General features: G+C 43.6%; 1 protein-coding gene across 1 annotated transcript; it reads left to right on the forward strand.

Moving 5' to 3' along the window:
• The first annotated feature begins 10,326 nt into the window (after positions 1-10,326).
• sft2d2a (SFT2 domain containing 2a) lies at positions 10,327-54,515 on the forward strand. Its single transcript, XM_086007016.1, has 8 exons — positions 10,327-10,563; positions 34,242-34,328; positions 37,804-37,889; positions 39,804-39,885; positions 47,701-47,736; positions 47,828-47,886; positions 49,366-49,395; positions 50,964-54,515. Exons 1-8 carry the CDS (start codon positions 10,498-10,500, stop codon positions 51,001-51,003), a joined length of 486 nt encoding a protein of 161 aa, XP_085863142.1. The 5' UTR covers positions 10,327-10,497; the 3' UTR covers positions 51,004-54,515.
• Positions 54,516-54,892: the final 377 nt, after the last annotated feature.

Raw genomic sequence — 54,892 nt, forward strand, 5'->3', positions numbered from 1 at the left:
TGCAGTGCCAAACCCAACAAGTCCAATTGAAGAGCCACTGCAATGATACGAGGAATGAATGTTTATAGTTATAAAAAATGCCTGAAAATTGGGCTGTTTTAATGGAGCAGAGAAGGTTAAAGTCCAGTAGAGGTTTTCAAGATTATGAAAGGTTTGGAAAAGGTGAATAATGAAAGATTGTTTCCACAAATTGGTGAATGAGTGACAAAGGGTCATTTATTTATGATTATCATTAGAAGAATGTGGGAAGTTACTGAAATATTTAGTTTCACACCGTGGGTTATTAAAATCGGGAATGTTTTAACACAAGTAGCTATTGAGGCAGAGACTAAAACACAATTTAATGGGAACTGGAGAAGTATTTGAAGTAGAAAACTCTAAGAGCATATGGGAAAGGACAGGGAAATGGGATTACTGCAGATAGCTTCAGCTGAAGAGCAAGCATTGGCACAGGCCTGATGAGCTAAATGGAAGCCTTATGTGCTGTAATTTCTGTGATAACGTATCTCCCCAAGTCTGACAATACACCACTCACAAGTACTCTGTTTTCTATTTTCAATCAACTTCTTATTCAATCTCATGCTCTACCTTGGATTTCCATTACCTTTAATTAGATGTTTTCTCATGTGGAACATTGTATATAGATCTCTGAATGTCCAAATAAATATAGGCCTAGAAATTCACTTTGGGCCCGCCAGCTGGCGTGCGCCCAAAAGTTAGCGCTGAGCGCGGAGCCAGTTGCGCCCGTCAGATATTCAGTTTTTGCGCCCCAAGTCGGAACCGGGCGCTATTCCAGGGTGTGCCCGCCCCTGCTTGGGGCGCTGAAACTGAATTTCAGCGCTCTAGGCGCCGCTGCGCCACCCGCTGCGGAGCGGCAGGCTGCGGTACTGCAGGCCTCCTCCTTCTCATAAGGGGGAGGTGCCTGCAACGGGGAGTTCGCCGCTGGATAGTGCCGGCAAATGAGCCCGGCACCACGGAGAAGTGCCGGGTTCGCGGAAAGCAGCCGGCAATGCCGCGGGGGGGGAGGGGGTGGAGGAGGCCGGGGAAGGAGGTGCGGGCAGGCGGCCGCCGAAAAAGCGGCCGGCCGCACCTCCACCTTAAAGCGCCCCACTAAGGCTACAGTACGGCCCCGTTTTCTGATCGCTGTTTGCGGCCGCTGCGGAAGAGGCGGCCGCAACTAAATATGGGGGTCGGGCCGGTATCGGGGCGGAACCGGGGCACTGCGCACACCGATGACGTCATCGGTGCCGGCGCAGCGCTAACGGCTACCGCCGCCATTACCGCTGCGCTGAATATCAGCGCAAACTCCTCTATTGGCGCAGAAGCCCTCTTTGGGCGGTAACTGGCCACAAAGCTGGCGGCGCCTTACTGAATTTCTAGGCCATAGTCTATTAATTACTATTTGCAATATTGCTGGACAAACATATGACATTCCTCTGTCCACTATTTTAAGGCAAATATTAACACATATTTTAAATGTGTTAATATCTCCATTAAAATAACTGATGAACAAATGTCATGCGAACTGTTAAGCATTCATCCACTAATATTGCCACCAGCAACTTTTGAGCTTATGTCATAGGAGTGCCTCTATATATTTGTAACATCCTTAAAGAAGCTGAGGTTTGTCAGGCAGGATCTTCCCCTTCTAAATGCTCACGGTTCTTATCAAATGATTGCTACACAGGTACTCCTTAGATTGGTTTCTGTTATTTTCCCTGTTATTGATGTTAGGATAATGGGCTTGGTTCACACTTATGCCCCTCTTTAAATATAAGTACTTCTTACGCTTCGGTGAAGGTGTTGACGATGGTTTGGAGTTCAGCCTCAGAGTGCGCGCAGACACAAGCGTCGTCTGCATACTGTAATTCGATGACGGATGGAACAACCTTAGATCTGGACTGGAGGCGACAGAGGTTGAACAGTTTCCCGTTTGTTCTGTAAATTAGCTCCACTCCAGCAGAGAGCTTACTGAGGGTGAGATAGAGCATTGCAGCCAGGAAGATCGAGAAGAGCATTGGTGCAATGACACAGCCTTGCTTGACCCCGGTACGTACGTGAATTGGGTCTGTAGTGGATCAGTTGGTCAGAATCACAGCTTGCATGTCATCGTGAAGCAGGCGGAGGATGGTGACAAACTTTTGAGGGCAGCCGAATTTGAGGAGTACACTCCATAATCCCTCTCGGTTGACGGTGTCGAAGGCCTTTGTGAGGTCAAAGAAGGCCATGTACAGCAGTTGGTGCTGTTCCCTGCATTTCTCTTGTAGTTGACGCACGGTGAAGATCATGTCCATTGTGCCCCTTAGTGGGCAGAATCTGCATTGCGACTCTGGGAGGAGCTCTTCAGCCACTGGGAGAAGGCGATTGAGGAGGATTCTTGTGATGACTCGAATTACAGTATGCAGATGAAGCTTGCGTCTACGCACACTCTGAGGCCGAACTCCAAACCATAGTCAACACCTTCACCAAAGCATACGAGAGCATAGGCCTTACACTAAACATCCGTAAGACAAAGGTCCTCTACCAACCTGCCCCCGCCACACAGTACTGCTCCCCGATTATCAAAATCCATGACGAGGCCTTGGACAACGTGAACCACTTTCCATACCTCGGGAGCCTACTGTCAGCAAGGGCAGACGTCGATGACGAAGTCCAACACTGCCTTCAGTGTGCCAGTGCAGCTTTCGGAAGAGAGTGTTTGAAGACCAGGACCTCAAACCCAGCACCAAGATCATGGTCTACAGAGCAGTAGTGATACCTGCCCTCCTGTATGCTTCAGACACATGGACCATGTTCAGCAGGCACCTCAAAGCACTGGAGAGGTACCACCAACACTGCCTCCGCAAGATCCTGCAAATTCATTGGCAGGATAGGTGCACCAACGTCAGTGTTCTCGCTCAGGCCAACATCCCCAGCATCGAAACTTTGACCACGCTTAATCAGCTCCGATGGACGGGCCACGTCGTCCGCATGCCCGATACGAGACTCCCAAAACAAGCGCTCTACTCGGAGCTCCGACACGGCAAGAGAGCCCCAGGTGGGCAGAGGAACTGCTTCAAGGACACCCTCAAAGCCTCCTTGAAAAAGTGCAACATCCCCACCGAGTGGCAGGCAGTGACTAGTGGGGTACCGCAGGGATCGGTCCTTGGACCCCAGCTATTCACAATATATATTAATGATCTAGACAAGGGAACTAGATGTAATATCTCCAAATTTGCAGACGACACAAAGCTGGGTGGGCATGTGTGCTGTGAGGAGGATGCCGAGAAACTACAGGATGATTTGGACAGGTTGGGTGGTTGGGCAGAAGCATGGCAGATGCAATATAACGTGGATAAATGTGAGGTTATCCACTTTGGTGGCAAAAACAGGAAGGCAGATTATTATCTGAATAGCAATAGATTGGGAGAAGGGGAAGTGCAACGAGACCTGGGTGTCCTTGTGCACCAGTCGCTGAAGGTAAGCATGCAGGTGCAGCAGGTGGATAAGAAGGCAAATGGTATGTTGGCCTTCGTAGCGAGAGGGTTTGAGTACAGGAACAAGGATGTCTTGCTGCAGTTGTACAGGGCCTTGGTGAGACCACATCTTCAATATTGTGTGCAGTTTTGGTCGCCTTACCGGAGGAAGGATGTTCTTGCCATGGAAGGAGTTCAGCGAAGATTCACCAGGCTGATACCTGGGATGGCAGGAATGACGTATGAAGAGAGATTGGGTCGATTGGGCTTGTACTCACTGGAGTTTAGAAGAATGAGAGGGGATCTCATTAAAACTTATAACATTCTGACAGGACTGGACAGACTAGATGCAGGAAGGTTGTTCCCGATGGTCGGGGAATCCAGAACCAGGGGTCACAGTCTAAGGATAAGGGGTAGGCCATTTAGGACAGAAATGAGGAGGAATTTCTTCACCCAGAGAGTGGAGAACCTGTGGAATTCTCTACCACAGAAGGCAGTAGAGGCCAATACATTAAATATATTCAAGAAGGAGTTGGATATATTTCTTAAGGCTAAAGGGATCAAGGGGTATGGGGAGAAAGCAGGGACCGGGTACTGATTTTGGATGATCAGCCATGATCGCATTGAATGGCGGAGCAGGCGCGAGGGGCTGAATGGCCTTCTCCTGCTCCTATTTTCTATGTTTCTATGACACCTGGGAATCCCTGGCCCAAGACCACACAAAGTGGAGGAGAAGCATCCGGGAAGGCACCGAACACCTCGAGTCTCTTCGCCGGGGGCAAGTGGAAGCCAAGCGCAAACAGCGGAAGGAGCGCACGTCAACCCAAGCACCCCACCCACCCGCCCCTTCAACCACCGTCTGCCCCACCTGTGACAGAGATTGTAGGTCTCGCATTGGACTCATCAGTCACCTGAGAACTCATTTTTAGTGTGGAAGCAAGTCATCCTCGGTTCTGAGGGACTGCCTAAGAAGAAGAAGAAGAAGTACTGTATATTTCTTTGCTTCCAGCCCTGCGGAAACTGACCAGTACCCAGTGATTCCTGAAATGGGGCTTGGGTCTCGCCCCCACTGCACTGCAGAAGAATAAAACATGACGGGCAGCCAGCAGCCCTTGATTGGCTACTTGAGCCCAACAATCCAGTCCTCTGGTGCTCCTCGCATGTCATGCACTACATGCGTGGAGTGCCACATTGTACAGTCTGACCTTGTTACCACACACTGCAGCGGTCCGGTGCTTTTGTGCAAGGAGCGTGTTGTCAGCTTCTACTCTCAATTTGGACGACATTTCCTAATTTTGATTATATTTCCACACTTCCATAGGGATTCCCACTTCATTGTAGGTTAACTGAAGTCCTTAATTATTATTACATTATTGTTTATTTGTAGTCTTATCTCAAGATATAAAATGCTGTCATCTTCCTTTACATGCCTAGGGGTCTATAGCAGATTCCCATTGTAAGCCCTGTCTTCTGTACCTGAAGACCAGTGCACTATAGAGAAGACAGAAATTTTTCCAATATATTAGTCATTTGATGAAAGAAGTTGTATGCCTTTATAACAACATCATCCAAGCTACAGACCTAAACAAGATGCGGACAGATTATGAATATTATTCATTCCTGAGGCCCATCATCCCTCCCAGGTGGACGTAAAAAACTCCAATGGCACTATTCAAAGTTCTCCCTGATGTCCTCAGTAATATTTATCTTTCAATCAACATTATTAAAACAGATTATCTGGTCATTATCTCATTGCTGTTTTTGGGACCTTGCTGAGCAAAAATTAGCTGCTGCGTTTCCCTGTATTACAACAGTGACTACACTTCAAAAGTACTTCATTGGCTGTAAAGCGCTTTGGGCATCCTGTTTTGCTCTGTTATCTGCTTAAGGTGTTTTTTATCTACATAACAGTTACTGCATTTCAAAAGTAATTCATTTTGCGTAATAGTTGGAAATGTTTTGATGGGGAAAAGTGCTACAATACTGTAAGAATTATTGACTCGTACCTTTATTGAAAGATATTGTATAGTTGCTTAATACGTGTAATAAATGTTATATTGCACATACAGAAGATGATGGGGGTGAAATTCGACTCGGGTGTGGTTGCAAAACGAGCGGTATTGCATCTGGTGCCCGTTATACGTCCCGTCCAATCTTCAGTTCCATTGACTTCACTTCCACTGAATATCGGGCAGGGCATATAACGGGCGACAGAGGTGATTGGCTCACTTTGTGTCCCCGCCCAAGTCGAATATTTCTAGTGTGAAATTTGTATTTAAATAGTTTATTATTGCTGTATGTAGATGAAATAAATTATTGTAGGAAAAATGCACTGGGACTTAGGTTCATGTCTGAAGTCATGATGTCTAACTTGGCTCTCAATTCATCCTACATGAATTGATTCAGTTAAAAAGTTCCAGCCATTGCAACGGGCCTTACACGTTTCTGGGGTGCAGAACGGGCAGCATGAAGTCAAATTCAGGAGCGCACCAGAAGTGCATGCAATGCCTGCAACAAACTCAGGCATCATTTAAATATTATAATCAGGGCCTTTTCCTGCAAGTGGTGTCTGTGTGCATTTGAAAAATCATTTCCTTAACCCGCCCAGCACATCATGGTGGGAACCGTTGGTAGGCAGCTTTCAGAAGTGTTATTTAAAGGGATCCTCACCTCCATTAAGGCATGTCTCTGGTTATTCATTTTAGGTTGCTAGGGTGCTTTTGGGTCAAGTTTTTGCCTGTTTTGGCTACTGTTTGGCTGTTAGCTTTGCAGAATCTATTTGTGATGGGCAACAACTGTTTCCCTGAATATTCCTATTCAGAATTGCTGAACATGCTGCTGGACTTACCCTTGATGCTCCCAAATGAGGAGGAGGAGGAGCAGCAGCAAGGAAGATGGCAAAGACCTGCACAGGCTGCAAGTAGAGTGTAAGGTGGCTGTGTTTCAACAGGGAGACAGTCACATAACTATTTTTAAAAATGTATTCATTCATGGGATGTGGGCATCTCAGGCAAGACCCGCATTTACTGCCCAGCCCTAGTTGTCCTTGAGTAGGTGGTGGTGAGCAGTCTTCTTGAACTGCTGTAGCCCGTGTGGTGAAGGGACGTCCACAGTGCTGTTAGGCAGTGAGTTCTAGGATTTTGACCCAGTGACGATGAAGGAACAGTGATATATGTCCAAGTCAGGATAGTGTGTGACTTGGAGAGGAACGTGGAGTTGGTGGTGCTTCCATGCACCTGCTGCCCTTGTCCTTCTAGCTTGTAGAGGTTGCAACTTTTGGAGGTGCTGCCGAAGAAGCTTTGGTGAGTTGCTGCAGTGCATCTTGTAGATGGTACACTCTGCAGCCACGGTGTGCCGGAGGTGGACAGAGTGAATGTTTAAGGTGGTGGATGGGGTACTGATCAAGCAGACTGTTTTGTCCTGGATGGTGTCTTGTTGGAGCTGCACTGATCCAGGCAAGTGAAGAGCATTCCATCGCACTCCTGACTTATGCCTTGTCAACTTTGAGGAGTCAGGAGGTGAGTTACTCGCTGCAGAATACCCAGCCTCTGACATGCTCTTGTAGCCACAGTATTTATGTGGCTGGTCCAGTTAAGTTTCTGGTCAATGGTGACCCCACAGAGTGTTGATGATGGGGGATTCAATGAAGGTGATGCCATTGAATGACAAGGTTGGTGGTTAGACTTTCTCTTGGTGGAGATGGTCATTGCCTGGCACTTGTGTGGCGCGAATGTTACTTGCCGCTTCTCAGACCAAACCTGAATGTTGTCCAGGTCTTGCTGCATGCGGGCATGGACTGCTTCATTACCTGAGGAATTGCAAATGGAACTGAACAATGTGCAATCATCAGCGAACATCCCCATTTCTGACCTTACGATGGAAGGAAGGCCTTTGATGAACTATCTGAAGATGGTTGTGCCCAGGAACTCCTGCAGCAATGTCCTGGAGCTGAGATGATTGGCTTCCAACAACCACAACCATTTTCCTTTGTGCTCGGTATGACTCCAGCCAGTGGAGAGTTTTCCCCCTGATACCCATTGACTTCAATTTTACATCAGGGCTCCTTGGTGCCACACTCAGTCAAATGCTGCCGTGATGTCAAGGGCAGTCACCCCCACCTCACCGCACCTCTGGAATTCAGCTCTTTTGTTTGGACCAAGGCTGTAATGAGGTCTGGAGCTGAGTGGTCCTGGTGGAATGCAAACTGAGCATTGGTGAGCAGCTTATTAGTGAGTAAGTACCACTTGATAGCACTGTCAATGACATCTTCTATCACTTTGCTGATGATAGATAGTAGACTGATGGGGCGGTAATTGGCCAGATTAGATTTGCCCTGCATTCTGTGGACAGGACATACCTGGACAATTTTCCACTTTGTCGGGTAGATGCCAGTGTTGTAACAGCTTGGCTAGAGGCATGGTTAGTTCTAGAGCACAGGTCTTCAGCTCTACAAATGAGATGTTGTTGGGGCAGTTAGCCTTTGCTGTATCCAGTGCGCTCACATGAAGTGAATCGAATTGGTTGAAGTCTGGCATCTCTGATGGTAGGGACCTCAGGAGGTGGCCGAGAAGTGCTGAGTGCAATATCCACTCGGCACTTCTGGCACTTCTGTCTGAAGATGGTTGCAAATGCTTCAGCCTTGTCCTTTGCACTCACATGCTGGGCTCTGCCACCGTTGAGGACAGGGATGTTCATGGAGCCTCCTCTTCCCATTAGTTATTTAATTGTCCACCACCATTCACAACTGGATGTGGCAGGACTGTAGAGCTTTGATCTGATGCGTTGGTTGCGGGATCACTTAGCTCTGTCTATAGCATGCTGCTTCTGCTGTTTAGCATGCATGTAGTCCTGTGTTATAGCTTCACCAAGTTGACACCTCATTTTCAGGTACACCTGGTGCTGGTCCTGGCATGCTCTTCTACACTCCTCATTGAATCAGGGTTGGTCGTCTGACTTGATGGTAATGGTAGAGTGGGGAATATGCCAGGCCATGAGGATACAGATTGTGGTGGAATATAATTCTGCTGCTGCTGATGGCCCGCAGCACCTCATGAATGTCCAGTTTTGAGCTGCTAGATCTGTTCTTAACCTATCCCATGTTTGGACCAAGGCTGTAATGAGGGCTGGAGCCGAGTGGTCCTGGCGGAAATCGGTGAGCAGGTTATTGGTAAGTAAGTGTCGCTTGATAGCACTGTCATTGACATCTTCCATCACTTTGCTGATGATTGAGAGTAAATTGATGCCATGAGACTTCATGCGCTTCGGAATAAATGTTGAGGACTCCCAGGGCCACTCCCTCCTGTCTGTATACATCCGGTGGGTCTGTCCTGTTGGTGGGACAGGACATACCCAGGGATGGTGATGGAGGAGTCTGAGACATTGGCTAATAGGTATGATTCTGTGAGTATGACTATGTCAAGCTGTTGCTTGATTAGTCTGTGGGACAGTTCTCATAACTTTGGCACCAGTCCCCAGATGTTAGTGAGGAGGACTTTGCAGGATTGAGTTTGCCTTTGTCGTATCCAAATCTGATGCCTAGTTCGAAACCGAGTGGTCTGTCCAGTTTTATTCTTATTAATACCTGTGCCACCTGTTGGAACCCAACACCAGGGCAAGCACTGCACTGCCTATAGTAGTAAAGGTCACTCTGGCTCTAAACATTTCTGCCTCTGGCTCCTTCCAAAGCACTTCTAGGGACATCAGCAACATCAGGCAGTTTGTTGTGCACAGATGCACTGTTTGTGAGGCATCAGCAGTTCATTACCTTCCCCATGGAGGCTGACAAGCAGGAAGAAAGTGGACTTGGATTTACCCACATTGCTGGACTGTCACTGGGGCAGGCCATCATAGATTTGAACACAAGGATGAACATTTTAAATTTGAGGCACAGTTGGACCGGGAGCCAATGTAGGTCAGCAAGCATAGGGATGATGGGTGAACGGGGCTTGGTGAGAGTTAGGTTACAGGGTGGAATCAAAGTCCCTCCCCACTCTGGTTTCCCCTCTGCCAATCAGTTCCCAACCTTCAGTTACACTTCTTCGCCTGCTCATGGGTGGCCTCCCAGTTCTTGGAACTTCTCGTACACCAGCTGCAGGTGCAAAACCATGAACAAAGATACTACAGGTGGCAGAACTGTTATAAGGTAAATACAATACCATTTGTAGATATCACATGATCAGACGTGTAGTCAGAATGGCACGTGATCAAACCTGCAGGAATACCGCCAGCCAGAATTAGCAACAATGTAACCATTAGCAGCATATTGAAACTTACAGCACAGAAGGAGGCCATTCGGCCCATCGCATCAGTGCTGCCTCTTTGAAAGAGCAGTTGTGCTTAGTCCCACTTCCTCGCTTTTTGTCCGTAACCCTGTAAGTTCCTCATCCTTAAATATCTCTCCAACTCCTTTTTAAAAATTATTTATGGAATCTACTTCCACCACCTTTTCAGGCAGAGGATTCCAGAGCCTGACAATTCTTTGAGTGAAAAACATTCTCCTCATCTCCCCTCCAGATCTTTTTACAATGATTTTGAATAACATCGACCCGCTCGCCATGCTTTACATTATACGAAAAATAATATTGGGGCAGAACTTGCGGTTGGTATGGCGGCGTACTCTCAGAATTTACGATCCCGAACTTGCCACCTGTCAAGTTCCGACTCGGCAGATCATCCGCTGCGACTGTCAAAACTTCATTGCTGGCGAGAGGTTGGGCGAATGGCCCCGCCAACAGCGCAGCAATTACGCTGGAAAATTTAACAGCTGGTGCAAATGGGCGCAAGAGCCTGTTTGCACAGCGTAAGGGGAGGAGCGGGCTTGGGGTGGAAATGAGAAAAATGTAATTAAAAACCAACAGAAGCAGAGGATGGATGATGAAGTGTCAGAGTGGGCCAGTGGGTCCCGGATGAGGGAGAGGCAGAGTTAATACGGGACCTGGTCGACAGGGGGCGCTGTCTGCAAGATTCACCGCAGTACGCATGCGCTGGGCTAGTTAGCGCCTGCGCAGTCGGTGAGGGGCGAGTGTTGGTGCCGAGGGTGAAGATGGACAAACTGAAGAAAGTGCTGAGCGGGAGCGACTCGGCGGAGGATAGCGGCACCCTAAGCGAGGTGAGTCCGGGGATACACTCCCCCGAGTGAGGCTAGGCCCGGGATACACTCCCCCTGAGTGAGGCCAGGCCGGGGATACATTCCCCCTGAGTGAGGCCAGGCCGGGGATACACTCCCCCTGAGTGAGGCCAGGCCGGGGATACACTCCCCCTGAGTGAGGCCAGGCGAGGATACACTCCCCCTGAGTGAGGCCAGGCGAGGATACACTCCCCCTGAGTGAGGCTAGGCCGGGGATACACTTCCCACCCCCCGAGTGAGGCCAGGCCGGGGATACATTCCCCCTGAGTAAGGCCAGGCCGGGGATACACTCCCCCTGAGTGAGGCCAGGCCGGGGATACACTCCCCCTGAGTGAGGCCAGGCGAGGATACACTCCCCCTGAGTGAGGCCAGGCGAGGATACACTCCCCCTGAGTGAGGCCAGGCCGGGGATACACTTCCCCCTGAGTGAGGCCAGGCCGGGGATACACTTCCCCCTGAGTGAGGCCAGGCGAGGATACACTCCCCCTGAGTGAGGCTAGGCCGGGGATACACTTCCCACCCCCCGAGTGAGGCCAGGCCGGGGATACACTTTCCCCTGAGTGAGGCCAGGCCGGGGATACACTCCCCCTGAGTGAGGCCAGGCGAGGATACACTCCCCCTGAGTGAGGCCAGGCGAGGATACACTCCCCCTGAGTGAGGCCAGGCCGGGGATACACTTCCCCCTGAGTGAGGCCAGGCCGGGGATACACTTCCCCCTGAGTGAGGCCAGGCGAGGATACACTCCCCCTGAGTGAGGCTAGGCCGGGGATACACTTCCCACCCCCCGAGTGAGGCCAGGCCGGGGATACACTTTCCCCCGAGTGAGGCCAGGCCGGGGATACACTTCCCCCCCCCCCCCCCCCCGAGTGAGGCCAGGCCGGGGATACACTTCCCCCCCCCCCCCCCCCGAGTGAGGCCAGGCCGGGGATACACTTCCCCCCCCCCCCCCCCCCCCCCCGAGTGAGGCCAGGCCGGGGATACACTTCCCCCCGAGTGAGGCCAGGCCGGGGATACACTCACCGAGTGAGGTTAGGCTGGGATCCAGGTGCCCTGAGTGAGGTTTGGCTTGGGCATGGAGCCTGAGTGAGGATGGGCTGGGTACACGGTGAGGACATAGGAATGTTGTGACAATGTTGGTTAAAGCTCTGTGTAAAGACAGGTTGTGCAGAGCAGGGATCGGTGCTGGAGCTCAGGTGTGTTACACACACCGCCTCCCAACCATGTTGTTTATCTCTGATATTGGAGCTTCTGTGAGGAATCTCCCTTGGAGCCTTTCACTGTAATTGTGAAATATCCGGCTCAGTGCTTATTAACCAACTGTAAAGGAACAGCCAAGGATAATGAATAGATTGCAATAGAATAACAACTTTCATTAATATAGCGCCTTATTAACGTCCTGAAGTGCTTCACAGGATGGTTATCAGCCAAAATTTGACACCGAGCCACATTAAGTGATATTAGGACAAGTGACTTCAAGCTTGGTCAAAGAGTTAGGTTTTAAGGAGTGTCTTAAAGGAGGAAAGAGAGGCAGAGTGGTTTAGTGAGGGAAGTCCAGAGCTTAGGGCCTAGGCAATTGAAGGCATAGCTGGCAGTGATGGAGCAATGGAAATTGGGGGTACACAAGTGGTCAGAATTGGAGGATCACAGAGACCTTGGAGGGTTGTCGGCTGGATGAGGTTAGAGATAGGGTGGGGCAAGGCCATGGAGAGATTTGAATACAAGGATGAGAATTTTAAATTTGAGGCATTGCCGGATCGGGACCCAATGGAGGTCAGTGAGAACAGTGGCGATGGGTGAATGGGACGTGGTGCGAGTTAAGATACGAGCAGCAGGGTTTTGGATGAGCTTACGGAGGGTAGAAGCTGAGGGACTGGACAGGAAAGTATTGGAAGTCTGGAGGTAACAGAAGAATGGCTGAAGTTTCAGCATTAATATGTCTGGTACTTAATCATTTTTTGAACGTCAAATTTCCTAACCATATCAGTGATTCATTATACCCTGTCTCCATGATTTGATACCACTCTGATTGACATCACTGACAATGGGGAGAAGACTCTGTATTCTGGGGCAATTGCATTTATTCTTGTAGGAGCTTGGGCTTCATACCAGGCTGGGAGACTCCTGACCTTGGGACAACATCCTACTGGCTTGGTATATTATGTATATCAATTGAACAGGTGTACCATATACTGTTTATACCATGTAATGGAAGAAACAACAATGAACTGTAAATGTGAAATTATAATTGAGGAGCAATGACATAAATTGCTACTGGAAAGTAGAAGGTCGAGTGGCTATATGATTGCTGTTTTTAGGAATCTAAAGGGATTAAACGTAGACCATGACATGCTGTTTCACCTTGCTGAAGACTGGTGCTCCAGAACTAGCCGCGCCTCTAGCCAAGCTGTTTCAGTACAGCTACAACACTAGCATCTACCCGAGAATGTGGAAAACTGCCCAGGTATGTCCTGTCCACAAAAAGCAGGACAAAGCCAATCCGGCCAGTTACCGTCCCATCAGTCTACTCTCAATCATCAGTAAAGTGATGGAAGGTGTCATCGACAGTGCTATCAAGCGGCACTTAGTCGCCAATAACCTGCTCACCAATGCTCAGTTTGGGATCTGCCAGGAATACCCGACTCCAGACTTCATTACAGCCTTGGTCCAAACATGGACAAAAGAGCTGAATTTCAGAGGTGAGGTGCGAGTGACTGTCCTTGACATCAAGGCAGCATTTGACCGAGTGTGGCATCAAGGAGCTCTAGTAAAATTGAAATCAATGGGAATCGGGGGGGGGGGGGCGGGGAAACTCTTCACTGGCTGGAGTCATACCGAGCACGAAGGAAGATGGTTGTGGTGGTTGGAGGTCAATCATCTCAGCCCCAGGATATCATTGCAGGAGTTCCTCAGGGCAATGTCCTAGGCCCAACTATCTTCAGTTGCTTCATCAATGACCTTCCCTCCATCATAAGGTCAGAAGTGGGGAAGTTCGCTCATGATTGCACAGTGTTCAATTCCATTCGCAACTCCTCGGATAATGAAGCAGTCCATGCCTGAATGCAGCAAGACCTGGACAACATTCAGGTTTAGGCTGATAAGTAACATTCGCGCCACACAAGTGCCAGGCAATGACTATCTCCAACAAGTGAGAGTCTGATCACCGCCCCTTGACATTCAACGGCATTGCCATTGCCAAATCTCCAACCATCAACATCTTGGGGGTCACCATTGACCAGAAAATTAACTGGACCAGTCACACACATACTGTGGCTACAAGAGCAGGTCAGAGGCTCTGTATTCTGCGGTGAGTGTCTCACCTCCTGACTCCCCAATGTCTTTCCACCATCTACAAGGAACAAGTCAGGAGTGTGATGAAATATTCTTCACTTGCCTGGATGAGTGTAGCTCCAACAGCACTCAAGAAGCTCGACACCGGCCAGGACACAGCAACCTGCTTGATTGGCACCCCATCCACCACCTTAAACATTCACTCCCTGCCCCACCAGCGTACCATGGCTGCAGTGTGTAACATCTACAAAAGGCACTGCAGCAACTCGCCAAGGCTTCTTTGACAGCATCTCCCAAACCCGCCCGCAACCTCTACCACAAGGGCAGCAGGCGCATGGGAACACCATCACCTGCAAGATCCCCTCCCAGTCTCACACCATCCTGACTTGGAAATATATTGCCATTCCTTCATCATCACTGGGTCAAAATCCTGGTACTCGCCCCCTAACAGCACCGTGGGGTGTACCTTCACCCCATGGACTGCAGCAGTTCAAGGTGGCGGCTCATCACCACCTTCTCAAGGGTAATTAGGGATGGGCAATAAATGCTGATGTTGGCAGCGATGCCCACATACCAGGAACGAATTTTTTTTTAAAAAGTGGAAACTGAGGACAAGGCCTGTGGTTGGAGGGGGTGGGGGTAAATTCAAAATGAATCTGTGGAAACAGCAAGTGAGTGAGTGATAAATCTATGGAGCGGCTTCCTAGGGAGACAGCATTGATTCATTCAAATGCAAATGAAATTTATTTCAAAAATTTTACTTAGTCTAAAAACCCTTGTTGGACAAGTGCAGCAGAAATCTGTTCTAGAAAGGGTTACTTTTAAACTCCTATGGAGTAATTCTGTTTTTGTATTGTGCTTTGTTTCCTGTTGTCTTACCACTTGTGTATTGTCTTTCTTGTTTAGCCTCAACACGTTGGTCTGGCGTCTCGGTTTTTTCTACCTTTCAGAGAAGCTGAGTTTGGTGGGCATCCCATGTGATGTCTGGTGTACTGTACCTTACTTGGGGCTAATTTCGAGTTCCGTGCTGCATTAACCTGTACATGCCATACAGAAGGGCGCAGGTAGCGGTTCATAGACTCAATCTGCTTGTTGACGTTGCCTTTCTGCAGTGAGCACAAGTTTAAAAGTGGTGAGAGAAATCCTCGACGGTGTTGGGAAGGTCTTTGGCCAGGCAAGTAAAGTCACGGATAGAACTTTGCAGCAACTGCACACATGCAAATCCTGTCCATACACGGTTGTTCCGTATTACGTCTGGTCTCAAAACCACTTTACAGTGTAAATGAGGCGAATTTGAAAACCACGCACTGAATCATAGAACGGAACAGCTACCACTGGAATCTTTTGTTGTTCATCCTTTGAACTGTGTGACCTTCGCTACATATAATTTACGTACCATTCAATTTTCCTTTTAGCTCTTTAGGTTTTCAAAAGTTTTATACAAATATAGACAAGCTTATGATTCATACTAAATGTTAGATTTGTGGAATTTAATATACTGCACAGCAGTTAGAGATGGGTATGTAATTTCTGTACTTGTTTTTATTAAAATGTAAATATCAATTTTGGGGCTGATAAAATGTGTGAATAATTTACAGTAGTACATCAATAGGTCAGGGTTGTATTATAAATGTGTACATTGTTACTTCCTTGGTATTCAAAAAGGTCTAATTTTGTATTGATCAGTCTTTTTTTGTGGTTCACTCTGTCTGCCCTGGGTGATTTTTCTTTTGTATCTAGGCCTATGTTCCAGTCCTGCTCAGCTTCCTCTGGTATTTTTGTTTTGATTATTGTGTTCATGGATGTGAAAGTCTTAGAAAATAGGACTATGTGGCATTGTGGGTAAATGAAATGAAGTATTTAAACTTCTTGCAGACCCCAAGCTGGAGGCATCTGTTGAATACTGATTTTGTACGGGGTGGCCCTGTTTTTGTTCTGTTTCATCTGATTTCAGAACTGTGCAGTCAAATTCTGTTCCTATTTGATGCACAGCTTTCCTGAGTTGATGTTTGTGCTCGCCATAATCAGAACCCTGATCTAGTTCTAGCTTGTTCCTATTCTCTCTTTGCATTCCTGTTGTCGACTGCCACCTTCCCATAGGAGGTTTTATTTCTGTGAGGGGTTTTTGGTCTGTCATGTTCAAAAATGCTTCTAAGGAAATCTCATTATTTTTCTAAAGCTGCCCTCCCCACCTGCAGCAGGCGATCTATATCCACATGCTCCCTCAAATCCAGATTAGTTTAGTTCTTTCTCTATTTAAGCATTTGTGACTGCTCGGCCATATATGGTAAAAGCACCAACGCTGCCTCCGCAAGATCCTGCAAATCCATTGGCAGGATAGGCGCACCAACGTCAGTGTTCTTGCTCAGGCCAACATCCCCAGCATCGAAGCTTTGACCACGCTCGATCAGCTCCGATGGACAGGTCACATTGTCCGCATGCCTGATACGAGACTCCCAAAACAAGCGCTCTACTCAGAGCTCTGGCACGGCAAGAGAGCCCCAGGTGGGCAGAGGAAATGCTTCAAGGACACCCTCAAAGCCTCCTTGAAAAAGTGTAACATCCTCACCGACACCTGGGAATCCCTGGCCCAAGACCGCACAAAGTGGAGGAGAAGCATCCGGGAAGGCGCCGAACACCTCGAGCCTCTTTGCCGGGAGCAAGCGGAAGCCAAGCGCAAGGAGCGCATGTCAACCCAAACACCCCACCTACCCCCCCCCCCCCCCCCCCCCCTTCAACCACCGTCTGCCCCACCTGTGACAGCGACTGTAGGTCCCGCATTGGACTCATCAGTCACTTGCAAACTCATTTTTAATGTGGAAGCAAGTCATCCTCTGTTCCGAGGGACTGCCTAAGAAGATGGTAGAAGTAGTGCCAGAAGATCCTGAATGCCTTTGTCTAACCATAGCCTGCAACCTTGTTGGAACAAATGCTAGTACAACAGATTGGGATGTCCAATACTCTGCCCAAATGTCCTGCCATTTATGAAGGAATCACTTTGACACCAGTCTTTTAGAATTCTAGATGATGCACCTTATCAATCTCCCTTTTCAATAACATGTCCAAGATAGTCTATGTAATTAATAGTCTATGCAACTCCTATAACGGAGGATCTCTAACTGGCTTTGAGTTATCTCCATTAGTACTTTGACTGCTTGAGCCACAATTAATTTCAGGGGATCTACCACTTGGAGCTCTTTAGTTACATAATGTTTGTGCTGGAATGCCCAGGGGAATGCCAAGCTGCTGATGTTTTGAAGCCAACTGGATGCTGTTGCCAGATGAATATTAAGCTACCTCTGTATTCTTTTGACAGCGCTCTGAGTGTGTGCATAAAACTTGGTGTAACATAAGAAATAGGAGCAGGAGTAGGCCATTCGGCCCCTCGAGCCAGCTCCGCCATTCAATAAGATCATGGCTGATCTGATCTTGGCCTCAACTCCACTTCCCCATAACCCTTGACTCCCCTGTAGCTCAAATATCTGTCCATCTCCGCCTTGAATATTCAATGACTCTGCCTCCACAGCTCTCTGGGGTAGAGAATTCCAAAGATTCATGACCCTCTGAGAAGAAATTCCTCCATCTCCATTTTAAATGGGCAACCCCTTATTCTGAAACTATGCCCCCCAGTTCTAGATTCCCCCACGAGGAGAAACATCCTCCCTGCATCTACCCTGTCGAGCCCCCTCCGAATAAGATCCCCTCTCATTCTTCGAAACGCCAATGAGTATAGGCCCAACCTGCTCAACATTTCTTCATAAGACAACCCCTTCAACTCAGAAATCAACCTAGTGAATCTTCTCTGAACTGCCTCCAATGTAAGTATATCCCTCCTTAAATAAGGAGACCAAAACCGCACGCAGTATCCAGATCTGGTCTCGCCAGCACCCTGTACAGTTGTAGCAAGACTTCCCTACTTTTATACTCCATCCCCCTTACAATAAGGGCCAGCATTCTATTTGCCTTCCTAATTACTTGCTGTAGCTGCATGCTAACTTTTTGTGTTTCATGTACGAGGACCCCCCCAGATCCCTCTACTGCAGCAATTTGTAGTCTCTCCACTTAAATAATTTGCTTTTTTATTCTTCCTACCAAAGTGGATAACCTCACATTTTCCCACATTATACTCCATCTGCCAAATTTTTGCTCACTCACTTAACCTATCTATATCCTTTTGCAGACTTTTTGTATCCTCCTCACAACTTGCTTTCCCACCTATCTTTGTATCATCAGCAAATTTGGCTACAGTACACTCGGTCCCTTCATCCAAGTCATTAATATAGATTGTAAATAGTTGAGGCCCCAGCTGATCCCTGTGGCACCCCACTAGTTACAGCTTGCCAACCTGAAAATGACCCATTTATCCTGACTCTCTTCTGTTAGTTAGCCAATCCTCTATCCATGCTAATCTATTACCCCCAACCCCGTGAACTCTCATCTTGTGCAGTAACCTTTTATGCGGCACCTTATCAAATGCCTTCTGGAAATCCAAATACACTACATCTACTGGTTCCCCTTATCCACCCTGCTCGTTACATCCTCAAAGAACTCTAGTAAATTTGTCAAACACAATTTCCCTTTCATACAATCAAGCAGAGTCAACATGGTTTTATTAGGATTGGCAATTTGTTTTGTCCAACCTATATGAGACACTAGCTCTCTGACTCAACTACCCCTAAAGTGCCTGAATAAACTATGGCGACAAAGGTCAGCACATTCAAATTGTTATGAAAAAAAGGGCTTACTAGCATAGATCTGCACCTGAACAGTAGGTAGGTTCATGGGTGATAAATCATGAAATTTGTGTAAAGTAGTACAGGAAACTTTGGTTTATCCGGAGGTTAACTGTCCGGAATGCTCGAGCCACTGGCAAAAATCAGGAGCTGTTTCGTTAGGGTTTTTTTTCTTTTTGTTGCTTTTTTTTTCCACCAGTCAGGCTCTGCAAGGTCTCGCTGAAGCTGTTGCTAAGATACAGAGACGCTTGCAAGGTACGGCCGACTGTTTAGAAGCTGTGCAACAGGGTTTATTGCCAGATACGGAGCTCAAAATCTCCGTATGTTTCAACATTAGCGCTGGTTTGTCTGGCAGTTTTGATGGGACGGCAACAGCTCGGTCCCGTCGGTGCCGGATAGCACACAGTTTCCTGTAGAATGGAAATCTTATTTACCTTTCATATGTTACTGCAAGATAGATTTTCAGTCATTGACAACACTTTAGCAGGAAGTGTTTTTTACTGTCATGACTTTTAAAAAGAATATTTCTGTCCCTAAAATATTGCAGGACTATTAATGACTATGAATGTAAAGCAATTTGCTAATCCTGTATTTTTTTTTAAATATTGCTCTTCCCTAATCCTTAATAGTGCTCTTGTTTAGTTGTTATGCTAATTTATTTTCTGGCCAGTAAATTTATTCCTGTAGCGGAGGCTTTAACCAGTTTTTCTATCTGGGTATAATTGGAATGTCCCTTTGTCCATCAAGTAAAATTTTCTCTTAATTGTCTTGGGTTTTGCTGTTTATTTGTGTTCATGTTACAGAATTGGTGAGGGCCATCTTAAAAAGTTTCTAGTGCAAGTAATTGCAAGATTTAAGAGTTATTTCTGGAAATAATTGTATTGACAAAGGAAATACGGTGGATGTCGTGTATATGGATTTTCAAAAGGCGTTTGATAAGGTGCTGCATAATAGGCTTGTTAAAATTAAGGCACATGATGTCAAGGAGGAATGTGATGGCATGGCTATGAATTTGGCTAAAGAACAGAAAGCAAAAAGGTGGTTAATGGATGTTTTTAGATTGGGGGGATGCAAGCTGTGATATTCCCCAGGGGTCGGTTTTAGGAATATTGTGCGTTTGTTTCTTTCCTCTCCCTTTCATGCTATATATAAATTTGGGTATAGGGTGCACAATGTTAAAATTTACAGCCGTCAAAAATAAGGAATGTGGTTAACTGTGAAGAGGATTGTAAGTGGCTTTAGGAGGACATAGACCGGTTAGTAGATTGGGCAACTAGATGTTGGATGAAATTTAATGTAGAGAAACGGGAGATGATTTCTGGGCGGAAGAATAAGTAGAGGAAATATAGATCAAATGGCAAAACTTTGAAGGAGTAGAAGAGCAGAGACTTAAGGGTTCAGATACACAAAAAAGATGTTGATATAACACTTCTTGAGGTGGATAGGGGATTTACTCAAGATGGCTCCTGGGCTGGCAGCTCCTTACTGAGCTGCTCTTAGCAACTGTATCCTTGGTCATCCATTGCCATCCTTTGTCCTTTCTTCCCCCCAATCTCCTTTCTTCCATTGCTTAAGATACCCTGGCTCTAATAGTGTGATGTGCCTCAATAATTCCGAGACTCGAAGGTAGCAGAACAAAACAAGGCTTTTATTAACTTAGAACGAAACACGTAAGCGAGAGAGATGTCGTCCTTCTGGAGACTGGGGCTAGACTGAAGCTAGCTTACAAACAGGGCCAGGTATGGGCGGAGCCCTACACACAGCACATTCCAGCACATTCCAGTATACAATACAGCACATTCCAGTACACAATACAATGAGGTCTGGGGGAAGGGAAATGACACTGAAACCGATCTCAGTCACAGGCAGTGATGAATGGAAATATTTCATCACATAGTGGATGCATTTTAGCCCAAACTACAGGTTTAAAGCTACCTGTGCAGAGCCCACTGTCCATCCCCTGACCCTGCTTTATTTGTTTTCACACTTATCTCTTTTCAACTGCTGGAACTCTGCTGAAATTTGACTTCCCAGCCACCTGGATTCTTCTGCCGTCAGGACGGGACTACACTGTTTGACTCAGCTGCTGTGACTCTGCTCTGCCACTCCGTCGCTTCAAGTTTTAAGCTGCTGAATTCTTTGCTCAAATCGGTTTCCGAACTCCTAGACTTCTCTGGACGTCTAGACTACGCTTCTACTTTGGACTACACTGGATTACACTAAGACTCATCTGCTGTGTCTCATTCTGCTGCTAAAAGATTTTTAAAATAACTTTTAAACTGCTGAGCTGGTTTGACTGGTTTTCCAGCTTTGTTGGCTTCTGGCTAGCAGCTGTTATTTCACTGCTGGCTTGTGGTTTTACATTTTCTCCGCCACTTTTGATCTACGGTAACCTCCAACTCGCGTCAATTTCGCCATCATTTTCTGCACCGCAACCGATTCTCATTCCTATGGCAATAACCTCCATCCTCCAATTCTCTGCCCTTCAAATAACTTCTGGGCTTCACTCGCCTGCTACACCCGTCTCCAAACGTGGCCAACAGTTCGGCGATGCTCCATGCTGATTCCATCCTATGTAAACTTTATCCCTCCATGGGACTTCTGACTTTAACTCTGGTCTTCATCCTATTGTTTCCAACCTATTCCCTGCTACTACCAGGAAATATGTATCACATTAATTACTACATAACCAGGCTTAAGTAACCTGAGTTTTTCCATATCCATTCGCGTGTGTACTTTGGCTGCCGCTCCGGACCCGAGCTGTTCACTTTTATTTCCACTTTTTTCTCCCCCCTTTTTTCCTTTTCTCTCTCTCGCTCCCTGACCCCGCTCTTTTGTTGTCGTGTCTCCTTTCATCTCTCCTCTCTTGGATACTTTGCCCTCCCAAATCCCTACCCCAATCCTTCATTATTCTTGGACCTTCTTACTCTCCTGCCATTGTCCCAGGCTTGACTCCCTCTTAGATAAGCCCACAGCTTCCTTCGATGCCTGTCTTGGCATCCTCCGAAAGGCCCACTCTGGCACTCGCTGCTGCCTCCTCACGAGCAGCAACCCCAACTGTCCCATCCTCTCTCGCCGACCTTCCTGCCCAGCGTGCCCGATGGGGGCTAATCTTGCCAATCTCCTCCCTGTCCAACTCACCCCCTCCCAACGCTGACCCTGTGGACGCTGGTGGTTGGTCATCCATCGCCGACCCGCTCCCTCCAGAATGTCCGTTAACTTGCGAACAAGGCCCTTGCCATCCATACGCTTATCGTGGATGATTGCATTGACATCATGGCCCTGACGGAAACCTGGCTGAGGGGTGATGACACCTTGCCTTAAATGAAGCCTCCCCACCTGGCTATACCATGCACCATTTGCCTGCCTAGACCGCCGTAGGGGCAGTGTGGCTCTCCTCACCAAATCACACCTTGGTCTGTCCCCCTACTCCTCCGGCACTTTCTCCTCCTTTGAGCATCTTGCCTTATTCCACCCCCTTGCCTCTATTTTAAAATTCTCGTTCTCTACCGCCCACCCAAGTACCATAAAAGTGTTATTACCGAGATATCTTCACTGCTTTCCTCCCCCAGCCTCTGTACTGAGCGACTTCTCATCCTCGGTGATTTCAACCTCCATCTCAATTCAGCATGCTCTCTCTCCTCCGAGTTCACTAGCCTCCTTTCCTCCCTTAATCTCTCCCTCCATGTAAATGCCCCAACCCATATTCACAGCTGCCCCCCCCCACCCCCGACCTTGCCATTTCTCGTGGGCCTCGCTGCCCCCATCGTGTCAATTGCAGATAAGGCCATCTCTGACCACTTCCTCGTATTGCTCTACACCCACATCCCCCTGCCCTCTCTCCTCCCCGCCCCACCACACCCCCAACCCTACTTCCTTCTGTGTCTGCCCCGGGAAAAAATATTCCAACTCTCTCAACTGCATTTACAAAATCCCAACTGTCCAGCCTTTGGCCCTCTATTCACCACGACATTTCTGCAGCTACTGACCTGCTCGACCGCACCCTCACCACCACCTTTGATGCCCTAGTCCCTATTAAAACAATTACACGCTCTCACCCTGGCCGTTCCCCTGGTACGGCCCTCATCTTCGCTCCCTTAAGTCCAAGGGATGCAGACTTGAATGGATATAGCAGACAACTGGTTTAGCCATCCACCGCCAGATCTGGCTGGATCATAAAGCATTTTCGGGTCCTGCTCATTATTCCAGAATCATTCTGGAATGCAAAGATAAACCCTGACTTCTATTCTCTACTGCTAGCCATCTTCTTAAACCCCATTTCCCCTGTCTCCTCCATCCTCACCTCAGACAACAAGTGTGAAGAGCTCATGGACTTCTTTGTCTCTAAGATTGAGACCATCCGTTCAGCTGCCTCTGCCACTTGCCTTCCTTCCCCTAGCCCACCGGGCCGAACTTCCTCTAAGGCTTCCCCCTGCCCTAGCCCTGAACTCACATCTTTCTCCAGTTTCTCTCCGATCTCCCCGCATGACACCTCCACGCTCACCTTGTCCATGAGACCCACTTCCTGCTCCCTCATCCCTATTCCCGCCAAACTGCTAACCACCCAACTTCCTTTTCTGGCTCCCATGTTAGCTGGCACCGATAATGGATCTCTCTCTCGGGTAATGTCTCCCTCAAATCTGCAGTCATCACCCCTCTCAAAAAACCAACTCTTGACCCCTCCGTCCTTGCAAACTGCTGCCCCATCTCCAGCCTCCCTTTCCTCTCAAGTCCTTGAGCGTGTTGTCACCTCCCAAATCCATGCCCATCTTTCTCGCAATGCCATGTTAGAAACATAGAAACATAGAAGATAGGAGCAGGAGTAGGCCCCTCGAGCCTGCTCCGCCATTCAATGAGATCATGGCTGATCAGCCAAATTCAGTACCCTGTCCCTGCCTTCTCCCCATATCCCTTTGGCCTTAAGAAATATATCCAACTCTTTCTTGAATATACTTAATGAACTGGCCTCCACCGGCCTCTGTGGCAGAGAATTCCACAGGTTCACCACTCTCTGGGTGAAGAAATTCCTCCTCATTTCAGTCCTAAATGGCTTACCCCTTATCCTTAGACTATGACCCCTGGTTCTGGACTCCCCGGCCATCAGAAACATCCTTCCTGCATCTAGTCTGTCCAGGCCTGACAGAATTTTATAGGTTTCGATGAGATCCCCTCTCAATCTTCTAAACTCCAGTGAGTATAAGCCCAATTGACACAATCTCTCCTCGTACGTCATTCCTGCCATCCCAGGTATCAGCCTGGTGAATCTTCACTGCACTCCTTCCATGGCAAGAATGTCCTTCCTCAGGTAAGGTGACCAAAACTGCACACAATACTCAAGGTGTGGTCTCACCAAGGCCCTGTACAACTGCAGCAAGACATCCTTGTTCTTGTACTCGAACCCTCTTGCTACGAAGGCCAACATACCATTTGCCTTCTTAACCGCTTGCTGCACCTGCATGCTTACCTTCAGCGACTGGTGCACAAGAACACCCAGGTCTCTCTGCACTTCCCCTTCTCCCAATCTATTGCCATTCAAATAATCTGCCTTCCTGTTTTTGCCACCAAAGTGGATAACCTCACATTTATCCACATTATAGTGCATTTGCCATGTTTCTGCCCAATCACCCAACCTGTCCAAATCATACTGGAGTTTCACGACATCCTCCTCACAGCATACCCTCCCACCCAGCTTTGTGTCATCTGCAAATTTGGAGATATTACATCCAATTCCCTCGTCCAGATCATTAATATATATTGTGAACAGCTGGGGTCCTAGGACCGATCCTTGCGGTACCCCACTAGTCACTGCCTGCCACTCGGAAAACGACCCGTTTATTCCAACTCTTTGCTTTCTGTCCGCCAACCAGTTCTCTATCCAAGTCAATACCTTGCCCCAATCCCATGTGCCTTAATTTTGCACCCTAATCTCTTATGCGGGACCTTATCGAAAGCCTTCTGAAAGTCCAAATACACCACATCCACTGGTTCTCCCTTATCTATTTTACCAGTTACAGCCTCAAAAAAATTCCAGTAGATTAGTCAAGCACGATTTACCTTTTGTAAATCCATGTTGACTTTGTCCGATCCAGTCACTGCTTTCCAAGTGCTCTGCTATTACATCTTTTATAATGGACTCTAGCATTTTCCCCACTACCTATGTCAAGCTTACCGGTCTATAATTCCCCGCCTTTTCTCTACCACCTTTTTTGAATAGTGGGGTAACATTAGCTACCCGCCAATCCATGGGTACCGTTCCAGAGTCTATCGAGTTCTGGAAGATGACCAGCAATGCATCTACTATTTCTAGGACCACTTCCTTAAGTACCCTGGGATGTAGATTATCAGGCCCTGGGGATTTATCGGCCTTCAATCCCATCAATTTTCCTAACACCATTTCCCTACAAATACTGATTTCTTTCAGTTCCACCCTTTCATCAGACCCTATGTTCCCTGGCATCTCTGGGAGGTTATTTGTGTCCTCCTTTGTGAAGACAGAACCAAAATATGTATTTAGTTGGTCTGCCATTTCTTTGTTCCCCATTATAAATTCCCCCGATTCTGACTGCAAGGGACCTACGCTTGACTTCACCAATCTTTTTCTCTTCACATACCTATAAAAGCTTTTACAGTCAGTTTTTATGTTCCCTCCAATCAGCTTTCCGCCTCTGCCGCAGTACCGAAACGGCTCTCATCAAAGTCACCAAAGGGCATCCTTTGTGACTGTGACAAAGGTAAACTATCCCTCATACTTCTCGACCTGTCTGTAGCCTTTGACACGGTTGACCACACCATCCTCCTCCAACGCCTCTCCACCGTCGTCCAGCCAGGTGGGACTGCACTCGCCTGGTTCCATTCTTATCTAATCATAGCCAGAGAATCACCTGCAATGGCTTCTCTTCTTGCTCCCGCATTGTTATCTCTGGTGTCCCCCAAGGATCTATCCTTGGCCCCCTCCTATTTCTCATCTACATGGCTCCCCTTGGCGACAGCGTCAGTTTCCACATGTACACTGACGACACCCAGCTCTACCTCACCACCACTTCTCGACCCTGCCATGGTCTCTAAATTGTCAGACTGCTTCTCCGTCATCCAGTACTGGATGAACAGGAATTTTCTCCAATTAAATATTGGGAAGACTGAAACCATTGTTTTCAGTTCCTGCCACAAACTCCGTTCCCTAGCCACTGACTCCATCCCTCTCTCCAACATCTGTCTGAGGCTGAACCACACTGTTCGCAACCTTGGTGTCATATTTGACCCTGAAATGAGCTTCCGACCACATAGCCGCGGCATAACTAAGACCGCCTATTTCCACCTCTAACACTGCCCGTCTCCGCCCCGCCTCAGCTCATCCGCTTATCTGAAACCCTCATCCATGCCTTTGTTACCTCTAGACTTGACTATTCCAACGCACACCTGGCGGGCCTCCCACGTTCTACCCGTCATAAACTTGAGGTCATCCAAAACTCGGCTGCCCGTGTCCTAACTTGCACCAACGTACATTGGCTCCCGGTTAAGCAGCGCCTCGATTTTGAAATTCTCATCCTTGTTTTCAAATCCCTCCATGACCTCCCTCCCCACCCACCACCCCCCCCCCCCCCCAAAACCCCGAGATATCTGCGCTCCTCTAATTCTGCCCTCTTGAGCATCCCTGATTATAATCACTCGACCATTGGTGGCCGTGCCTTCTGCTGTCTAGGCCCTAAGCTCTGGAATCCCCTCCCTAAACCCCTCCGCCTCAACCTCTCTTTCCTCAACCTACCTCTTTGACCAAGTTTTTGGTCATCTGCCCTAATTTCTCCTCATGTGGCTTGTCTCAAATATTTGTCTTATGTGAAGTGCCTTGGGGTGTTTTACTACATTAAAGGTGCTATATAAATACAAGTTGTTGTTGGTAGGGGAGGCCTATGGGACCCTAGGCTTTACAGCTAGGAGCGTAAAGCAAATTGATAATCTATACGTATCATTGATTTAGGCTGCAATTAGAGTAATATGTCCAGTTTTGAACACCCTACTTTAGAAAGCATGTCAAGGCCATAGAGATGTTGCAGAAAAAATTCACTAAGATGATGGGGAGGAGAGGCTTTAATTATGAGGGGAGACCAGCAAAGCTGTTGCATTCTTCAGTAGAACAGAGAAGGTTAAAAAAAATCAGGAGTGCTCAAAAATATAATCGATTCTGATAAGGTAAATAGGGAAACGCCATTTCCACTGGTTGGCGAGTTTATCATTTGAGGGCATAAATTTAAGATAATTAGCAAAAGAGTGAAGGGAGTGGGTAGGAGAAATTGTTCATGAAGCAGGTTGTTGGGACGTGGAATGCCCTCCCAGAAACAGTGGTGCAAGCAGAATTCATAATCGCTTTTAAAAGGGAAAGTGGATAAATATTTGAGCAAAAAGGGCAGGGATATGGGACTAAATGAATAGCTCGTTGTGTGCTGGCACAGGTGCAATGGGCAAATGGCTTCTCTCTGCCTTAACATTCTATGGTTCTAGCTAAAGTTAGGCTGAACAAAATAATACAGAATTTGATCTGTTATGTAAAATGGGGAAAGAAAGATGAGGGCCCTGAGTGTGCGGTCGGAGGCTTCCCGCGGGGAAATGCCACCGATCCGCAAATAAAATGCCCCCATACCTGGTGGTCCGGGAGGTATGGAGACTCGCGGTCCTGGGCCTCTCCGGATACCCGCAGGCAGAGGCCCACGTACCCCAGGGGCGCAGGTGGATCACGAGCACCCCTGGGATCACGTGGGCCAGCCCAACAAATGACAGAAGGGAATCCCCATTCAAGTTTATGGGGATTCTGTATGTACGGAAACCCCATAAATATGAATGGGAATACCCCCAAAAATACCTCTACACTTCAAATAAATTTTAAAAATCACATTTAAAATGAATTAAAATGGCATTTAATTAAATATTTAAAACAATTAATTTTTTGAAAAATAAATTTACATGTTTTAAAGGGGCTAAAAATAAACTTACCTTATTTCACAGGTTTTTAAATGTATGAATTATTAACATTTTATTTTTCTGTTTTTAAAACTCGTACGCTGGTAAAAGCAGGCCTTCCACCTGCTTTTAGCAGGCGTAAGAATTTCACTGGGCAGAAGTTGGGCAAACAGCTGAACTCTCCACCCGCGGATGCCCTTTTCCCAGGGAGGTGGACGATCTGTCAAGAAAATTCTTGACAGATCGCAAGTTCCGTGTTTTAGCACAGGCATCGTGCATGCCTACACCTCGAACTTGGGCGGCCCTTACATGCGCACCTTGTACGCACCCACAGGGGCCGCAAATTACAGCCCAATATTGAAAATGGAAGTCTGTATTGGGCAGAATTTTTTTAAACCATGTATGAAAAGACAAATTGTAAACCGCCGCAGTGAAACATTTTGCATAGGGCAGTATCGTTTTATCAATTACTTTGCATTTTGATTGTGTCTGGGAGAATGCCTAACTTTGTGTGTAATACTACTAGCCACTTTTAGTATTTGTGTATTAACCATTTGAGGACTCATTTGTCTTTTCATACTGTAGAGCAGTGTTTGGAAAGTAAGCTGGTGTTTAGCAAGCAATATTTTTCAGTTCAATAAAATAGCCTTCCACTTGCCAAAATGTTTTAACTATAGGAGATGAACACTGACGATGACCTCAGCGGAAGCGGTTAATACTGTTTAGTTGAAGAGAGCTGAATAAATGTCTATTGGGAATGAGTTTGAAGGTCGTAGGGCTCCGTACAGGTAAATGATCAAATACACTGGAACATGTATGTTCCAGGATCTGTCAAACTGCAAGTTTAAATAATGGAAGTAAATGTAGATGATATTGTGGAGTACTGGTCAACTATTTTTGGCATTGAGAAATTTTGAAGAACTTTCAGCCACCAAATTTTGGAATCACCTACAAATGAGCAACCCCCAATGCTATCACTACGACGCCCTGAAATGCCAAGAGCTGACCATAAAGAAGAATACCCTCAGTCAACTAGTCCTGGGACTCAATAAAGTAACTAATAACAATACTAACAATAACCAGCCCCAGGACAGTGACAGGGTAACACAAAGAATTCGACCCGACACAATCGTCGCTAAGCAAAAGGAAAAATATCTGTCATATTGGGCAGAAACAACAAAAACCCAAAGCAAACTCAATTGCTACTTGGCCCTAAACAGACAATACAACATAGCTGATTACCTGACCATGGTAAAGGATAACAAACTGAGAAGAACCTTGACAAGGTACAGACTTAGCGAACATAGCCTAGCGATCGAAAAAGGCAGACACAGGCAGACCAGGCTGCCAAGAGAAGACAGGATATGCTCTCACTGCAGTCAGGGAGTAGTTGAGACAGAGATGCACTTCCTCACAGCCTGTGGAAAATATCAGGGCATCAGAGAGAATTTCTATCAAAAATTCTCACAAATATGCCCTGAATTCAGAAATCTGACTGACAACCAAAAACTCCCATTCCTACTGGGGGAGGAGAGAAGCTGTGTAACACTGGCGGCACACTATGTTACAGCTTGCCATGAACAGAGGGACAACCAGTAAACTAAGACAAGAGTATATATAAACAAGGCGAAAATATATTTATAAACTCAGGGATATACCTGTTTATACACTGTATGAATGGAACCGCGTTTATGTGTTCAACCATAAATGTATTTTGATGCTTTGGCAACATAAGATGTACCTTATCATGCCAATAAAGCGATTTGTATTGTATTGTATTGTAATTGAATATGTGGGTAGAGTCTGTAGTACTACATGTGGCTCGATGGGCCAAATGGAATTTTCGCAGTCAATGCTTTCTTGTATTCGAAGAATGGAATAAACTGTACCATTTGGTACTGGGTTGGAGCTGGTCAGTGAAGAGATGAGAGCTGTAATGGGCCACAAGTATCAAATGCTGCAAAGAAGAATTGCTGAAGAAATAAACGTTTATTGTTTTCAAGCTGGTGAATTGGCTTGGGTTTTTTGATCCCAGGCTGGAAAGTTAGCTTACCCCAAGTAAGTTTGTGAGTAGAATTTTTCAGTTTTCGCATCGATGAGAATGCTTTTGAAAACATTTAACTATGCTGAAAGAACAGTAATAGATGCTCATTTTCTGCTGGTCTTTCACAGTTAAGGAAACACTTACCAGTGACACTGTTATCAGTGATGTAGATTCTTTATTTCTTGGGATAATTGATTTAATGCATTTGACGTACATGTTGTGGAACAGGCAACAATGTAATTGAATATGGTGGTTAATCATTGATTCAGTCCAGTGAAATTAGTTCTCCTGAACAAGAAAACTAGCAATCAGTGCCTGTGAGGAAAAGACAATGGGCCGTATTTTGCGACCCTTATGGGTGCGTACGAGGTGCAAAGGGCATGCGCTAAAACCCAGCACTTGTGATCTGTCAAGAATCTTCTTGTCAGATCCTCCGCATCCCCGGGAGATGGGCCTCTGCGGGTGGAGAGTTGCGCTTTTTGCCCAACTCCCGCCCACTGAAAGGCCGTGAAGTTCTTGCACCTGGTAAAAGCAGGTGTAAGGACTGCTTTTACCAGTATGAGTTTTAAACAAAAATTTAAAAAAAATTATCACTCCCTTATACATTAAAAACCCTGTCCAATAAGGTAAGTTTATTTTTAGCCCCATTAAAACATAGTAAAAAAAAAATTCAAAATTTAATTTTTGTTTAAAATATTTAATGAAATGCCATTTTAATTAATTTTATATATGTCATTTAAAAAAAAATTATTTCATGTGTTTGTGTATTTTTTAAGTCTTCCCCATTCATACTTATCACAGTTCCGTACATACGGAACTGTTCAAAGTATGAATGGGGATTCCCTTCTTTTGTTGGTTGCACTGGCGTACGTGATCCATGGGGCGCTTGCGATCTGCATGGGCCTCTATGCATTTCTACCAGGAGAAGCCCAGGATCGCAAGCCTCCGTATCTCCCGGACCACCAGGTAAATGCGTAGAAAATTTGATGATCGGAGGTATCCGCCCGTGGGAAGCCTCCAATCGCAAATTCAGGCCCTATAACTATAAATGCTTGACTAATCTACTGGAATTTTTTGAGGATGTAACTGGTAAAATAGATAAGGGAGAACCAGTGGATGTGGTGTATTTGGACTTTCAGAAGGCTTTCGATAAGGTCCCGCATAAGAGATTAGCGTGCAAAATTAAGGCACATGGGATTGGGGGCAAGGTATTGACTTGGATAGAGAACTGGTTGGCGGACAGAAAGCAAAGAGTTGGAATAAACGGGTCATTTTCCGAGTGGCAGGCAGTGACTAGTGGGGTACCGCAAGGATCGGTCCTAGGACCCCAGCTGTTCGCAATATATATTAATGATCTGGACGAGGGAATTGGATGTAATATCTCCAAATTTGCAGATGACACAAAGCTGGGTGGGAGGGTAAGCTGTGAGGAGGATGTCGAGAAACTCCAGTACGATTTGGACAGATTGGGTGATTGGGCAGAAACATGGCAAATGCACTATAATGTGGATAAATGTTGTGAGGTTATCCACTTTGGTGGCAAAAACAGGAAGGCAGATTATTATTTGAATGGCAATAGATTGGGAGAAGGGGAAGTGCAGAGAGACCTGGGTGTTCTTGTGCACCAGTCGCTGAAGGTAAGCATGCAGGTGCAGCAGGCGGTTAAGAAGACAAATGGTATGTTGGCCTTCGTAGCAAGAGGGTTCGAGTACAGGAACAAGGATGTCTTGCTACAGTTGTACAGGGCCTTGGTGAGACCACACCTTGAGTATTGTGTGCAGTTTTGGTCGCCTTACCTGAGGAAGGACGTTCTTGCCATGGAAGGAGTGCAGCGAAGATTCACCAGGCTGATACCTGGAATGGCAAGAATACATAGATACATAGAAGATAGGAGTAGGCCATTCGGCCCTTCGAGCCTGCTCCGCCATTCAATGAGATCATGGCTGATCATCCAAATTCAGTACCCGGTCCCTGCCTTCTCCCCATATCCCTTGACCCCTTTAGCCTTAAGAAATATATCCAACTCTTTCTTGAATATACTTAATGAACTGGCCTCCACCGCCCTCTGTGGCAGAGAATTCCACAGGTTCACCACTCTCTGGGTGAAGAAATTCCTCCTCATTTCAGTCCTAAATGGCTTACCCCTTATCCTTAGACTATGACCCCTGGTTCTGGACTCCCGGCCATCAGAAACATCCTTCCTGCATCTAGTCTGTCCAGGCCTGGCAGAATTTTATAGGTTTCGATGAGATCCCCTCTCAATCTTCTAAACTCCAGTAAGTATAAGCCCAATCGCCCCAATCTTTCCTTATACATCATTCCTGCCATCCCAGGTATCAGCCTGGTGAATCTTCGCTGCACTCCTTCCATGGCAAGAACGTCCTTCCTCAGGTAAGGCGACCAAAACTGCACACAATACTCAAGGTGTGGTCTCACCAAGGCCCTGTACAACTGTAGCAAGACATCCTTGTTCTTGTACTCGGATTCGAACCCTCTTGCTACGAAGGCCAACATACCATTTGCCTTCTTAACCGCCTGCTGCACCTGCATGCTTACCTTCAGCGACTGGTGTACAAGAACACCCAGGTCTCTCTGCACTTCCCCTTCTCCCAATCTATTACCATTCAAATAATAATCTGCCTTCCTGTTTTTGCCACCAAAGTGGATAACCTCACATTTATCCACATTATAGTGCATTTGCCATGTTTCTGCCCAATCACCCAACCTGTCCAAATCGTGCTGGAGTTTCACGACATCCTCCTCACAGCATACCCTCCACCACCACCACCCCCCCCCCCCCCCCGGCTTTGTGTCGTCTGCAAATTTGGAGATATTACATCCAATTCCCTCGTCCAGATCATTAATATATATTGTGAACAGCTGGGGTCCTAGCACCAATCCTTGCGGTACCCCACTAGTCACTGCCTGCCACTCGGAAAACGACCCGTTTATTCCAACTCTTTGCTTTCTGTCCGCCAACCAGTTCTCTATCCAAGTCAATACCTTGCCCCCAATCCCATGTGCCTTAATTTTGCACGCTAATCTCTTATGCGGGACCTTATCGAAAGCCTTCTGAAAGTCCAAATACACCACATCCACTGGTTCTCCCTTATCTATTTTACCAGTTACATCCTCAAAAAATTCTAGTAGATTAGTCAAGCATGATTTACCTTTCGTAAATCCACGTTGACTTTGTCCGATCCAGTCACTGCTTTCCAATGACACCAAACTTTGGGTGGGGGGGTGATAGGTGGCAAATGATACCAATCAACTGCAACAGGACATAGAAAGGCGAGCAGAACGGGCAGACAAGTGGCAGATGGAATTTAATAGAGAAGTGTGAGGTGGTGCATTTTGCAGAAGTAACAGGAAGAGGCTATATATACATTCAATGGCACAGTTTTAAAGAGTGTGCAGGGACAGAGGGACCTGGGAGTTAATGTGCATAGGTCCCTGAAGGTGGCAGGACATATTGAGAGAGTGGTTAGCAAAACATATGGGATCTTGGGCTTCATAAATAGAGGTATTGAGTACAAAAGTAGAGAAGTTATGCTGAACCTTTATAAAGCGCTGGTTAGGCCACAACTGGAGTATTGTGTCCAGTTCTGGTCACCACACTTTAGGAAGGATGTGAAGGCCCTTGAGAGGGTGCAGAGGAGATTTACCAGAATGGTTCTGGGGATGGGGGATCTTAGCTACAAGGACAGGTTGGAGATGCTGGATTTGTTTTCATTAGAGCAAAGAAGGTTGCGGGGTGATTTGATAGAGGTGTACAAGATTATGATGGGTTTGGATAGGCTAGACGGGGAAAGGCTGTTCCCACTAGTTGATGGTACAAGGACTAGGGGACACAGATTTAAGGTTTTGGGCAAGAGATACAGGGGGATGTGAGGGAAAACTTTTTTACACAACGAGTGGTGAGGACCTGGAACTCGCTGCCGACGGAAGTGGTGGAAGCGAAGACACTCGATGTTTTCAAGGGGAGACTGAATACACACTTGAGGGAAATAAACTTGTAGGGCTACAGGGATAGAACGGGGGAATGGGACTGACTGGATTGCTCTACAGAGAGCCGGCACGGACTCGATGGGCCAAATGGCAGCCTCTTGTGCCGTTAAGACTCTGACATTTCCCCACCCTGTTCCCATATCTCAGCATTGCCTTTTCCTTCCTTCACCTGTCCAATTTCACCTTGAATGTTGACGCAGTTGCTGCCTCGACCACTGGAAGAATCGCACTCTGTGGTTGACTCTTAACTGCCCTCTGACATGGCCTAGCAAGCCATTCAGTTGTATCAAACCACTACCAGTGCTTCAAAAGGCCCACCACCACCTTCTCGGGGCAACTGGAGCTGGGCAGTAAATGCTAGCCTTGCCAGCAATGCCCACATCCCAAGTCTGAATATTTAAAAAAAATGTAACTGCTATTAGACAGAAGGATATTAGAAGTGTTTATGTTTGACATGTCATTAGATTAAAGCAATCTTGTAGGCCTTTTAATGTTGAGTTGTACTAATTATAACATAGCTTACTTTTTACCAAAATGTGTGTAATTTATAACTACAGTAATATCCTTAATGACCAGAAATCATTGTAAAATCTTCCTTAACCGATTTTCACAAGCTGTGTTTTTTCCCCCTGCAGGTAATTGAGCGAAGCTCCTTAGGATGGGGAACCAGAGTGAAGGGCTTTCTTGCCTGCTTTATAGCTGGAATTCTTTGCTCCCTATTGGTAAGCTGATTTGAATATACTGTGTACTTTAAAAAGAGTAAATAAAATACCACAATATAACTTCACTGACGCCACACATCCTAAAAGTGTTACCAGGCATACTAGGGGGTCACTACATTTGTTTTTCAAAAGGTTGGTTTAATTCTAGTTTCCATGCAATACTGATTATCCGTAACTGTATTTGCAGTGAATAGGAACAAATGTGTTGAAAGTGTTGCGTGTTCTTCCAAGGAATGAACCTTGTGATTTCTTCCTCGTGAGGGTGGGGGGCACTTTTAAAGCTGTAGTGCCCCTAATTGAGACCCTTTTGAGAGTGTGGGTCCATTACTAAAGAAACTTACCTGCCCAAAGTTTTTTTCCAAACCTAATCCTGGATGCTTTTTAATGGTAGAGATCAGAATTCAAGTAGGTGGCTTGTAACTGACCTGTTCACTGATCTCTACTTTTCACTCTGGTTTGTGGTCAATTCTGTACCGCTGTTGCTGAAAATGTTCACTCTGTCTCCATGCTAAACATTACACGTACAAAACTCGGTGCTCGCCAAGGAAGAATAACCAATAGGGATTTTAAAAATGCAATATTGGTTGAGTGTAATTCAAATTATTGGGTCGTACAGTGTCAACAGACAACTTGGATATGTCACTGAGCCTTTGAATCTATGTATATTGTCTTCTAGATAGATTGTACAGTGAGTTAAAGTTTACTTGAAGTTTACACCATCAAAAGCTCTGAATAACAGCGAGGCCATAGGCTGAGATGTTTTTATTCAGTGGGAGCTATGTATTTTCAGAGGTAATGTGTAATGATCTATCTACTATGTGACTTCATCTTTTTGAGGATGTGTAACTGTTCAGTTCTGGAGGGAGGGAATGAGTGGAGATGAGAAAAGAGGTTAAAGAGAGGAAGACTTGAGAGTCTGGTTTAATATGAGGTAACGGATAAGTAGAATGTGAGTAAAGATGGTGAAATAAATTGGAACCAGAAGCTGGGATCATTCTGACACAGCAGCAGAAGCATTGATTCTTGCAGACAGAGTAAGTGATACCCAAGAGTTATTTGGAAAATTGTAAATTCTGTGGAAAACTTGTGTTTCAGGCTAAATCAGTAACTAAGTCAAAATTAAGGATGGTCTCTGTCTGCCCTGCCAAGCATAGGATAATGTGAATAAAAAAATCAATGATTTGGAAGTGTGACAAAATAAATCCATCATGTATATAATCATGATGATTGGGTAGTCCTGAACTTTCATCAGATTGATCATTTACAATATCTCCATAGCAATTATTGAACAGTTCTCAAAGCCACATCTGATTACTTATTAACTCATGATTTTTGAATGCATTCTGCTTGTGAAAATATATTTTCTTTTTGCAAGGTTTAAGTCGGAAATGTGGAACCAAAAACACTTCACTGTAGTTTTCAGTTTCTTCAGAGGACACTACTAAATTAAATATGCTCTAGCACCAAATAAAATATTTTTTAAAAAAACCTTGAGGAAAGGCATTTTACATTCAGTTATCTTTAAGGATGACCCATTCCAGTTACAATTTTGGATGAGTTGCGATTCATAAAACCATGCAGTTCTTTTTGTGACTAAAGTAGTTATTGGAAACTGCAAATATTCAACTTTTTTGAGGAGGTGGGAATGCTACAAGTCACCGCTGAATACTGTATGCCTGCAATTGTGGCTTCCTGTCTGTCCTCTGCTGCCTTTGACGCTGACTGTTCCATTCTTCTCCACTGTCTTGCTTTTGTGGCATTGTATCTCGGTTCTATTCTTATCTGTCCCAACAGTCACTACATCTCCTCCAGTGGTTTTTCCTACAGTTAAATCTAGTATTTCCCAAGATTTCAGCCTCAATGTCATTCTTTTCATACAGATGCTGTTTCTGAAGGATGGTAAGTACTGGGTTTGCTTCCAACATATGCCAACAGCACTCAACTCTATCTGTCTGCCATTACCATTGACTACAGGTTGATGCTATACCCATCCACATAGCTGACAAAGTCCTGGATGAGCTAAAATTTCCTATAGCTCAAATTTAGCAAAATGGAAAATCATCTTTTGGCTCTTAGCAGCACCTAGATTCTTCCTCCATCTTCTGTTGAACACTTGAGCTGAGCTTTCAGTTTTTAGACCAGAGTTAGATATTTCTCTCATGCTCAGAATGAAAGATCACTCCAGTAAGCAAGCATTTTCTCCCTACAAATTGGACTATGACTTTATACCTACAATATCTAATCTGTGTTGCTCAGGGATTGACCAGAAATAATCGTCAAGTTAATAGTCATCTTGTGTTCTCTAGAGGGGAAAAACAAACACCATCAGATGGAAAGAATATAAAAGAAAGAGACTTGTATTTCTATAGCGCCTTTCACGACCGCAGGATGTCCCAAAGTGCTTTACAGCCAATGAAGTACTTTTGAAGTGTAGTCACTGTTGTAATGTAGAAAACGCAGCAGCCAATTTGCACACAGCAAGCCCCCACAAACAGCAATGTGATAATGACCAGATAATCTGTTTTAGTGATGTTGATTGAGGGATAAATATTGACCAGGGATAACTCCTTGCTCCTCTTAAAAATAGTGCCATGGGATCTTTTATGTCCACCTGAGAGGGCAGACGGAGCCTCATCTGAAAGACGGCACCTCCGACAGTGCTGCACCCTCTCAGTACAGGAAACTTTGTGCTATCCGGCACCGACGGGACCGAGCTGTTGCCGTTCCCTCAAAACTGCCAGACACACCAGCGTTGATGTTGAAGCATACGGAGCTTTTCATCTCCGTATCTGACAACAAACACTGTTGCTTAGCAACAGCTTCTAAACAGTCGGCCCGTACCTTGGAAGCGTCTCTCTGAAGCTGTTGCTAAGCTACAGAGACTTTGCAGAGCCTGACTGTTGGGGGGAAAAAAAAGCCACGAGAAGAAAAAAAAACCTAACAAAACAGCTCCTGATTTTTGCCGGTGGCTCGAGTTTGCCGGACATTTAGCCTCCAGATAACACAGTTTCCTGTACTGCACTGGAGTGTCAGCCTAGATTTTTGTGCCCAAGTGTGGAGCTGTGTGATTTAGGCTATAAACTGCAATTAAGTTTTTTACAATTCATTCTCTGGATGTAGGTGTTGCTGGCGAGGTCGGTATTTATTTATTAACCCTAATTGCACTGAAAAGGTGATGGTGGGCTGCCTCCTTGGACTGCTGCAGTCCATGTAGTGAAGATGATCCTGCAATGCTGTTGGATGAGGAGTGTAACTGACTATTTTTCAACGGTAGAATGATTTTTAAAACTTTTAAATGACTAGCTCAGCTGTCAACCCAATTGAGACTTGGACACTTTTTTCCCCCCACACCTCAAGTTTAGAAAAAATAGAATTAAAATTGTTTTGTATTATATTCTAAGTTTACATGTAAAATTGTGTACGTGCTTTGTGATAGTTAATGAATGTTTTGTTTACAAACACAATTCTTTCTCAGGGTGTCTGCCTTCTCTGGATTCCAAAAAAAGGGTTAATACTTTTCGCTATCTTTTATAGCATTGGGAACATATCATCCATTGGTAGGTAAGTAACTATTAAATTGTAAATAACGAGTCAGTATTCAACTGCAGAAAAATCTGAACAAACACTAGCTTTTGTCAGATTTGCAAAATGGCTGTTATAGACTTGTAGTTCCAAACAACCATTGCATGCAAAGATCATATTTTAAGATTAAATCTTAAACTTATTTTAATTATATTGGTTTCAACCATTTAAGCAATGTAAAGTAAATCCATTCTCAACCTTTTGATTTCTAGTGATATTTTATGTTGAATTATTTTCAAAATTGTTATGGCAATGAAGAATGGAGAAAACATCTGTTTGTTTTTACTTTTGAGAGGGTTTAACTTTTGAGAGGGTTTTTTTGCTGTGAATTGTGCACTTAAGTAAGAGATGTCAGTGCTTTATATACTTTTCACACTCTGACAGTACTGAGTACTCACATCGTACAGTGTAGTTTTTGCCAGGTGTAGAGTAAAGCGCCCTTTGCTCTGTCCCAACAATGTGCCTTAAACCTGGCTTCTTGAGAGCTATCCTGCTCCATCAGTGTGATTTATTTTGTCAATCCCCACATTGGCCATCCTATCTCACTTCTGAGTGAGAATACAGTAGGCAGTTGAAACTGAGGTGATATTATTCAAACTCACTTAACTTGGATCCATGCAGACTGTTTACATCCTATCACTCTGGGCTGTATTTAAAATGGGTCCATTGATATTTGAAGCAGATTCTACCAAGAAACCCTTGGACCTGATGATTATGGAATGATTGTTATTCCTTCATGTGCAAAAAAAAAAAAAAAGCACCAGCAGGAATTTAGAAGCTTACAACTTATGGGAGCGTTGAACAGCACAAGTCAACTGCAAAAGGGTTAGCTTAAGATCTCCCGCCAGCCTGCCCTCACCCGCCAGCCTGCTCTCACCGCAGAAATTCCAATGGGTACGTCTTCTGGTCTGGTTGTGCAGTTACCCAAAATGTGTGTTGGCAGGCTCTTCGATTGCAAGCGCATCACAGCTGAGCTCGATCTTGACCTCTTCAATCTTCACGTGCACTCATGGGATGTGGGCATCGCCGGCAAGACCAGCATTTATTGTCCATCCCTAATTGCCCTTGAGAAGGTGGTGGTGGTGAGCCGCCGCCTTGAACTGCTGCCGTCCGCGTGGTAATGGAGGTGGCTGGTTAGAGGGTAAGAGCAGGAACTCTAGCTGGTTACCCCTGCCTAACCCAGGGGTGTTGAAGCCAATTGTAAAATCTTTCTGTCCCACAATTCCCGAGATCAGCTAACTGCACACGAGGATTGTACCTGGGACCTTCCTGAATTGTATGGCTTAGCGACTCGCTACCTTATTAACCTGATCTATGGGGGTAGCCTCAAAAAGTAACACTTTTAATAAACAGTACATGAAGATGATTTGTGAGTGAGTACTTACCAGAGTAGTTTCCTGAACAGCAAAGTAAAGCCGCTTTTGCATTTGTAAGTGCTTCTGTATTGTGCGGTCAATTTAAAATGTTAAGGAGAATGTTCATTTCCCAGAAGCAAGCTTCACCCCAAACTAGTGATAACTATAATGCTTTCATAAGGCTTCATTTTGAATATATTGTATTTATTTTTGGTAACCCTCCCAGATAGACACACTAATGTTTTTGAAAAGGTAATGAGATGTTCAAACTGAAAACATCTAGGAACGATGAAATAGTCTTTAAAATTCTTATTTTTTGTAGGTTGACAGGACAGATTTTCAAAATTCGTCTTTGTGTTGTGTGCTTGGGATTTATTCCAACTTAAAGTTTTTACTTTACTGAATAAGTTGTCACATAGTAGAGGAATGCCAGCTCTGCAGAGCTATGCCCCTCACACATTACTTCATTCCTCTCCTATTAACAACAATGTCATTTACAATTTTGTGACGGATGCTACGGTTTTGTTTTTCACCACAGTACGTTGTTCCTGATGGGACCTGTCAAACAATGCAAAAAAATGTTTGAGCCAACTCGATTGATTGCTACCATTGTGATGCTTGTAAGTATTTAAATACTGTTTTCATTTTCTCTGCTTGAGCAATTGAGGCCACTTTAGTATCCAAAAGTACAATGCTCTTGTATGTAATTTATATACATAATCTAGCTTTGATTTACTCCCAATATGACTTAATTGTAATTTTATTTATCTTGGCTAAAAAGGGAGTTTGAATCAGAAAATGAAAAGAGCCTAGTTATCTGAAGAGTGCTCTTTATCATACTAAGAGGAGGGAACATCAGAGGGCACAATCGTATTTCCACTTGACATCACGGAACAGTTTTAACTAGTACAATTATTTTTTTTTTGGCTCAAAACTTTTTTCAGGTGGTATAAACAGAAAATTATGATAAATGTCTCTACAAATGAGGCTGATCATGGGATTCTCCCTTGCATACCATGTCTAACTGCATTAGGGTTATATGCTGCATAATGTCAAATTCTTTTGAAATACTATGCTTAACGCAATAAACAAACAAATAGATCTCGTGAAACCATTCAGACTTAGACAATACAAATGACTCAATTTTCGGGGTGCCGCAAGGATCAGCGCTTGGTCCTCAGCTATTTACAATCCAAATCAATGACTAAATGAGGGGACCGAGTGTAATGCATCCAACTTTGCTGACGATACAAGGCTAGCTGGGAAAGTAAGCTGAGAGGAGCGCGCAAAACGGTCCCAGCGGATTGGAAGGTAGCAAATGTGACCCTGCTATTTACAATCTATATTAGTGGCATAGATGAAGGGACCAAGTGTAATGTATCCTAGTTTGCTGACGATACAAAGCTAGGTGGGAAATTAAGCTGTGAGAAGGACACAAAGAGCCTGCAAAGGGATATAGACAGGTTAAGTAAGTGGGCAATAAGGTGGCAGATGGAGTATAATGTGGGGAAATATGAGGTTATTCACTTTGGGAGGAAGAATAGAAAAACAATATTTTTAAATGGCGAGAAACTATTAAATGTTGGTGCTCGGAGATTTAGGTGTCCTCGTACAGGAAACAGTTAGCATGCCAGTACAGCAAGCAATTAGGAAGGCAAGTGGCATGTTGGCCTTTATTGCAAGGGGGTTGGAGTACAAGAGTACTGAAGTCGTGCTACAATTGTACAGGGCTTTGGTGAGACCACACCTGGAGTACTGGGCACAGTTTTGGTCTCCTTATCTGAGGAAGGATACACTTGCCTTAGAGGTGGTGCAATGAAGGTTGACTAGATTGATTCTGGGACGAGAGGGCTGTCCTAATGAAGAGAGATTGAGTAGAATGGGCCTATATTCTCTGGAGTTATAGAATCATAGAATGGTTACAGCACGAAAGAAGGCTATTCGGCCCGTCGGGCCCGTGCCGACTCTCAGCTAGTCCCACTCCCCTGCCCTTTCCCTGCAGCCTTGCAAATTTTTTTCTTTCAGATACTTATCCAACTCCCTTTTGAAAGATCAGATTGAGTCTGCCTCCACTACCCTTTCTGGCAGTGCAATCCAGATCTTAACCACTCACTGCGTAAAAATGTTTTTTCTTAAGTCGCCTTTGTTTCTTTTGCCAATCACCTTAAATCTGTGTCCTCTGGTGCTCGAACCTTCTGCCAATGGGAACAGTTTCTCTCTACTCTACTCTATTTTGAACACCTTTATCAAATCTCCTCTCAATCTTCTCTGCTCCAAGGAGAACAACCTCAGCTTCTCCAGTCTATCAACCCCTCATTCCTGGAATCATTCTAGTCAGTCTTTTCTGCACCTTCTCTAAGGCCTTCACATCCTTCCTAAAGTGTGGTGCCCAGAATTAGACACAATACTCCAGTTGGGGCTGAACCAGTGTTTTATACAGGTTCATCATAATTTCCACACTTTTGTACTCTATACCTCTATTTATGAAGCCCAGGATCCCGTAAGCCTTTTTAACTGCTTTCTCAACCTGCCCTGCCACCTTCAACGATTTATGCGCACATACCCCCAGGTCTCTCTGTTCGTGCACCCACTTCAGGATTGTACCATTTAGTTTATATGTTCTCACATTCTGGTAGAAAGAATGAATCACTTTGCACTTTTCTGCGTTAAATTTCATCTGCCACGTGTCCACCCATGTCACCAGCCTGTTTGTCTTCCTGAAGTCTGTCACTCTCCTCCTCACTGTTCACTATACTTCCAAGTTTTGAGTCATCTGCAGATTTTGAAATGGTGCCCTGTACACCCAAGTCCAAGTCATTAATATATATATCAAGAAAAGCAAAGATCCTAGAACTGACCACTGTATACGTTCCTCCAGTCAGAGTTACCAGTTTACCACTACTGTCTATTTCCTGTCACTGAGCCAATTCTGTATCCGTGCTGCCACTGTCCCTTTTATTACATGAGCTTCAGCTTTGCTGGCGAGCCTATTATGTGGCACTTTGTCCAAAGCCCTTTGGAAATCCATGTAAACTATGCCAACCACATTACCCTTATCAACAAACTCGATTAGGAATAAACAGGTTATTTTCGGGTTGGCAAGCTGTAACTAGTGGGGTACCACAATGGTAAGTGCTTGGGCCTCAGCTATTCACAATCTACATCAATGATTTGGATGAGGGGACCAAATGTAATATATCCCAAGTTTGCCAATGATACAAAGCTGGGTGGGAATGTAAGTTGTGAGGAGGATGCAAGGAGGCTTCAAGGAGATATAGACAGGCTAAGTGAGTGGGCAAGAACATGGCAAATGGAATATAATGTGGAGAAATGTGAAGTTATCCACTTTGGTAGGAAAAATAGAAAAGCAGAGTATTTTTTAAATGGTGAGAGATTGGGAAATGTTGATGTTCAGAGGGACCTGGGTGTCCTTGTACACGAATCACTGAAAGCTAACACGCAGGTACAGCATGCAATTAGGAAAGCAAATGGTATGTTGGCCTTTATTACAAGAGGATTTGAGTATAAGAGTAAAGACATTTTACTGCAATTATGTAGGGCCCTGGTGAGACCACACCTGGAGTATTGTGTACAGTTTTGGTCTCCTTACCTGAGGAAGGATATACTTGCCGTAGAGGGAGTGCAACAAAGGTTCACCAGACTGGTTTCTGGGATGGGGGGATTGTCCTATGAGGATTGAGTAGACTAGGCCTATATTCTCTAGAGTTTAGAAGAATGAGGGGTGATCTCATTGAAACATACAAAATTCTTACAGGGCTTGACAGGGTAGATGCAGGGAGGAAGTTTCCCCTAGCTGGGGAATCTAGAACCAGAGGTCATAGAATAAGGGGTCGGCCATTTCGGACTGAGATGAGAAATATCTTCACTCCGAGGGTGGTGAATCTTTGGAATTCTCTACCCCAGAGGGCTGTGAAAGCTCAGTCGTTGAGTATATTCAAGAGAGAGATCGATAGATTTTTGAATATTAAGGGAATCAAGGGATATGGGGATAGTGCAGAAAAGTGGAGATGAGATAGAAGATCAGCCATGATCTTATTGAATGGCGGAACAGGCTCAAAGGGCCAAATGGCCTACTTCTGCTCCTAGTTCTTATGCTCTTATGTAAGTTGGTTAAACACGATTTGCCTTTAACAAATCCATGCTGGCCTTCCTTAATTAATCCTCATCTATCCAAGTGACTGTTAATTTTGTCCCTGATTACTGTTTCTAAAAGCTTCCCCACTACTGAGGTTAAACTGACTGGCCTGTAGTTGCTGGGTTTATCTTTACACCCTATTTTGAACAATAGTGTAACATTTGCAATTCTCCAGTCCTCAGGCACCACTCACGTATCTATGGAGGATTGGAATATTATGGCCAGTACCTCCACGATTTCCGCCCTCCATTCCCTCGGCATCCTAGGATGCATCCCATCCGCTCCTGGTGACTTATCTACTTTAAGTGCAGCCAGCCTTTCTAATACCTCTATCAATTTTTATACTATTAGTGTCTCCACTACCTCCTCCTTCACTGTCTATGGCAGCATCCTCTCCATTGGTGAAGACAAATGCAAAGTACTCATTTAGTACCTCGGCCATACCCTCTGCCTCCATTCATAGGTCTCCCTTTTGGTTCCTAATCAGCCCATTCCTTCTCTTACTACTCTTTTACTATTTATATGCCTATAGAAGACTTTTGGATTACCTTTTATGTTGGCTGCCATTCTATTCTCTCATCCTCTCTTTGCCCCTCTTTTTCACCACTTCTCTGCCCTTTCTGTATTTAGCCTGATTCTCAGATGTATTTGCAACCTGACATCTGTCATGTGAGCTCTTTTTCTGCTTCATCATATTGGCTATCTGTTTCGTCATCTAGGGAGCTCTGACTTTAGTTGCCTTACCTTTCCCCCTCGTGGAATATACCTCGACCTGTACCTGAAGGCAGCCCATTGTTCTACTACAGTTTTGCCTGCCAATCTTTGATTCCAGTTTACCCGGGCCAGATCCATTCTCATCCCACTGAAATTGGCCTTCCCCCAGTTAAACATTTTTACTCTAGATTGCTCCCTGTCCTTTTCCATAGCTAATCTAAACCTTATATGATATATCACTATTCCCTAAAAGTTCACCTACTGACACTTGCTCCACTTGACCTACCTCATTCCTTAGAACCAGATTTAGCAATGCCACTTCCCTCGTCGGGCCAGAAATATACGGATCAAGAAAGTTCTCCTGAACACACTTCAGAAATTCTGCCCTTTACACTATTACAATCCCAGTCTATATTCGGATAGTTGCTGTCCCCCATTATTACTGCTCTGTAGTTCTTGCACTTCTCTCTAATTTCTCTGTGCATTTGCTCCTCCATATCTTTCCCACTATTTGGTGGTCTATAGAATACACCTAGTAGTGTAGTGGGACCTCCTATTATTTCTTAACTCTAGCCATATAGATTCTGTCCTTGACCCCTCCCAGGACATCTTCCCTCTCCAGCACTGTAACATTCTCTTTAACCAATATTGCCACGCCACCTCCTATCTTTCCTGAACACCTTATAACCAAGAATATATAATACCCAATCCTGCCCTTTTTTGAGCCAGGTCTCAATATCATATTCCCATGTGGCTATTTGTGCCTGCAGCTCACTTACCTTGTTTACTACACTTCATGCGTTCACATACATACACTGTAAACCTATCTTAGAGCATCCTGTATTCTCTTAGTTTAGAAGAATGAGAGGGGATCGTACTGAAACGTATAAAATTCTGAGAGGGATTGACAGGGTAGATGTGGAAAGGCTGTTCTCCTGGCTGGAGCGTCTAGAACCAGGGGTCATAGATTCAGATGAGGGGTCAGTCATTTAGGGCTCAGATGAGAAATTTCTTCACTCAGGGTTGTGAATCTTTGGAATTCTCTACCCCAGAGAGCTGTGGTTACTCAGTCATTGAGCATGTTCAAGGCTGAGATCAATAGATTTTTGGGCGCCAAGGGAATCAACGGATAGAGGGGGGGGAAAGTGGAATTGATGTAGATGATTAGTAATGATCGTATTGAATGGCGGAGCAGGCTCGAGGGGCCATATGGCCTACTCCTGCTCTCCTATTTCTTATGTTCTTATGTCCAGCACATACCACTATTGTTGGTCTGATCCATTTTCATATGGCTCTTTTTTTCATGGAGAATTTGTATTTTTATGCAACACTGCACTGTTTTTAACTATTCTAAAACTCCAAATCACAACTGCTTAAAAAATATAATATTTACATTCTTAATCATTTATCACTTTAAAACAAAAGCACGCACATCACCAGAGCAATCCACTGTGGAACATACCAAACAACTGAACACTTCTCCTAGCATTTTAATTGGACCATCCATTTTTATTTTCCAATGATAGTTTGGTAGGAAATGATCCAGGGAATGTTTCAAAAATGACAATTTTACTGTTACCCATTTCAGAGGGTAAAGAGTATGCAGTGACATTTGTGTAATCTACCATCCATCAATCTAAATGATCTTCAACTTGTTTTAAATTAATGCTCACCAACTGAATTGAATCTAAAGTAATTGCTTTTTATTTCTATGCTGTTTACTCACGATGTTGCACTGCGTGTGAAGGAATTGATGCCAACATCCATTTATTCCAAATAATTGAATACAGATCAAACATTTTAGGTTGACTAGAACTAAGTACCTACAAGAGCACTTCATTTTCAGAGAAAGGGAGGAGAAATATTTTCAAAATGTGTGAAAGGAATAATCAATCAGTGAGTCTTCTGTACAACTTCTATCTACAGTATTAGTTGGTGCAATAGCATTCAAATTTTGATTAAGGATGAAATGTTTGATTTGCATATTACATTAGAATGAATTGTTGCCCAAAGTACTTTAACCAGTAAAAGTGCAAACGTGTAAATAAGCAGAGTCATGACTTACTGGAACCCATGAGTTATCTTGGGTTAAGTGTTTTGCAACAATTTTGTATGCAGGACAATTCAACGATTGCCATGACCCTACAATTGAGAATAGTTTTAATAAAACTTGACTCTGTTATAGTAAATATTTTTATGCCATGTTTAAAAATGTGTAGCTACATTACAGAGCTTATATGGCCTCTTTAGGACATTTTTTGGACATGTGTAACAATCGCACTTTTCAATTCTTGACTGCTGTAGGTATGAAATGTTCTACCATTAGTCAAAATCCTAAAATTGGTCAGTAATGCAATGGCTTCTTTAGCTTCATGCAGGTACCTGAAGTTAGGCTGTTTTGCAAATAATGCAGGAAATGTCATTCGCATGTTTTCAAGCCCATTTGAGTCTGGTCAACTTTACACATAGTGTAGATATATTACTACTTCTATGTAAAACATTGCATATGCCCAGTCAGGAAGGCCATATTAAATAAACAGTAGTACAGAGCTACACAGTGTAAATCAGGATATTTCCATATGCCACTGTGTTGGGTAGTGACAGTTTTAAAAGGTGGCAGTACGTCATAGGATCTCCACTGGTGACATTTTGCTATGGGTCTTTCCTATGTACCTGATTGAAGGTTATTATTTTCTTGCCAGTGTGTAATTTCGCGGCTTTATCCTGTGTATACTTAAAACTATTCGGCTAATAGTTTACAGATCTGGAACTTGTGAAAGTCTCCAAGGACACAGCTGATAATTATGTAAATGTTGTGGTCCATTTTTAAACTTCTCATTTTTTAAAAAACTTATTAATTTGTGCTTTTATATTCAAATGGGTTGGTTTATAACCTAAAATGGTCTTATCACCGTGCCACCAAATTTCCCATCATTTAGATATTACTATTATACTTTTTGTTAAAATAAATTGTATGGGGCCAGAGAAGAAGGCATAGATAGTGCAGTTCTTAAGGTTAAAGCTAGACTTTTACCAAGAATTTAATTTTCTAACACTAGTTTGGAGAAAATGTCATTCAACTTGCCTTTTATTCTAGAAACTACAAATTTGGGTTGGAACAGTGATTAACAAAGAGTTTGGCAGTACAGGAAACTTTGTGCTATCTGGCACCGACGGGACCGAGCTGTTGCCGTTCCCTCAAAATTGCCGGACACACCAGCGCTAATGTTGAAACATACGGAGATTTTCAGCTCCGTGTGAATCAACAAACCCTGTTGCTTAGCAACAGCTTCTAAACAGTCGGCAAGCGTCTCTAGCTGAAGCTGTTGCTTAGCTACAGACCTTGACTGTTGAGAGAAAAAAGCAACGAAAAGAAACTAAAAGAAAAAAAACGGCTCCTGATTTTTGCCGGTGGCTCGAGCTTGCCGGGCATTTAGTATCCGGATAACACAGTTTCCTGTATAATAATTTTCCTGTGAAGACCTAATTGATGGCAACTATGTGTGGAAATGCTGAACGCAGTCAGTGTATTCAGAGTATCATTATCTCAAATCTTTTCTTGCAGGTTTGCCTTGTGTGTACGCTATGTTCGGCTTTTTGGGTATGTTTCATTTATCCTCTAAATACAAAAAATTGGGAGAAGGTGGTTCAATTTGTGAAATGACCTAATCCGTCTTCACTTTCTATTACAGTGGAAGAAAGCAGCACTTGCCTTGATATTCTGTGTGTTGCAATTCTTTGCTATGGCCTGGTAAGCAAATATGTTTATGCTGATTTTTTAAAATTTATTTTAGGTGAGAGATCTTTGTCCATTTACATGCATGGCATAACTAGCATGCTTGCTTAGTGCTTTGCATGACCCTTGACTGTGTAACTAAGATGGCTGATGTATGATTTTCAACTCATTGTTAAATGTGAAGAAAATTGCATTAAAATGGCATGCCTTACATTTACCAAAACAAATCTGAAGGCAACGGTGTAGCAACAAGAGGGCTGGGTTCAAAGTCAGTTTCCATAAGCGACAAGGTGATATTGTGTCACCCAATCCCATTGTCTACTCATAGTTTGGGCAAGTGAGATAATCATTTGAGTGTGTAAAACTTAACTTTGTCTTTTAGGTAAGTTTACATCATCGAACAGTTTGGGGGAGAGGGTGTAAATATGGGAAGCTTTCACTCGACACAATATTAGTGATCCAGCTTAAGTAATCAACAACCTTTAGGACACAGCTCAGTTGAACCTGATTTTCTTGGCTGAGAGTGAAAGAATCAACTCTTTGTACTGCCAGGATTCTGCCAAAAGGTTAATTTTTAACAAACCATTGATTTGTAGACTACCACTAAGTAATGAATGTTTGCAAGTTTCAAATTGCACACATTTCTAATCATAAAACTTATACATTGAATATTGTAACATTAACATTACAATATAAGAAAGGATAAGATTTTGCTTCGCTTGCTGGTTCCTATTGTCACTTTCTGTATAAATATATTACTTTAACCTCAAAGGATTACACAATGTTTGTTTTGTCATTAGCTCATACCAATATAAGTACCAGATGTTCTGCACTTTCTCTGGTGAAAATGCCAGCTTAAACCATGAGTCAACTCTTTTTTTTTATTTACTTGCATTCTTTATGATTAATATTAGATACATTAACAAAATGTAAATCTCTTGCTGCGTTTGTAATCGTTTGCTAGTTGTTCTTTCTGTTGAAAAGCTCTGTAGAGTGCATGAGTCACCTGTCGCAGACATCCAGTCGTATCATTTTATATGTAGAATCTTTGACCAGAACAATTAACTTTTTTCCAAGCTCTGGACCTAAACACACTCCATTAGCTTTAGTGTTTTATTTGTTTAAAAGTTATTAGTAATACAGTACTGTATTTAAACACCCCACTCTTGCCATTTTGAATTAAATAGAATTCTTTTTAAAAAATTCTTAGCAGCATAAATAGAAAAATGTTCCACCTGAGTGGAGGAGGGTACAAAGAAAAGCTAGCTGCAATCTTGATGGTTAAAAAGGAGTATATTCTAGCAGCCTGTTTGTGTATGAGCTGTGTTAATGGAGGATATAGAGAAGTTCATGGCTGGTTCTGTCCTTTTACTCTTGGCTGAAGTGGGATTGTTTCTGAATCGTGACAGCAGCAAATTAGCTACAAAGAATAGTTAAGTGCACTATCTATACAATGACTGTTGTGACTCTGTTTCCCTTTTCTTTTTGTAACAGGTATAGTATTTCGTACATTCCATTTGCAAGGTGAGTTGTACAATGCAAATGAACTAAGTAATGTGCATCTGAAATAGAAACAGAAAATGCAACAAATACACTGGTCCACCAGCAGTTTTAAAGAGAATAGACAGGGTAATGTTTTGGGTGCACCCATCAACAGAACTGAAAATTGAAAGATGGTAAACCAGCCCCATTAGAGTTGAACAAATATCCCTGCTTCCTTCCCAATTCCAATGATGCCTGGGCTTTCTGTATTTTACCTCCAAGGCAAAAAGCATCTAACCAAGTGTCATCAATATTAACCTCTTATGACGTTTGAAAGCATGCTGACAAAATCCATCCTGCTAAGTTGCGGATATATTTGGAAATACTGTAATTACATGACAACTAATTCCTGAATATACACTGCATTGTATTTAAGAGAAAACCATATAATGCACCTTTGAATATAGAAGCTAAATTCCTCTTAATACACGGTACAATGCTTGTACATTTTTGCTTTCACAGAAGTGTGAGCAACCAACTCTTGCATGCAACCTGTCTCATAAGTTATGCTTATGAAATAGTCTGTGTGTCAGCTTGGCTCGATTGGTAAAACTGTTGTCTGAGTCAGAAGGTTGAGAGTTCCACTCAGGAGTAGAGCATATATTCTAAACTGACGCTTCAGTCAATGCTGAAGGAGTGCTGCATTGTCAGAGATGCCATGTTTCAGTTGTGACTTGAAGCCTGTTCAGATTGTTATTAAAGATCCCATGACACGTTTTGCAGAAGAACAGAGAGTTTCTCCTGATGTCCTGGCCAATATTCATCCCACAATCAATATGACCAACACAGATTAACTGGTCCTCCATTTCATTGCTATTCGTGGTATCTTGCAGTGAGCAAATTGGTTGCCACATTTTCCTATGTAATGACTGCACTACCAAAACAATCTCTGCAGTACAGTTAATATGAAAGTTCTGCACGTCCCAGGTGCTATTAGTCAAACAGGTACATGAATATGTAACACCTATCTTGTATTACTTTTTACGTATAACTGGCATCTGCTGTTCCTGTGTGCCTGCTGTCTCCTCGTCCGGGTCCTATTCTTTCTCATCCATCCACTCTCGCCTCAGCATTAGGCCTCTCACTGTCGTTGCCACCTGCTGTTACGCGCTTTCAGGCTAATTGCGCATGTAGCTTCTCTGCTATCCACAGCCTCTTACCTCCCTGACCACTGCCCAACCCTAACTCTGTAGACTGTGGCCATTGCCAAAGGAGTTCCTGTAGGTTGTATAAAACTGTTTTGATAAATGTATGTTAATATTTCCTGTGGAAATTTATAATCTGATGAAACATTGTAATAAGATTATTTTCAAATTTTGATCAGACTACATTTGTTAAAAGAAAACAAATCTACTGGGACAGATGCCTTGCAACTGGCATTGAAAGTTATATTTTCTCAAGTTTTAAATTATGTAACAACATAAATCATGCTTTAAGTAATTTAGGAAGCATTTTAACCATCTTGGTGTTCAGAAATACCAAATATTGTTTTTCTAAATAATGAAGTGCAGCAAAGTATGAAATGACATTTGAATCTCTTTATTTTACAGAGATGCCGTGATGAAGTGCTTTACAACATGTGTAACATGAAAACTGTCTATCCTGAAGAGGGAGCATTGCATTAAGAGTGGGGTGCCTGCTATTGCGTTTTTTGTATCTGTTTACACAAAATCACAAGTTTCTCAAGTGTCTTAATACAAGCTTTTGCAATGCATTAATGCCATTAATTATATCTGTTTCTTGAAGCATAACTTCATATTCACAATTGGAAAATTTACAAAAACTGGTACACTTAATAACCTGCTAATAGTTTTCTAATTTCTCCATTGTTTTAAAAGTGGTGATCATTCTCCTAAAATGGTGACGTAACATTTTTAAAGTAAGGATATGACCTATACAAATTCATAGTTTGATCACTAACTATTCAGACACTGCTCAATTCTTTTTAAAGAAAAGCACACAAGTAATTTACTAGTCAAACATGGATTATAAGTCTTTCAGAAATGCTGCTACAACTTTTACTTTTGCAAATGCATCTAGGATGTGGTGACTTAATGAAAACTCAAATGGAAGAAATTGAAAAGACTGCTGATTTTTTGAGGGTGATCAATTATGCTAAAAGATTGTTTCTTAAATATTGGCCAAAGAGTGAGTTTGGAGTTGTAACCTCATTGCCTTAATTTTGTGCTTAGCACAAATATTTTTGCTATTGAAATTTGTGGAGTGAAAAGCATAGTTTTTACAAAAATGGCTAAGAAATAACAAATGTCTGAAGGTGTTACTTTTGAGCCTGGTGACAACTAAAAGGTTTTTTGTACACTACTGAATCCAAAAAAAAGTGTGTGTAACGTAATGCTCCTGTTTAATTTCTAAAACAAATATCCAGTGAACATTAGAAAGGATTTGCATCTCAAGTAAAATACCAACAATAGTGCCTTCATTTTGGGGAATTCAAGCAGACACATTCCTGGTCTTCAGCTGCAGTCTGCCACAATCGGACAATTTTCAATCTACTGATAGCTAGAAGTATCCTGAAATCTACCAAATAATTTAATGCCTAAATAACTTCCTTAGTGCATTTTATGACCTAATTAGATGTTTTGCGTGAAGGTTACAGGTGTGCCTTTTGTATCAATATGATGTACATCTTTAATGTACTTACCAAATATGACCTTTTTTTTAAAGGCAAATGCAAGCTGAAGCTGGCAGGATTGTGTATTCGGTTTCTTAGGATTTGTAATTGATTTTGCTACATAGTACTGCAGGGATCTGCTAAATACCCTTTATAATAAATGATCAGAACTGCATAAAATATATAATTTCACTGTAGGAAAATTAATACAGATGTGTTCAACATTCTATCAATATTTTGGTCAGTACTTTCAAATAATAATCACTATTAAAACCTGTAATTTTGGTGAACTGCATCTTTGACTATTGCATCACTTTTTCCCCTTTTCCTCATATGAATACTGGAGTTTTGCTTGGTAATGGGTTTATGTTTTTTGAACAGGATAGATGCTTAGCTATTCCAATCAAATGTCAATAATGTGATCTGGGACAACAGTAAATGCAACAACATAGCTTAGTTTTGTGCATAGTGTTCAGATTCAGATCTTCCATTCTGATCATGAAGTTTCAACTTTATAGAATCATGATTGAAGTGAATATGGAAAAAATTCCCAGAGAATTTAACATGGGGGCCAACTTAAGTTTTCCATTTTGAATTTTAATAATGCAAGTTGATGGCGATCAGGTTAATAGATGTGGATTAGTCCAGAGATAATATGTTGGCTGATAGATTGAGGCAATTTTTGAGGGGATCTAGGATGAATAGGTAACATTTTTAGTTTGTAAACTGTTTGCTACATATAGGTGCTGATGTAAATAGTTGTATAACATCCCAAGTTGCTTCCTAGTTGGGTTGTGTGCGCTTGTTATCTCTCTCCTCTCATGATTCCCTTTTTCTTTCACACTCTTACTCACTTTTCCCCCTCTTTCTATGATCTTTTGTATATTTAGTAGTACAGTATGAACATTAAAATATTTTCAATTTTCTACTGTTTGTATGTAATCAGTGATATTTTCCTGTGTCAATTTTGTAATAACTACTCTGCCTACTTTTGAGCCGTGAGTGCCTTGGAGCACATGTGCATTTTGGGATCGTTATGATATGCTTTTGTTTTGCTACTTTGTTTATGACCAAACTTAAATCTTGATAACATTGTCTTAACTACTGTTAAACTGGTTTTCTTTTAAAGATTTCATATTTTTGATTTTTTTCTATATTTGACTCTTCAAACTTTACCAGTCTATTAATCACTGAGAGCATTTGAACACTAAATTACATTTTGTATTAGCTAGTCCAATCATGAGTAATAAAAAATGAATTGAAATTAAAAATACATCTTTTAAATGTATTTTTCGAGGACACAAGCCAATTGTACTCTTATTACTGCTTCAGCCTAACTCAGTACAGACTGGAGAGCAAATCTTGGAGTCACCCTAGTCTGTGTGGCTCGATATCCACTGGGCCATCATGGAAGTCTGCATACTGCTTTAAAAAAAATGTTTTTTGTATGCGCTAGAGTGGGAGGAGAAGAAAGGTGTTCCTTTATTTTCCTCCTTCATGTTCTACTATTCGGGGTTCCACCTTGTTCTTCACAGTGACGATGAATGGTAGATAAATCTTAGAAATGTAGGTGCAAAACCCATTTTTCAAAACCAGAAGTTGTATGTGTGTGTCCCATGGGTGAACATTTTCTTGAGCTTGTAAATATTTTTGTTAAATTTACCATAATTTACTGTGCATATCATGTGACCTTTTGGGGAAATAATTTATGCTTTTGACATTAAGATGCTGCTATCTTTGTCTGTTGTGTAAATTGTTTCAAAGAATAATACGTGTACTGATTATGAATGGAATTCTGTTTGTCTTCCCCTTGCACCATTTTTTCAATTTCAAATCTCGATCAAATTTATTCTGGAATTTAGAATGATTTTTGGGGGGCTCTAATCCTCATAAATTCAAATTATGTATAGTTACCTCTGGTACATTTACAAGAAAATTTGCAGAATAATGTACTAGGATGAGAAAAGGAAACAGTATCCAGGTTTTTTAAGCTGTGTCTCTCCACCTACATTGAGTCAAGACTGCTGTGTACACACTTGCATGTAGGGGCAGCTGTGTTCAAGCTGGAACTTAATTTTGTGTGCACCAATTCTAGATTTTGTACATTGTTGAAAGTTCTAGTATAATTTGTGTAAATGGTAAAGTTATATTTATAGATGTGTTAATTCTGTACTTGCAATGTATATTTTGGAATCTCAAAATTGCAATTTTGTGGATATTGGTGTGGCAGTATAGTTTATGTTGTGTATAGGTTGGTGTACAGTAAATAAAATTGAATAGTACCAGCTAGCTTTTTGCAAAGCCTGTGCACACTGGTGTCTATTGCTCACTTTATACAAGTGCACCGTAGAATAAAACGGTGCCGTCTTGTGACGTATGTTTTCATTAAAATTGTTTTTTGGCTTTGCATTATTGTATCGGAATGCGATTTATTTTCCTGACTGGAATAAAAATCATTTTGTCATCTCAATTCCAATGTTTTTTTGTAGATGGAATGGTTTCAACTTTCTCCAAATACCCAAGGAGCCCAGGTTATTGATGGAATATTACAAGGGGTGTTGCGTATTCAGATGTTTTTACATCGAATTCTTGAATAAATAAAAAAGGTCTGATGCTAGTGTTAGAGCTTCCATTGATCGATGAGCCCAACACTTGCCTACCTCTTGTTTGGGAGATATAAAAAATTCCCATGGCACTGTGGTACAGCTGGATGTTCTGTTTTCCTGGCCAAGATTCCTTCTCAAGCAATTCTAACAAATAAATAAATCATTAATTTCATTGCTATTTGTGAGACGCTCCTGATATAGCATGGTTGATGTTTGTCTATAGTAACCCCCAAGACTTCGA

The sequence above is a fragment of the Somniosus microcephalus genome, chromosome 14 (genome assembly GCF_052327205.1).
Source record: "Somniosus microcephalus isolate GS21.2 chromosome 14, FLI_Smic_1.0, whole genome shotgun sequence".
In the NCBI taxonomy this organism is placed as follows: domain Eukaryota; kingdom Metazoa; phylum Chordata; class Chondrichthyes; order Squaliformes; family Somniosidae; genus Somniosus; species Somniosus microcephalus.

Excerpts from the sequence above, each read along its gene's own strand:
- sft2d2a (XM_086007016.1), top strand. The coding sequence starts at position 10,498 with ATGGACAAACTGAAGAAAGTGCTGAGCGGGAGCGACTCGGCGGAGGAT. Across the intron at positions 10,564-34,241 it reads ATAGCGGCACCCTAAGCGAG|GTAATTGAGCGAAGCTCCTT; the intron begins GTGAGTCCGGGG and ends TTCCCCCTGCAG. Across the intron at positions 49,396-50,963 it reads TCGTACATTCCATTTGCAAG|AGATGCCGTGATGAAGTGCT; the intron begins GTGAGTTGTACA and ends TTTATTTTACAG.